Here is a 72089-nt window from a genome sequence, read left to right on the forward strand (position 1 = left end):
AGATTAGATCGGTAATCACGTAACTAATGAGGAGGTACTGAATACAACTGGGGAGAAAAAGAATTATGGCACAGCCTGCCTAGAAGAGAGTATCCTTTGACAGGACACATTCTAAGTCATCAAGGGATCACCAGTTTAGAACTGACTGGAGAAGTGTGTAGGTAAAAATCATAGAGGGAGAAGAAGAGATAAATACAGTAAGCAGATTCAGAAGGATGTAGGTTGCAGTAATTATTCGGGGATGTAAACGTTTGCAGAGGATAGAGTAGCATGGAGAGTTGCATCAAGACATTCGGACTGAAGACCTCAACAACAAAAACAACGCAATTTTAAGTGTGAGGTCTGGTTATAGTAATAAAATTTAGTGTTTTCTTGATCTTGGTTCACTTATTTGCTGGTTGGCATCCGGTGGCGACCTTGGTGTTTTGATAATGCCTGCTGATTTCTTTCACCAACTATATGTAGAATGCTGAGTGTATACATTGTGCGACAGGGCAAAGAGGTGAGAGCCTTGAGTCGGGAACAGTTGTCTAGGGCATTGCAAAGCAGGTCATGCTGGATTCCAAAGGTGACAGAATTCCGTACACACTAACACAAATAGGTTACAACACTACACCCTAAAAATGCTATTCACATTATGTTGCTTTATAGTTTACCTAAAATTAATGCACTATTCAACACAGCACACCCGCAGGACGTGCATGTGAAGCGCCATATCACTGACATGAAGGAATATCACATCGACAGATCACACAGACAGTTAGTTACCCTTGGTGCAATGTCTGTAGAAGGAATGACGAGATTGACTCATGAAAACAGTGTGGCGAGTAGAATAGCGGCGGGTCCTCCTAGACCGACTACACTACTAGAAGTTAGTAGGATTCTTCAACTGCCTCTGACGAACAGACGGATAAAAGCCTGAAATCCTGGTAGAGGATATAACTAGAGTGTCGACACGAATAGTTAGGAACCGATTTCTGGAAGCTAGGTAGAGATCTCGTGTTGCCAAGCGTCTTTTACCACCGAGACTGCACCATAGCCAACGGAGACTTGCATGGTGTAGAGCGAGAGTGAGCTGGGACATTGAGTGTTAGTGACTGTCAGATGGAAACCAAACTGTTGGTGGACGTGCTACTGAAAAGTCAATGGAAGCAGCAATTCTCTGATCGAGTACCTCTCCCACTCCTGGTATCTTGGTGTGGAGAGCGAGTGGAGACAATAAGACTTGGTAGTTGTTGAAGGAAGACGGAATTCTCGTGAAGATGTAGCAAGAATGGTAAACCCTCTTGTCATACACTTGATAACCAGGGTACCAATGGAATATTCCAGCAAGTTAACGCAGACCTCACTTGATTTTGCATTACAGGTGCCTTGAGGAATGTACAGGTCCTTGACGGGTCTATCCAGTCCCCTTACGCATAATTTCATACCAGCGATCTTTTTGAGTTACAAGCACTTGTTTGAGGCAAGGCATGAACTTCCTCAAGATTACATTGGAGGTTGTTTTGGTCCATGCCAGAGAGAATAGAAGAATGTACTCGTACCGGTGGCTTAGTGCATTACATCTTACAGTATAATGTCTTCGATATACCGTTCGGTGATGAGAGATTCGTCAACATCCAATGTCAGGTGAGGCGATTACACTGGTCTGTTTGTCACTGTGATGCTACAATACGCTCACACATGTATGTATAGAATATCTTCACTAATTTATGCATCGTGTTCCGTAGTCTAGTCCCTATTACCTAGAGTGGTGGTCGTCAAACTGTGGCCCGCGGGCAGCATGCGGCCCGAATCAAGTATTTGTGGGTTCCACGGTTCTCAGCTGTATATTTATAACAACATACATCTAACTATTAAGAACCGAATGCAAATGGTTAAAATGGCTCTGAGCACTATGGGACTTAACATCTGAGGTCATCGGTCCCCTAGAACTTAGAACTACTTAAACCTAACTAACCCTAAGGACATCACACACATCTATGCCCGAGGCAAGATTCGAACCTGCGACCGTAGCGGTCGCGCGGTTCCAGACTAAAGCGCCTAGAACCGCTCGGCCACACCGGCCGGCAACTGAATCCAAAAAGTCAACTAACGTTAAGAGGTTTTTAAGAGCGTAGCTTCCCTGCTCAGTGACAAGGAAAACCACTTACAGAGATAGTAATACATTAAGGTGTGCTTAATTTTAATTGACTTTTGTCCTAAACAAAGTAAACTTAGCCGCTTACCTTAGGGGCGGAGGGGTAAGTAGCGCTGCCACTCTGGGGTTAGAGGATGTGAGAAGGGTATTACCTTCCAGTACGGGCGTGCGCGACTCGTGGCGATTAGCTACTATGGTATAAATTTTCATACCGAAGTAAAGTGGATTCGTGAAGGCGTGTTATACAGCGGTTCACTTTCAAATGCGGTACATATTTACAGCAAGGAATATTAAATTAAATAAGTAAAAGAAAAATGGCATTCAAAACATTTAGTAAACATTTTCGTGATCGTGTCTTATATTAAAGGAAGGAAGATCAGATTTTAACGTCCCGAGGCTGGAGTACAAGCTCTGATTAAGGAAGGAAGGGAAAGTTTTCGGCGCTGCCTTTTCGAAGGAACCATCCCTGCAGTTTGCCGTATGCGATTTAGGGCAATCACGAAAAAAATAAATAAGAATTGCCGGGCGGGGATTTGAACCGCCGTCCTCCCGAAAGCGAATTCAGTGTTCTGACTAGGGCTATAGATAAAATATTGACATATCGATGTATCAGTGCTTTACCCAAAAAGTGTACGTCTACGATAAATGGTTCAAATGGCTCTGAGCACTATGCGACTTAACTTCTGAGGTCATCAGTCGCCTAGAACTTAGAACTAATTAAACCTAACTAACCTAAGGACATCACACACATCCATGCCCGAGGCAGGATTCGAACCTGCGACCGTAGCGGTCGCTCGGCTCCAGACTGTAGCGCCTAGAACCGCACGGCCACTCCAGCCGGCACGTCTACGATATTTCTCCCTGATATATCGATATCAAAATGACAGTATCGAGAGCCAATATTTTTATTTCATATTATATTGTTTAACAATTTTCGGTAAATATCTGAAGCTGTTGTTCTAAAATTGTAATAGAACATAACTTTACTTTCACTGTGTGAACGAGTCTTACTACTTCCTGAACTTTCATCACGTCCAGTCTTCCACTCTGTGTGAAGCAAGTATATGTCGCACAAAAGAAGTCAGATTGCACTTGGGGGTGGCGGTGAGAATGGAATAGCGAGATTTGCTATAGAAAGCAATCTTTATCGCAACCAGCGTGCCATTTGTTCATATCGGCATTCTTCAAAAACAGTTGCTGAAAACAACGAAGAAAAATCTAAATGACAAGATTGGTCTCTGCGGTGGGCAGAGACGTGTGAGGGGAAATGCTGACATAATCGGCGCTCGGCGCTGCCAACAGAAAATTCAACGTTTAGCTTCACCGTGCAATTATGACACTACAACTAGGTCACTGGCGTTGGCAGAAATGAAAAAAAATAGGGAAGTTGATACATGAAGTGTTCCGAATGAATCTCGTATGTGACGAAACCGAACGATGGATCCATCGGATACCTTTTACTGTGACATTTACATGCAGTTATCATTGTTGGAAAAGTGGTTATCGCCAAGCGTGAACGTGCATCGCTTTCTTTTCAATTCTGGCTCTAAGTGGGGTAGGCAAGCTGCTAGCTTGTTGATGTGCAGAATATCTAATAATAAATCAATGCTTAAATATACAGCTCTAAACCTGGCAGTATATTTATATTGCCCAGACGATATTTTTTTGGCAAGTACGTCTTTATTATTTAGGTCGACATATCGTGTGTCATAACAATTGTTCGATATGTCAAGGGCCTAAAATAATACCTTTTTAAATATCGATATATAGGATACCCGATATTTTTAAAAATATCAGCCGTCCTAGTTCTAACCACAACTTTGAGGCGCTGATGGCAGCAATCTGCAACGACAACAGTGGACTTGAAGTGTTGGTTGGTTGGTTGGTTGTTTTGTTGAAGGAGACCAGACAGCGTGGTCATCGGCCTCATCGGATTAGGGAAGGATGGGGAAGGAAGTCGGCTGTGCCCTTTCAGAGGAACCATCCCGGCATTTGCCTGGAGCGATTTAGGGAAATCACGGAAAACCTAAACCAGGATGGCCGGACGCGGGATTGAACCGTCATCCTCCCGAATGCGAGTCTAGTGTCTAACCACTGCGCCACCTCGCTCGGTGGACGTGAAGTGTTCCGAATGTTTCAATAAAGATGAAAAGTCAGTCGTCGGCAGTACAAGAAAACCTTTATTTGGTTCATTTTATCGATTTCGGCAGTTTAAACTGTCATCTTCAGAAATAAAATAGGCTGAAACAGTTAACTGTCAAGTTCCACATCGTCCACAGTATGTGTGGCAGAAGTCAACCACCAGACTGGAATAGGTAATAGTTTGCCACTCATTGCACACGACATATATTTTTCAGCGATATCACACTGTTTTATCGATTGTGCAGCAAGGGTCTCCATCGTCCAGTTGTTATTTTGACGTTGACTTACTAACGATTTGAGCCTATGTCATTTGTGAAGATGACAGTTTAAACTGTCGAAACCGTTCAAGTGAACAAAATACAGGTTTCCTTGTGCTGCAGACGATTGACATTTTATATTTATTGAAATATTCTGCAGCTGCCGAACTACAGCTGTCAACAAAATCATGTTCCGAACGTGCTGATCTTTAACGATCAGTAGTTGGCGGTCGGCAGCCAGCGTATCGCGCCCTTACTACAGCCAGTCTATTACAGGCTCACAACATGATAATTTACGTAGATTATCAAATAACAACAACATCGATACATATGCCGCCCTAAGTGCGGCTCAACGATGTCAATATTGGATCTTGCGCAGAAAACTGTAGAGAGGAAAAAAAAAAAAAAATCGAAACTTCGTGGCAGATTAAAACTGTGTGCCGAACTGAGACTCGAACTCGGGACCTTTGCCTTTCGCGGGCAAATGCTCTACCATCTGAGCTACCCAAGCACGACTCACGCCCCGTCCTCACAGCTTTACTTCTGTCAGTATCTCGTCTCCTACCTTCCAAACTTTACAGAAGCTACTGGCAGAAGTAAAGCTGCGAGGACGGGGCGTGAATAGTGCTTGGGTATCTCAGATAGTAGAGCACTTGCCCGCGAAAGGCAAAGGTCCCGAGTTCGAGTTTCCGTCCGGCACGCAGTTCTAATCTGCCAGGAAGTTTCAAATCAGCGCATACTCCGCTGCAGAGTGAAAATCTCATTCTGGAAACTTCCCCCAGGCTGTGGCTAAGCCATGTATCCGAAATATCCCATCTTTCAGGAGTGCTGGCTCTGCAAGGTTAGTAGGAGAGCTTCTGTAAAGTTCGGAGGGTAGGAGACGAGACACTGGCAGAAGTAAAGCTGTGAGGACGGGACGTGAGCGCCGGCCGGAGTGGCCGAGCGGTTCCAGGCGCTTCAGTCTGGAGCCGCGCGACCGCTACGGTCGCAGGTTCGAATCCTTCCTCGGGCATGGATGTGTGTGACGTCCTTAGGTTAGTTAGGTTTAAGTAGTTCTAAGTTCTAGGGGACTGATGACCTCAGATGTTAAGTCCCACAGTGCTCAGAGCCATTTGAACCATTTGAACGGGGCGTGAGTCGTGCTTGGGTAGCTCAGTTGGTAGAGCAATTGCCCGCGAAAGGCAAAGGTCCCGAGTTTGAGTCTCGGTCCGGCACACAGTTTTAATCTGCCAGGAAGTTTCATATCAGCGCATACTCCACTGCAGAGTGAAAAATCTCATTCTAAAAATATTATTGTCACTCGTAAACGATTTAAAGCTGATGGCAGTTCTCACTAAATTGAAGGCAGTCCTCGAAACTGATCCGCAAAAAACAAACGCAACCAGTCTTTGAATAACTCGCGTGGAAGCCTGTTCTGCAGACGTCCTCAGCCAGAGCGTACTTTCGACAGATGCAGGGAGCGGGCGTGTATCGCGCTAAAGCGCTTACCTTACCTTACCTTACCCGGCTGTGGGGAGAGCACCCTTATCTCGGCCCGCTCATCCCTGCGTCGTTAGCGCCGTTTAGACCACACACAGTGACGCGGGCTGTAGTCATTAGGGGCCAGAAATATACCCCAGGAACACGCTGCACTCTGCTGACACCTGTGGACAATTCCGTCTTCTACATGTTTCTGCTGGGCTCTCTAATTTTACGATCTTTATAAGTTTCAAACCATTATTTAGTGGTGCATTTCTACTCACTGATCAGTACTGATCCACTATTTCTTTTTTACTGTTTGGTGAGATTCAAGAGGGTCTGCTGCGTCTATCGTTACATATACACCACGGGACATTACAATTGCTGCACCAAGAAGAAATGCAGATGATAAACGGGTATTCATTGGACAAATATATTATACTAGAACTGATATGTGATTACATTTTCACGAAATTTAGATGCATAGATCCTGGGAATTCAGTACCCAGAACAACCACTTCTGGCCGTAATAACGGCCTTGATACGCCGGGGCATTGAGTCAAACAGAGCTGGATGGTGTGTACAGGTACAGTTCCCCCTTGCAGCTTCAACACGATACTACAGTTCATCAAGAGTAGTGACTGGCGTATTGTGACGAGCCAGTTGCTCGGCCACCATTGACCAGACGTTTTCAATTGGTCAGAGATCTGGAAAATGTGCTCGCCAGGGCAGGAGTCAAACATTTTCTGTATCCAGAAAGGCCCGTACAAGACCTGCAATATGCGGTCGTGCATTATCCTGCTGAAATGTAGGGTTTTGCAAGGATCGAATAAAGGGTAGAGTCACGGGCCGTAAACACATCTGAAATGTAACTTCCACTGTTCAAAGTGCCGTCAAAGCGAACAAGAGGTGACCGAGACGTGTAACCAATGGCACCCCATACCATCACGCCGGGTGATACGCAAGTATGGCGATGACGAATACAAGCTTCCCATGTGTGTTCACCACGATGACGCCAAACACGGATGCGACCATCATGATGCTGTGAACAGAACCTGGATGCATCCGAAAAAATGACGTTTTGCCATTCGTGCACCCAGGTCCGTCGTTGAGTACACCATGGCAGACGCTCCTGTCTGTGATGCAACGTCAAGGGTAACCGCAGCCATGGTATCCGAGCTGATAGTCCATGCTGCTGTATACGTCGTCGAACTGTTCGTGCAGATGGTTGTTGTCTTGCAAACGTCCCCATCTGTTGACTCAGGGATCGAGACGTGGCTGTACGATCCGTTACAGCCATGCGGATAAGATGCCTGTCATCTCGACTGCTAGTGATACGAGACCGTTGGGATCCAGCACGACGTTCCGTATTACCCTGCTGAACCCACAGATTCCATATTCTGCTGACAGTCATTGGATCTCGACCAACGCGAGCAGCAATGTCGCGATACGATAAACCGCAATCGCGATAGGCTACATCCGACCTTTATCAAAGTCGTAAACGTGATGGTACGCATTTCTCCTCCTTACACGAGGCATCACAACAACGTTTCACCAGGCAACGCCGGTCAACTGCTGTTTGTGTATGAGAAATCGGTTGGAAATTTTACTCATGTCAGCAAGTTGTAGGTGTCGCCACCGGCACCAACCTTGTGTGAATGCTCTGGAAAGCTAATCATTTGCACATCACAGCATCTTCTTCCTGTCGGTCAAATTTCGCGTCTGCAGCACGTCATCATCGTGGTGTAGCAATTTTAATGGCCAGTAGTGTACTATAGTGTACATATTGTTGGTCAGGTGCAACTCGCTGGAATTAATTGATTGGTTTATTAATCATCCATTTATGCCGACAGATCTTACGCAGTGCTGCGAGTAGCAGAAAGAAATGCTCAGTTTGAAACATCTGATATGCAGTTTATACACCTCTGTGTGGCAATCACAAATAAATAAATAAAGTTCTCCACATACATAGCAGAGAAGATGGCTGCACACGCATTAGTTCAAATTTCTGTCCCGTATAACGCTGAATGGTCAGTTTTTGAATAAGTTATTATATCTTCACTTTCTTTCCATGATTTAATTACAGAATTCTATTGGAGTATATAATATCTAAGATAAATAAAAGTAAATTAACTGTGTAACTGAAAAAGAAACATTCTCAAGATATATTTTCCACCGCTGTCGAACTGTGTTTTTCGCAGGCGCATCAGTCTCATATCGGTCTGTGAATTCATGTGCCAGGCTACATTAGTCGAAAGTGTAGGCGATTGTATCAACCAATAACAGTTCGCAACGGATGTGTCAGCTCTACTATATGGTTTGAAAGGAACCATCTTGCGAGAAAGTGGATGAAAGACTGTGGCTAGCATTCCTCTTCCTGGGGCCTGCATCGTTTTAAATATATACGAAACTATTTCTATCAATCCAAACGTTTGTTTACACATTGCCGTGCCTGGTAATAATAGAAGTAGCAACTAAGGAAAAAGGCTGTAAATAGTAACAATATTTCTATTAGGAACTTCAGTTCGTGGCGATACCTTTCTGCTAGAATTACTCAATATTCTCGTTTGTCTTGTCCTTTATGAGATTCATCTTTCATCTCTGATTCCGTTAACTACAACAGTATCTGACGGTGTGTAGTCAAAGGCCTATCCCGGGCCTCCGTCATTACGAAGTCATTACATTGTGTTGTATACAGAATGTAACTTCCAGTGCGGAACACCTACGCCTTCAGAATATGGGTACAGCCCAGAACGGACATGTTCAAAACACAATATCAAGGTTTTTCATTCCTGCAACGGCGAGGTCATTAAAGATAAAACACAGCCTCTTATTTCACATGGGAGGGTGGGAGAACGCCCATGGACTTTTCCAAGGTGCCAGCCTGATATTCACGTCGAGTGATGTGGGGAAATCCGGAGAACTAAATCTAAACGGCGCGACCGGAATTACAACTACTACCCTAGATTCGTATTCAGTGAGTCGTCACAAACGCAAGAACGGCTGCAGAGAATCTTAGAAGAGTAAGAAGTCTGTTATTTGTAGCGAAATGCAGAGGATGATAGGCAGAAGCGAGTGGGCTCACAGTGACGATGGAAATATTAGCGTATTGTAGTTCACGTGTAAGGTACGACAGAAATATGCCTCACACTTAGAGAGAAGTAAAAATGTAACGAACCAAGGACTAAAAGATTGCTGTTTGCAAAAAGGCACATGCGTTGCCGTTTCTCTTAATCGCTTGTAAAGCTAACGCGGTTCACATAACGACAGTTAACAATGACATTCTGCTGTAGCTGTTCAGACAAGTTGTCCATGACTTTGCCGGGTCACGGCGAGCAACACGTCGGCAGTTTCTTCTCACGGACGAGTCACTTCTCGGGACGCAGAAAATGTACTGTCTGCCGTCGGTAATGGTCACACCTTGCAATATAGTGTAGAAAAGCCTGTAAGAGGAGCAGGGCATTATGCACTCCTCATGAGGAATCAAGTTATCTCCATTCCCTTTTGCCAAGAAAATTTATTGACCTTCTGAATGTGAGGTTTATACGAGGTGCATTCAAGTCCTAAGGCCTCCGATTTTTTTTCTCTGGACTGGAAAGAGATAGAAACATGCGCATTGTTTTAAAATGAGGCCGCGTTCATTGTCAATACGTCCCAGAGATGGCAGCACCGTACGGCAGATGGAATTTTACCGCCAGCGGCGAGAATGAGAACTGTTTTAAATACTTAAAATGGCGACGTTTTCCTTACATGAACAGCGTGCAATCATTCGTTTTCTGAATTTGTATGGTGTGAAACCAATTGAAATTCATCGACAGTTGAAGGAGACATGTGGTGATGGAGTTATGGATGTGTCGAAAGTGCGTTCGTGGGTGCGACAGTTTAATGAAGGCAGAACATTGTGTGACAACAAACCGAAACAACCTCGGGCTCGCACAAGCCGGTCTGACGACATGATCGAGAAAGTGGAGAGAATTGTTTTGGGGGATCGCCGAATGACTGTTGAACAGATCGCCTCCAGAGTTGGCATTTCTGTGGGTTCTGTGCACACAATCCTGCTGACGACCTGAAAATGCGAAAAGTGTCATCCAGGTGGGTGCCACGAATGCTGACGGACGACCACATGGCTGCCCGTGTGGCATGTTGCCAAGCAATGTTGACGCGCAACGACAGCATGAATGGGACTATCTTTTCGTCGGTTGTGACAATGGATGAGACGTGGATGCCATTTTTCAACCCAGAAACAAAGCGCCAGTCAGCTCAATGGAAGCACACAGATTCACCGCCACCAAAAAAATTTCGGGTAACTGCCAGTGCTGAAAAAATGATGGTGTCCATGTTCAGGGACAGCGAGGGCGTAAGCCTTACCCATTGCGTTCCAAAGGGCACTACGGTAACAGGTGCATCCTACGAAAATGTTTTGAAGAACAGATTCCTTCCTGCACTGCAACAAAAACGTCCGGGAAGGACTGCGCGTGTGCTGTTTCACCAAGACAACGCACCCGCACATCGAGCTAACGTTACGCAACAGTTTCTTCGTGATAACAACTTTGAAGTGATTCCTCATGTTCCCTACTCACCTGACCTGGCTCCTAGTAACTTTTGGCTTTTTCCAGCAATGAAAGACACTCTCCGTCGCCGCACATACACCAGCCGTGCTGCTATTGCCTCAGCGATTTTCCAGTGGTCAAAACAGACTCCTAAAGAAACCTTCGCCGCTGCCATGGAATCACGGCGTCAGCGTTGTGAAAAATGTGTACGTCTGCAGGGCGATTACGTCGAGAAGTAACGCCAGTTTCATCGATTTCGAGTGAGTAGTTAATTAGAAAAAAAATCGGAGGTCTTAGAACTTGAATGCACCTCGTACTTGCAACTGCGGTGGTTACGTCGGCCTCGTCATCTACGGCTGTTGGTCAGAAAGAGGTGCCTGTTGTTTTTTTTACCTTCGAATGTTCTAATCTCCGTATATAAAAGGAAATGTCCTAACTAACTAAGGACAGAAAATTGAAATTTGGAGAGAGTGTTGTTCTTATAATGTAGGCTTTGTTTAAGAAGAGATTTTTCGCAACCAGGTGGCGAAATAGTAGACGAAAATTTTCTTGAAATATGTCGCTATTGAGGATGTTTTCAGGATAGAATTCTGAAGACTGGTATTTGGTTCCTCGGTCGGAAATAAAGAAATACATGTTTCAGCATTTCTGGAAGTTATATCACTGAGGGGATAGAACAGTGGGAGTAAGACTTTTTGAAAATAAATCATTGTTTACCAACTACAAAAGCACTTGAAAGCTACATCTTTGAATTTTTTTCATTTGACTTCTCGGTTAGAAATAAAAAGACGCGTGTTTGAGTGTTTTTGGACGTTGGACCCCTTAAGGGATGAAATAGAGGAGAAAGTTTTTATCGAAATATTTCATTATGAAAGCAGTTTTACAGCTAAATCTATGAAAATTTATTTTTGGCTTCTCGATCACAAATAAGGAAATACGTGTTACAGTGTTTCTGGCAATTCAGCACGTGAGAGGGTGATCCACTGACTCATCATCTCGACATTTCGAGAGGATTTTGATCTCATACTGCAGGCATTGTTTAAGAGGAGATTGTTTGAAATTCCTCTCCTAATGAGGTGAAGTAGGAGATGAACGGCGTTTTAAAAATATGTGTCTTTTAAGGCAATTTTGAAGCAAAAACTACGAAAATTGGTATTTTCTATATCAGTCAAAAATAAAAAATGTGTCTATCGGTATTTTTGGAAATGCGACAACGAAAGGAGTAAAATAGTAGGAGTGCTTTTTTTTCTATTTTGAAGATAAAACTACTAAAGCATTTTAGAACTACATCTATGAAAATTGGTATTTCACTTTTCGGTTAGAAATAAAAACATACGTGTTTGAGTGTTTTTAGATAGTCAACTTCTAAGAGGGTAAAATAGCGGTTGAAAACTATTAAGAAAATATTTCGTTGTACTGAAACATTTTAAGTAAATATATAAAAACTGGTATTTCACTTGTCGGTTAGAACTAAAGAAGCATGTATTAGGGGATGAAAGTTGCTATGGTAATATCACCACAAGAACTGGAAAGGCAGGAGTAACAAAAACCTCCATCTCCAATTACAAGAATCGCTTTTTGGTCAGAAGTACATTCGGAAAAGACCCTGATTCTATGGACTTAATTACCTGGAAAAGTTTAGAAGGTGCTGCAACACAAAAATTCGATTAAAGAAAAACAAAAACCAAGGTATCTACGCAGACCGTACAATCTACGCCAGCGAAGCAGCAGGCGCTAGCTAGTAATGTATAAAATTCTCCTTTGGTGCCAGCATACTTTCCTCCCAGTACCGCTGGGAACACAATTGTGTTACATCACTAGGTAACAACGCAGTATAAACCGCTAAGAGAAGTTTTGATTCGTCTGCATGAATGAGAAAGCTGCCGTTGTGAGGTCATCCAGCGTGTAAATGGGACTCATACGAGGAAACTCTGCAAGTTTCAACTGGACCCGAGAACTACTCAATTGGGTTCATGTCAGCAGATCAGATACGGCAGGCTATTAGACTGAGTTGATTCGTGCCTCCTTACGTCGGTGGACACTCTAAACACCCGCCTGCTGTTGGATAATAATTACAGACGTCATCTGAAGAACGAAAAATTACATCACTTATAAGTGACGAACACATTTATTGGAATGAAATACATAATACCGTAGTCGACGTGCCAGGAAGCAAAGAAATGAAAAATTATTTATCTTTTTTGCGGCGTCAGTATTTATAGGCAACTAAATTCCATTGAGGTATGTTAATAATGAGCTTCGGGATTGCTATGAAATCATTGAAATATTTTTCCCAAAATTCTACATTTTTTATTACGAACTTTGCTGTCATTCCCATAAAACTTATAAATCTTCGCATATAACTTGGCAGAATCTTGAAACAGATACATTAACAGCACGAACTGTTCGTTACAAGTCCGTTCCGTTGTCAACACGGGCAGTGACTTCACCACAACTGAGAACATCTCTCTCTGCCAAATTTGGCTTCAATCTACTATCAAAGATAATGACGTATCAAAGATAACGTTGAAAGATATTACATTGATATTAAAATGAAAACTGTAATAATCATTTTTGGTACATTAAAAAGTAGAAATTTTTTTGCAAATTAGCGGTAAGGTCTTATGGGGCAAACTGGTGAGGTCATCGGTCCCTAAGCTTAAGCACTACTTAATCTAACTTAAACTAACTTACGGTAAAGACAACACACACACACACACACACACACACACACACACACACACACACACACACACACCCTTGCCTGAAGGAAGACTCGAATCACCGATTGGAGGAGCCACACGGAACTTGGCAAGACGCCTTAGATATTCATGCATTATTTCATAATATAATTTGTATTAATATTTATAATTATTATTTTAACTAATTCTTTTTAATTGAACATAAGAATCCTTGATGACTAACCGTTTGGGAGTTATCTAATTATTTCTTCTGATCATGTGCAAAATGTTCAACGAAACTTCAGGTAGGATAAAGGAAGGTTAATAACTGAAAAGAATATGGATACAACCAATTCCCTTGCAAAAACCGAGATACGTGAAAATTTACACAAAATAGCACTGGTAATTCCAGTTGAAAAAATCCTGTCCCAGTACAGCATATACCTCAAACTACCCTTGATAGCAGTGAGAGATGTCCGACACTGGTATGTTGATGTAGCTAGCCCTCTGCTCTGCTGAACCCGAGGGACTGCGTGCTTGGGATGTGCATTGGCACCAGGCTGCCTTTACACTCTGGTACCACATTCATCCAGCGTCAGACGTATATTCTGCACTCGTCAGCGAAGAGAACCCGTCATCGTTGATCCAGGTTCCACTGCAAGCATTCCTATACCAGTCTTCTTCGTGTGTTAGTGGTTTGTACTGTTCTTTGTAATGGGTGCTTAGCAACCAAACTGAATACGTGGAGATGGCTGCATATTATCTGTGTTGACACATCGCTCTCGTTGCCCCTGCCGATTATCATGTAGTTGTTGCATGCTCCTCAGGATACCTATGTTGTATACCGCAGAAAATTTTCGGAGTGGTAAAGTGACTGGGGATTCTTGGGGCATAAATGCTCATTAAATTCCATATTATTTATTGTTAACATAGCTCAGCTATTCAGATCGCATCAGCTTAAATAACAAAATGAGGGCGGGCCGATGTGGCCCACCGGTTCTAGGCGCTTAAGTCCGGAACCGCGCGACTGCTACGGTCGCAGATTCGAATCCTGACTCGGGCATGGATGTGTGTGATATCCTTAGGTTAGTTAGGTTTAAGTAGTTCTAAGTTCTATGGGACTGATGACCTCAGATGTTAAGTCCCATAGTGCTCAGAGCCATTTGAACCATCTTGAGCAAAATTAGGAAACATTATTTGCACTCCTTGCCAAGAAACGAAATACGAAAAGCGTGTCTTACATTATACATCAACTTGGCAAAAATCGTGATATTTTAAATAAAAGTTGCTATAAGAATAGTAGGAGAGCACAATGTAAATCAACAAATTGGAAAAGAACAATAATGAAACAAGGCTGATGGTCATAAGCTCAAGGCACTATTTTCTAAATACACTATAATGAGAGATGATAGAACGCATCCAAAAGCTGAGGCTAATTCTACAAATCAAAACTGAACATAATAAGAAAGAATAAATTCAAACGGCACAGGAAAAGGCGTACATGATGCTGATATATGTGGAAGGATAAACTGCTTCATTAAATGCAAAAACACTAACCAACAGACTAAATATAAGAAAAGTTAACCTGTTAAACATGGCTAGAGAATGACACAAGAGCACGTACATTGAATCTAATTGAACGTAGAACCTTGCATAAATGCAACATATTCCAGGCAAACACAACTTGTCTTTGCAGTGGCACTGCCATCAAGACAGTATCAAACAGGAAAACACTGAACCCTACAGCTGCTACAACATCTTAAAGATAATTCACAGCCGGACCACAGGGGACTGCACAACTGATGTTCCTGTAGAGCACCACCAGCACGGCATTCTCCTTGTGCACCGCCGTTCAAAGCGAACACTCTACGGGTAATATTCGCTTATGTACAGCCATCATCATCCTCACTGGCGCCAAGACGACAGGCACAATCTACGCACTCGGACCAGGAAACAATATATGCGTGTTTGTAACAAGTTGCAACTAGCCCGTTAGCTCAGGCCTGACCTCAGCACCAGGCTGTTCCACTGTCAGTCATGCAAACTTGTAGCTCTACCTGTACAGTCAACACTACTGTTTCTGTTGCTTCCTTATTTAATCTTTCTCTGTGGCTGTCCACAAACTGACTGACTCTTCCAAAGATGACAGCACTGCCCCGAGCTCCAAACATACGGTGGGGCTGTCACAGTCTGCCCGCAGCCAACTGCCACTCGTCTTCCAAGGCGCACGCTACCAAACTCCACGTCTCCGCTGCAGTCTGACCAACTGCCAAGCCGCGGAACAACACTGTCCAGCCCATGTTCCTTTCATACAGGACCACTCCCTTGTTGTGTCAACTTGCTCACCGTGACCAGTCTCCGAAGGCATAGGCTCCGTGACCAGGTGGTCCTGCTGCTTGCTGACCAAATCTAGGAATCAGCCACTCCAGGACGAAGACACACCAGGTACGGCGCGCTCCATGGTCCGATGTTGCACTCTTAAGTGTTGTCCTGCAGCTGCTGCCTTCGGTTTCCGCCGCTGGCTCCAAGTTGTGGCCGCTTTGCTCTCACCCACCAGACCCCCTTCGGCTGTCACTCAAGGGCTCTCGACGTCTCGCCGTGACTCTACACTCGGCTGCTTTGATCTTGCATAAGCCTTCCGCCATGGCGGGAACGCATCACCAACACCGGCACGAACTGCTTAGCGGAGTGCGACTTTAACCGTGTTGTGTGCCACTACATCATGGTACAAGAGGTTGTGTTCACTAGCTATTGTTGTTGGCCATGGAACGCACATTTTCAGGGTCTTGTGTCTTAGAATAGCTGTTATATGTTCGTGGTATACAGTGGCAACTCATTCAAAATTGTACCCATGTTTCTACAGTGTGGTGGCATTAGCCTTTTGATGTACAAGGGAAGTAATCATAACTAAATTGAGTATTAATTTTTCATATATAGAATGAACTGTTTAAATCTATTGCAATTTTATAATCAATCACTGCGAGGAATAAAACAAAATGAAAAAAAAGAAAAAAAATGGTAGCAGCAATAATCGAACCCACAGGTCTCACGAAAGCCTAACTAGCTGTACCTCACATCATAATATTGCTTGTGAATCATCCGATCCATGAGGCCACAAGTTTCCATTGATCCAGGGTCGAATATAAATGTTTCCTGCCCCACTGCAGTCGTAATTGACGTTGCCGTTCGGACAACGCGCGAAAATTACGGGCCGTCTGCTGCGGATGTCCACGTCGAAAAAGTTCGGTCTATGGTATGCTCCAAAACACTTGTTTCTGCTCCAGCATTGTACTCTGCCGTCAGACCTGCCGCAGATCACCCTCTATCCCGCTTTACGGACTTGACAATCCTGAGACCTCCATGTTATGTGATGAGATGTTCCGCTTACGTTCAGTTTTACAGGCCTTCGGTCACTTTCAATAGATGCTCATGGGAACAGTGCGCGGGCAGCCGACCACCTTCACCCTTTACGAGATCCCTTTTCCCAGACGCCGGTACCTTAAACACCTGCCCCTCGTCAAAGTTGCTTATGTCATATTTCCCCATCTGCGGCCAGAATCGCCGATAGAATGATTCTCCTCCATTTGCGTCTACGCTGCTTGCCGCGCGGTCTATGGCGTCTTGTCACGTTCCGCGCGGCTCCCCCGTAGCAGGTTCGATTCCTCCCTCGGGCATGGGTGTGTGCGTTGTTCTTAGCGTAAGTTAGTTTAGGTTAGATTAAGAAGTGCGTAAGCTTAGAGACCGATGACCTCAGCAGTTTGGTCTCATAAGACCTTACCACAAATTTCAAAATTCTACGCTGCTTACGTAGTTGGCTTACGACGTCGCCGGCCGAGGTGGCTGAGCGGTTCTAGGCGCTTCAGTAGGGAACCGCACAACCGCTACGGTCGCAGGTTCGAATCCTGCCTCGGGCATGGATGTGTGTGATGTCCTTAGGTTAGTTGGGTTTAAGTAGTTCTAAGTTCTAGGGGACTGATGACCTCAGATGTTAAGTCCCATAGTGCTCAGAGCCATTTGAACCATTTTTGGCTTACGACGTCACGCGCCAATACCGCTTCCACGCGGCATTGAGTCTCTCTCAGGGAAGTGGTCGCGATGTTTTAGCTGTTCATTGTAAATGCACTGTTACTGGATAGTTGGTGTCAATATTTGAAAAATTGTAGGATCTCGTGTTTCGTGTTTAAGTACAGAGAAGAAAATAAACTAAATTTGAGTGTCTAATGCGGGGGAGGAGGGGGGGGGATAGTCGGACGTGGAAAGTCGGGAGGAACGCATGAAGTTCTAGTATTTGGAGGATGTGTTCGACTTTTGGTAGGGCAAATATCCAGATGATATAGGCATGAGATAGGATAAATCGGGGAAGGCGTTGTAGGTATGGAAGATGGTGGAGCGGTTCTAGGCGCTTCAGTCTGGAACCGCGCGACCGCTACGGTCGCAGGTTCGAATCCTGCCTCGGGCATGGATGTGTGTGATGTCCTTAGGTTAGTTAGGTTAAAGTAGTTCTAAGGTCTAGGGGACTGATGACCTCAGATGTTAAGCCCCATAGTGCTCAGAGCCATTTGAACCACTTGATAAGACCGCTGGTTAGTAGTCCTATGAGAAATCTGTATAAGTACAGCCGAAGGAGTTATCACGTTTGGACAGCTTTCGTCTCTGTAAATATGTCTCGGAAACTATTGGCGAAAGCTTTTCTACGTTTCTTGTTATTCATGAGTGGGTAATGTCTGCAGACGAGCATGTCCAGTACCTTCTTTTATCCCCGGGGACAGGCAGGCTCAGCCGTGCTGCGGACATTTCGGGGACCTGGCTGCAGCGCCGCAGTGTGGCGAGCTCCGGCAGACTTGGTTCGCCTTGGGCTGTCGGGCGCTGAACCGGCCCGGCAGCGACGGACGGCGGAGTCTGCAGCGACCGCATCAAGTATTAACGGCGCGCAGCAGACTTCACCCGCTGGGAAATAATCCTTCCTGCAGTACTCTCCGCGCTGCGCCGGCGTTACCAGCCAAAATCGCGAAAACGCTAGGCGTCGTGTAGCGGCTGTTGCAGTGTCGTTTGCATTGAGAATATGCTGCGATATTCTTTATTTGCCCTGAAATGTTTTTAAGAACGTCACGAGGGATATGCTTGTTGTTTCCACAATGAATATTTCATTCTACAGCGGAATGTGAACTGTTCTGAAATTTCCACAATGCGTGCCGGACTGAGATTCGAACCCGGAACCTACTTTTTGCGGGCAATGCTTTTACTTAGCGAGCTAGCAATGCTGGCCTCAGGAACACAACATGCCACGACAGGTGGACCAACCAGTATTAAAGGGCGCGGGGACAGTTGTGTTGGCAGCAGAGAAGCAATAAGAATGGGGCCACCATCCGGCCGCAGTGGCGGAGCTGTTCTAGGCGTTTCAGTCTGGAGCTGTGCCACTGCTACGGTTGCAGGTTCGAATCCTGCTTCGGGCATGGATGTGTGTGATGTCCTTAGGTTGGTTAAGTTTCAGTAGTTTTAAGTTCTAGGGGACTGATGACCTCAGAAGTTACGTCCCATATTGCTCAGAGCCATTTGAGCCATTTTTTGTGCTTAGAGCAATTTTTTTATGCTAGTGCATAATATTTTGAGTTCACAGAGTAATTCCTCTCTTATTTCTTTGCTTCCACAAAACAGAACTATTGTGTCATTAGCATTCCTCACCCAATGTACAATATTCTTAAAAATTATTCTATCTTTCATAGAAAAAGAATTGTAAAGGATATGTGACAAACAGACAGAGCTTTCAATGTATGATTTAAAGAACACTTCTAGCCAAATAATGAAACTGCTGTATCTATGAATGTTGTTTTTTTTTTTTTAAAATTATTAGCCAATATTGCATACAGGAAAACAGGTAACTAGTTTCGAACGTTCCTGGTCATCTTCGGATCAGAATGCAAAAGTAGTGTCTAAGATAAGTGGACACTTTTGTCAATCGACTGTTAGCAATGTATGGTCTTATCGTAGATAATGCTTTTATATTTTGCTCTAAAGATGACCGGAAATGGTTGAGGCTAGTTATCTGTATTCCCGTAAGCGATCTTGGCTTATAAAGATTTTACAAAAAATCAACAGTCACTGAAATAACGGATCGTTGTTTCTAACTGACAATCTCAGGTACCGAAAAATGCTATAGCCGCATGTTTTCAGAATTGTCGTAATATTGGTACAATTCAAGTACAGTTAAAGACCTTATATGTAAAGAAGAAAGCTAGACACTTAGACATTTTAGAATAAATGGGAGATAAATGTTTCAAGAAAAAAGGAACACGATAAATACTGACAGAACAAACGTGATCTTCACTGATACCTATTTCAGCACCTACACGGACCTGCTCATCTGGCGATTGCTGCGCCAATCTCCTCACATCCCATTAGTGCCTGGCGCCCAGCTCCAGTATCTGATCCGACTGCTATGTACTAGCTTCTCCAGCCCGGCATGCTACGGGGAAATCATATTCTAACAGCTATGAAACATGACGAATTCAGTGCCATTTAGACATCAGCGTGCAACTCATGTTCATTTTTACTAGAAAACGTAAATGGGACTAATTATTTTGGATCTTTATCTGTATTTATGTAGAATGCTTAGTTCTTTATATATATAAACAGGACGTGTGTGTGTGTGTGTGTGTGTGTGTGTGTGTGTGTGTGTGTGTGTGTGTGTGTGTGCAGCATTCTTCCTAAACCACTGTATCGATTTCAACCAAATCTGGTATACACAATGCTTGCTATATAAGAAACAGCTCTGTGTGGGTTATAACCTCCTAGCTCACAAGGAGTGCAGGTATGGGTAACATGTCAATCTCTGATTCGCAGACTGTCCGGCGCAATAGGTAAGCTGTGTGAATAGTGCTGGCATACCATGAAGGGACTAACCATGTGGATAGGTACAACTGAGCAGAGAGAGGTGAGAAAATGGATGGTTCGGGGAGGGGGGGGGGGAGGGGGAGGGAGGTGGAACTGAGGTGGATATAGAAAGGTGGGAGGAAGAGGTGAACAGAGTAGTGTGACTAGGAGGTGGACATACAGAGGAGTTTGGGGGAGGAATAGATTGAGAGACAGAGAGTGGTGATGAGGAAATGAGCAGATAGATGTGGGAGGATTAGGTGCACAGAAAGGGTGGAGGAGCAGACTGACAGGCAAAGAAGGGGCAGGAGGAGATGGCCAGAGAGACAGGATGAGGGGGAAATGGGTAGATAGAAAGGGGGTAGGAAGGTATGGGCAGAGACAGGGGAGAGGATGAGGATGAGATAGACTGGGAGAAGGAGCAGGGGGAGCTGGCCTGAGAGACTGATGAGATTGGCAGATAGAGAGAGAGGAGAAGATAGACCAATAGAAAGGAGAAGAGGTGACAGAGAGATAGGGAAGGAGGAGTTGGACAGAGAGAAATGAAGGAGGAGACAGATGAGACAGATAGGAGGAGGAGATGGACAGACACAAGGATGAGGAGCAGATGGAAAGAGATAGGGGGTGGAAGATGTACGCACTGAGAGAGGGGACGAGGAGAAGGCTATAGTGATGGAGAGAATGAGACGAACAGTGATAGGGAAGATGGAACCGAGAGACGGGATGGAGGACACAGACAGAGAGACAGTGGAGGAGATGGTCAGACAAGTAGTACTTGTATGACATGGACCATCTCCTCTGCGGAGACACGGGGGAGGAAGAAGTGGACAGAGAAAGGTACGCCGGCCTTTGCTGGGCGAGCGGTTCGAGGCGCCTCAGTCCGGAACCGCGCGACTGCTACGGTCGCAGGTTCGAATCCTGCCTCGGGCATGGATGTGTGTGATGTCCTTAGGTTAGTTAGGTTAAAGTAGTTCTAAGTTCTAGGGGACTGATGACGTCAGATGTTAAGTCCCATAGTGCTCAGAGCCATTTGAACCATCTTTTTAATAGAAAGGGACAGAGCAGGAGATTTGGGCAATGTATCGAACATGTATGTGGGGGAAAAGCTAGTTATCTGTATTACGAAACGACTAAAAGGGACACACGGGCGGACTGATGCATACAGATGTGGGTTGCCTGTCTAAAGGCTTCAAAGAGCAGCTGAAATTAGATTTACAGCATTTCTTATAATTATTAACAGAGTTTAAAAATTGAAAATGTTATCACAGTTTACTCATTAAGAGGTATGATCTTACGTTTAACACAAAAAAAACGAAATGATCGTATGCCATTGTTGGGCGAGAGACACCATCTTGGGTTTTTCCGTCGCCCATTGCAAGTCTTCTTATCTGTTGCCACTTCGGCGTCTTGTACGTCGACGATAATGACATGATGGTGAGGACTACACCTCATCTGGTCTCGGAGCCGATAAAATTTCAAAGCCAGTTGGGAATCGAACCCAGTTTAGCTGTGATGGCCACTCAGCTATGGAGGCAGAGAAAGTCGAGCATGAAAGTTAGAAAGTGTGTATATGTCTTGTGGCAGTGCAAATTACCCGGACTATATTTATGCAGTATTTGAGAATGAGAACACTTGGGAACCTACAAAAAACTTCACTCGTAATTTTAGAGCTATCCAAAAGATTGTTTCGCTGATACTCTCCACATGATAATGAAAGGAAAACAGTTTATCGCTTACATTTTCGTTGTTCATGCAGAATTATAGCACTGTACGAACATAACGGAGGAAATATGACGCCATAAACACTGAAATGTGTTATATACGTGGCAGTTCGATACTCTAAAGACTTGGTGGGTAGGTTATGGGGAGGGGGGGGGGGGGGCGGGCGTTTACTGGTTATTCGTATCTATTAATTTTCTTATTTGATGTATCCACAACACTATGTGCCATGTGCCTATGGCTATGAACTACTGACGTCACCACACCATCCCTCTGACACCGTCATCACAAATGAGGGCAATTAAAAATTGTTTCAAAATTCTTAAATTCCACATTTCTCTAATGAATTCTTAAATATCACATTTGTCTAATGAATTCACTATAAAATCCGGGAAGTAAATATTCCTTTCACGAATGTAGACGTATGTGAATAAAAAAGGGAAGATTCAACTCCGCCTACAAAATCTTGACCCTTGTCTGCTGTTATCTTTGGTACTGTTGACAGTCCAACGGAAACCGCGTTTAACGTGTGCCTTTGAGTATGATTTTATTCTGTTTTCATCATTATATGGATTTAGACAGATTACACAGAGACTATAATGATGACTTGCTTCCTATTTTTTTTTTTATTCACAGTCTGAAGATGACCACTGTGAAATGTGCATGTCACTGTGTCGCAATATAAGAGGGCAGAGCGTATAATGCAACTTGGGTTGCCTATCTTAAGGTGTATAAAGTTAAGGTGTGTAAAGTTTTTTCCAGGTCAGTTCTATTTTTGTCACTGACATAAAAGGGGTAGTCCAGTGAAAATGAGAGAGGAACGCCAGCGAGACAGGCGCACCTGCTCCGGCAAAATCATGATGATTTTTTTTTTTTTACTGCAAGAGCCCGATGCTCATTCTCTTTCTAGAACTAAGTGCCACAGTTAACGAACAGCCGTACGTGGACTCTTTGCAAAAACTGAAGCGTGCCATCAAATCCAAACGTCCGGGAATATTAACAGTTGGTATCTTTCTGTTGTATGATAATGCACATGTTGCCAAGTTTGTTTCGAGTACGCTACAGAAATTTCACTCGGGAGTCCTTACACATCCTCCATACAGGCCATATCTCTCCCCATGCGATTTCCATATTTTATGAGGCCTGAAGAAAGACCTTCGTAAGCGTTATTTGCTTCGGACGAATAACTGCATGCTGAGATACAAAATGGCTCTGAGCACTATGGGACTCAACTTCTGAGGTCATTAGTCCCCTAGAACTTAGAACTAATTAAACCTAACTAACCTAAGGACATCACGCACATCCATGACCGTGGCAGGATTCGAACCTGCGACCGTAGCTGAGATACAATCATGATACCGTAGACAAATGCAAACGTTTTTCCTTAAAGGCATTGACCGTCGTGTCTCTCAGTGGGATAAATGTGTTAACAGTTATGGCTATTACTTTTAAAATAATAAGCAGTTTACTTACTGTTTTTCATCTTTTTGACCGCCTCTTATACATAAGAACATATTTTATAACTATGCGTATGCGTACGGCATCTCGAGTTCTTGAGGTTCACATATCAGCTTCTGCTGAATCCTAAAGATAAGCTTACTTCTATGAAGCGATTCGCCGGCTTAGAGTGGATGTGGTGAGTTTGTGGATGTAAGGCGGTGAATTCACGACCAGGCGCCTGAATTTTGTAGTTTATTGGTGCCAGCGCATTCGCTCTGCAGTCGTCCGCCGATCCCCGGAAACAGTCCTGCAAGAGAGAGACGGAGGCGACCTGGTGACGCGCGACGACTGGAAACTCCCGACGGAGGTACAGCGTTAGGGGACCCTGCTCTGGACTCGCTCAGCCTCTCTCTAGCTCCTACAAAATGTGTCGCGTGCGTGTCCGTGACATTACGCGATAAACCATTTCTTATTCTAGCAGAGGCCGGATAAGGGACTTAACTATTTGGTACCACATTTTCGCCCAGATTCTTCCACGAACAGATATGGCACATCTCTCTCACACACACACACACACACACACACAAAATATATATATATATATATATATATATATATATATATATATATATTTATGGGGTGGTCCATTGACCGTGACCGTGCTAAATATCTCACGAAACAAACGTCAAACGAAAAAACTACAAAGAACGAAACTTGTCTAGCTTGAAGGGGGAAACCAGATGGCGCTATGGTGGGCCCGCTAGGTGGCGCTGCCATAGGTCAAACGGATATTAACTGGGTTTTTCTAACAGGAACGCCCATTTTTATTACATATTCGTGTAGTAGGCTGCGTAAAGAAATATGAATCTTTTAGTTGGACCACTTTTTTCGCTTTGTGATAGATGGCGCCGTAATAGTCACAAACATATGGCTCACAATTTTAGACGAACAGTTGATAAGAGGTAGCTTTTTTAAATTAAAATACAGAACGTTTGAACATTTTATTTCGGTTGTTCCAGTGTGATACATGTACCTTTGTGAACTTATCATTTCTGACAACGCATGCTGTTACAGCGTGATTACCTGTAAACACCACATTAATGCAATAAATGCTCAAAATGATGTCCGTCAACCTCAATGCATTGGGCAATACGTGTAATGACATTCCTCTCAACAGCAAGTAGTTCGCCTTCCGTAATGTTCGCACATGCATTGACAATGCTTTGACGCATGTTGTCAGGCGTTGTCGGTGGATCACGATAGCAAACATCCTTCAACTTTCCCCAGAAAAATAAATCTGGGGACGTCAGATCCGGTGAACGTACGGGCCATGGTATGGTGCTTCCACGACTAATCCATCTGTCATGAAATATGCTATTCATTACCGCTTCAACCGCACGCGAGCTATGTGCCGGATATCCATCATGTTGGAAGTACATCGCCATTCTGTCATGTAGTGAAACATCTTGTAGTAACATCGGTAGAGCATGACGTAGGAAATCAGCATACATTGCACCATTTAGATTGCCATCGATAAAATGGGGGCCAATTAGCCTTCCTCCCAAAATGCCGCACCATACATTAACCCGCCAAGGTCGCTGATGTTCCACTTGTCGCAGCCATCGTGGATTTTCCGTTGCCCAGTAGTGCATATTATGCCGGTTTACGTTACCGCTGTTGGTGAATGAACTTCGTCGCTAAATAGAACGCGTGCAAAAAATCTGTCATGGTACCGTAATTTCTCTTGTGCCCAGTGGCAGAACTGTAAACGACGTTCAAAGTCATTGCCATGCAATTCCTGCTGCATAGAAATATGGTACGGGTGCAATCGATGTTGATGTAGCGTTCTCAACATCTCAATACCGACGTTTTTGAGATTCCCGATTCTCGTGCAATTTGTCTGCTACTGATGTGCGGATCAGCCGCGACAGCAGCTAAAACACCTACTTGGGCATCATCATTTGCTGCAGGTCGTGGTTGACGTTTCCCATGTGGCTGAACACTTCCTTTTTCCTTAAATAACGTAACTATCCGGCGAACGGTCTGGACACTTGGATGATCGTCGTGTCCAGGACACCGAGCAACATACATAGCAGACGCCCGTTGGGCATTTTGATCACAATACCCATGCATCAACACGATATCGACCTTTTCCGCAATTGGTAAACGGTCCATTTTAACACGGGTAATGCATCACGAAGCAAATACCGTCCGCACTGGCGGAATATTACGGGATACCATGTACTTATACGTTTGTGACTATCTATCACAAAGCGAAAAAAGTGGTCCAACTAAAACATTCATATTTCTTTACGTACTACACGAATATGCAATAAAAATGGGGGTTCCTATTTTAAAAAATCGCAGTTGATATCCGTTTGAACTATGGCAGCGCTATCTAGCGGGCCAAGTATAGCGCCATCTGATTTCCCCCTTCAAACTAGACAAGTTTCGTTCTTTGTAGTTTTTTCGTTTGACCCTTATTTCGTGAGATATTTAGCCCGGTCAGGATCAATGGACCACCCTGTAAACGCCGGGTGTTCATCTGACGACCATCTGGGCGGCGCAGTTGATACTGGCCAGCGAGCGCTCCGTTGACCGGCAATTACATCTGTACCGCCCGTGTACTGCTGCGGTACGACGTGATTACATTTAAAATATAAGCAAATAAATTTTGTCCTCACCCATGTCACGCAAGGAGATTCTGCAACTCACTGCCATTATTTTTCACGCGTTTCTGCCATCTACTCAAGAAATTATTATTCACACGTTGTAATTCTCTCTGAGATATTGAATTTTGATTCCAGGATATTACCCTTGAGTTCTTCTGTCGTGTGAGGATTTATTGTGTACATTTTATCCTTCACTGCACCCCAGAAATTAAAATCGCACGGACTGAAAACAGGACTTCTGGCGAGCAAGATCGCAAAAGTTTTGGACACGCCCCTATTTTCTTATCATGAAGAGGTTGTTCATGAAGCTCAACAGGTGTATCTGCGCTCCAATGTGGACAGCTCAACTTGTTCAGATGGCTCTAAGCACTATGGGACTTAACATGTGAGGTCATCAGTCCCCTAGACTTGGAACGACTTAAACCTAACTAACCTAAGGGAATCACACACATCCATGCCCGAGGCAGGATTCGAATCTGCGACCGTAGCAGCAGCGCAGTTCCGGACTGAAGCGCCTAGAACCGCTCATCCACAGCGGATGGGAATGTGGACTGTTTTGGGAATTAACGTACTTGCGTAAATGGAACCAAGCCCCGTCTGAAAACAGAATGAGGTAAGGATCCATCTTACCGTCGTGCACTTGTTTTTAAACTCATTCGCAAAACTTAACCCTATGCACATGATCACCAGTTCGAAGTTCTTGTACCACTGATACTTTATAGGAACTTAGTCCAAGCAGCTTAGCACCTCTTTGTACAGAGGTACACGATATTTGTGTTTGCTGCGAAAGACGTCTAAGAGATTTTTTAGGGGAATTTTTCAGGCAGTATGCAATGTCATCGAGACGAGCTTCTGTGAGCACTATACGTCGTCGTTTAGCTTCTTCTCTTGAACTCTTCCGGTTTAACGAAATTTATTCACTAATTTGTTAACTGCATCACGACTCGGAACTCGAACATCTGGAAACTTCTTTCAAACAATCTCCGAACAGCAGGGGCGGACTCTGTACACACATACGTATCGTAAATAAACATTCGTTTCTAAATTGAATAATTCGCACTCGCCATTGCGTTCGCAAACGTCACTGTTACATGTGATGCCTGTTTCACTGCTCGAATGACACTAGCGGACAAGGCGCGTATATCTGTAAGGCCTTCAGGCTAAAATCCTCAAAAAAAGGGGAGCATAGTGCTGTCCCGTTAGACCCATTGACCGACAGACGCAGCTTCCGTGGCAGGCCTGCAAAACCCCGGGCAGGCGGTCATCAGATAAATGGAACTCCCTATATATAACATGATAGTATACATGAAACATGTGTTTCTATCTGTAACTGACTATCGTTTCGAGAGAGGACATTAAATGCATCTATGGTATTCAGCTGTGTAGTGTGCATTATCTTTGGCTGCGAAATATGCTGACGAAAGGGCTCATGTTCTTTGTCTCATAAATATGGGCCGGCCGGAGTGTCCGAGCGGTTCTAGGCGCTACAGTCTGGAACCGCGCCACCGCTACGGTCGCAGGTTCGAATCCTGCCTCGGGAATGGTTGTGTGTGATGTCCTTAGGTTGGTTAGGTTTAAGTAGTTCTAAGTTCTAGGGAACATATGACCTCAGATGTTAAGTTCAAATGGTTCAAATGGCTCTGAGCACTATGGGACTTAACATCTGTGGTCATTAGTCCCCTAGAACTTAGAACTACTTAAACCTAACTAACCTAAGGACATCACACACATCCATGCCCGAGGCAGGATTCGAACCTGCGACCGTACCAGTCGCGCGGTGCCGGACTGAGCGCCTAGAACCGCTAGACCACCGCGGCCGGCGAGATGTTAAGTCCCAAAGTGCTCAGAGCCATTTGAACCATCATAAATACGCTGATGAAATTACTGGATCGCTGCAGAGCTCGTTCTCGTAAACTAGTTGATATAATGAACAATATAAATAAGAGATTGACCTTCTTATTTTTACAACAATCCTAGTCAACTAAATTCTAGACAAAAACAGCAATCGTTACTTTTAGAATAATTTTACATGTCATCCCTTTCCCTTCTCACCACCACCCCTGTAGTTAATAGGAGTCCCTTACTCCTAAAGTATTTTTATACAAGTATTAAGTTCCCTATATCCAATTTTTGATATCCATTGAGCTTAGGACTGCGACAAATTGTTTGAATGATTTGATATTGCGTGCAGCTGTCATTTTTCCTTTATTTGTGTACTGCTATAGATTTTCAATCTTAGACTATTTTCAAGTAACTGTACAAAAATTCTGCAATGTCTCATTATGCTTTAGTAGTCACTGCACGTGTTACATCTGAAAGGGGACGACCGACACTGTGCCTCAGACAGCGATGACGTTTGCACTCGCAAGTACAATGACAGTGACGCCACTAAAACGCAGTGACTAGGAATGAGAAATGAACAGTGTAGCATTAGCTTTTTTCATTGTTAAATAACTTACTTATAAAACAGTGTTCTACATTAGGGACAAATCGAATTAGATATCACTTTTTTTAAACAGAGTGGCCCTGTATTTGGGAGGGTGCAGGCTCCAATCTTCATCAATTCATCATGGTTTAGGTTTTCCATGGTTTCGCTAAATCACTTCAGACAAATGCTGGGATGGTTCCTATTGTAAGGCCATAACTGACCACTTGCCGTGTCATAAACAAATTGTATCAAACTGACCTACAACGTTTTTAACCGGTCCTTGATATCCTCGATGCTGGCAGTGGGACGGAGTTGACAGCCGAGCTGGTCCCACACATTCTCTATTGTGGACATGTCTGGCGATCTCACTGGTCGTAGGACTACCTCAACATCAAGTAGACAGTTAATAGACACACCTACCATGTGTGGAAGAACATTGCCCAGTTGAAAAATCGACCAACGATTCTGTTGCGTGAGAGGAAGCAGGATGTCCGTGAGATACCATTGTGTTGTCACAGTTCATTTAATCGCTACCAACCGTGACATGTCATATCCGACTGTTCCCCTCATCGTGTTACCTGGAGCAGCACAGCTGTGGTTCTCCGAAACACTGGCAGAACGTGACCACGCCCCATATCACCGCCATATTCACGAACGGTGGTCATCCAGGGTAGCTCAGGATAACGATTCATCGCTGAACACAATTCAACGCCATTCATCAGCAGTCAACAGCCGTTTGTGTTCTGGTGTTAACGGCAGTCAACGCACAATACGGTAATTGTCTAATACGTCTGCTGCTAGTCTTCGATCAGGGATGCGGGATGATACAGAACGTTGTAGGTAGTGCATCACTCCTTGTTCTCGAATGGTAGGCGCAGATGTGAAGATACTACGATGTGGTTGTGGTAGACAGCCGCGGCCCACCAGAACCCTGATGGCGAGTATGCGTGCCCTCACGTCCCCATTAAGTTCTACATCGTGTCACTGTCACATACTAATGTCCCAAAAGTCTGATTTATTTTTTTATCTCAGTAAAAACTATTACACTGAAGTACACTCCTGGAAATGGAAAAAAGAACACATTGACACCGGCGTGTCAGACCCACCATACTTGCTCCGGACACTGCGAGAGGGCTGTACAAGCAATGATCACACGCACGGCACAGCGGACACACCAGGAACCGCGGTGTTGGCCGTCGAATGGCGCTAGCTGCGCAGCATTTGTGTACCGCCGCCGTCAGTGTCAGCCAGTTTGCCGTGGCATACGGAGCTCCATCGCAGTCTTTAACACTGGTAGCATGCCGCGACAGCGTGGACGTGAACCGTATGTGCAGTTGACGGACTTTGAGCGAGGGCGTATAGTGGGCATGCGGGAGGCCGGGTGGACGTACCGCCGAATTGCTCAACACGTGGGGCGTGAGGTCTCCACAGTACATCGATGTTATCGCCAGTGGTCGGCGGAAGGTGCACGTGCCCGTCGACCTGGGACCGGACCGCAGCGACGCACGGATGCACGCCAAGACCGTAGGATCCTACGCAGTGCCGTAGGGGACCGCACCGCCACTTCCCAGCAAATTAGGGACACTGTTGCTCCTGGGGTATCGGCGAGGACCATTCGCAACCGTCTCCATGAAGCTGGGCTACGGTCTCGCACACCGTTAGGCCGTCTTCCGCTCACTCCCCAACATCGTGCAGCCCGCCTCCAGTGGTGTCGCGACAGGCGTGAATGGAGGGATGAATGGAGACGTGTCGTCTTCAGCGATGAGAGTCGCTTCTGCCTTGGTGCCAATGATGGTCGTATGCGTGTTTGGCGCCGTGCAGGTGAGCGCCACAATCAGGACTGCATACGACCGAGGCACACAGGGCCAACATCCGGCATCATGGTGTGTGGAACGATCTCCTACACTGGCCGTACACCACTGGTGATCGTCGAGGGGACACTGAATAGTGCACGGTACATCCAAACCGTCATCGAACCCATCTTTCTACCATTCCTAGACCGGCAAGGGAACTTGCTGTTCCAACAGGACAATGCACGTCCGCATGTATCCCGTGCCACCCAACGTGCTCTAGAAGGTGTAAGTCAACTACCCTGGCCAGCAAGATCTCCGGATCTGTCCCCCATTGAGCATGTTTGGGACTGGATGAAGCGTCGTCTCACGCGGTCTGCACGTCCAGCACGAACGCTGGTCCAACTGAGGCGCCAGGTGGAAATGGCATGGCAAGCCGTTCCACAGGACTACATCCAGCATCTCTACGATCGTCTCCATGGGAGAATAGCAGCCTGCATTGCTGCGAATGGTGGATATACACTGTACTAGTGCCGACATTGTGCATGCTCTGTTGCCTGTGTCTATGTGCCTGTGGTTCTGTCAGTGTGATCATGTGATGTATCTGACCCCAGGAATGTGTCAATAAAGTTTCCCCTTCCTGGGACAATGAATTCACGGTGTTCTTATTTCAATTTCCAGGAGTGTAGTTTATTTCAACTCCCGTAAGAGTGTGAAAAAACGTAACAGGACAGAGAGAAAGTTCCATTGAACAATTTGAGATATGTAACCTGGCGTGGAAGATATGGAAGTAAACTTGTCTACCGCTTTATCTAGCATTACTGTTTTCCAGCGTATTTACGACTAACGTGCGTACAACTTCACACGTACTGTGAAGTTTATTTACATCTACATTCTTTATTTCCTGCAAGGAAATAAGGAGGTCGCGCCTGATTCAAAAATGGCTCTGAGCACTATGGGACTTAACTTCTGAGGTCATCAGTCCCCTAGAACTTGGTACTACTTCAACGTAAGTAACCTAAGAACATGACATACATACATGCCCGAGGTTGGATTCGAACCTGTGACCCTAGTGGTCGCGCGGTTCCAGACTTTAGCGCCTAGAACCGCTCGGCCACTCTGGCCGGCTCGCGCCTGATTACCGGGAAGTCATGATGCAGGTTTTGTTTACTTTAGTTGTTCAAAAGGTGGCTCCGTTGTATCGTATTTACACTGCCCTATGACAGAAAGTGCTATGAATCAACGACGGACCCATTCATAATCAGTGTTGTTCAGAGAGGTACAGCGCAATACGGTGAACCAATACCGGTGGTTGCCTATTCCATAACCTACGCGGTCACCTGACCTGAGTCCACTTGATCATTTCCTATAGGGATATCTAAAGTCACTTGTGTATGTGACCCCAATGGATACAGAGATGTAATTGGTAACCAGAACTGTAGCTGCCTGTGATGTGATTCGAAACACACAAGTGATGTTTGACAGGGCCAGCCAGTGTGGCCGAGCGGTTCTAGGCGCTTTAGTCTGGAACCGCGCGACCGCTACGGTCGCAGGTTCGAATCCTACCTCGGGCATGGATGTGTGTGATGTCCTTAGGTTAGTAAAGTTTAAGTAATTCTATGTTCTAGGGGACTGATGACCTCAGATGTTAAGTCCCATAGTGCTCAGAGCCATTTGAACCATTTGTTTGACAGGGTGCGACAGGATCTTGTTCGCCGATGTCGTGTTTGCATCGAGGTTGATGACCGTCAGTTTCACGGCACATTTTGTAAGGTATAATACAAATCGTAGTTTCATTGTGTCAATGATGGTATTTGCAGTTAACTAACATAAATAAAAAAATGCACAGTGATTTGCTTTTATTCCTGTTATCTCCATAACCTGGCTTCTCCGACGGTAGGTTCCCCACCTCAAATTGTTCTGTGGAGTATCCTCTATGTCCTATTAAATTTTAGCACGATCTTACGGAAACACCCTGTGTAATACTACCACGAACAATGTTACTGGGAAAAGTATGACCATGAAATCAAATGATTTTATTAATCCTTTTTCTTTGATGAAGTCTCCTTTTTACGCCCAGAAAATTTTCGGCGGTACTCGGATACAATTTGAATCAAATACTGCTTCTCTTTCTAGTTTTTTGTGAATGATTTATTGTAGTCTCCCCTCAGCTTGACGCCTTTTTCTGCTGTATCTTTTCCAACTTCCAGTTTACTGACTACGTGTAAAGTGGCTGATGGCCCTACACGCCCTCTTTCCTAAGTATTTAAGATATTCGAAATTGTGTTACTTAGTATTGTCACTCAGAATCAAGTGCAACGACCTCTCTTCGTTTAACGTCGTCCTATTGCCACAACGACAAGTCTAACGACCTCACTTCTAACTGCTTTTAACTACTTAGCTTCTAATGACAATATCTACACTAGACTCACTTCTGACTTCTTTGCACTTTTAGCGACAATAGCAACCAAAAACTACCAAGGTTATTAGTTCAGTGCAGTTGATTGAACTGATTAATTACTTCCATTTAAGCAGATAAATGGTCGACTTATAAATTTGTTTTAATGAAGTAACTTTACTTAAGAAAGAAACACTAGTCATCTACTTTAGTTTAGCACAGTAGCTAATCTTTTACTCACTTAAACAATTCTACTGTTTCTACACAGTGACATAAGTTAACATGAAAGGCAATCGGTATTCGAAGGCATAATGCCAATACACAGAACTATGGCCGTTACTGAAGAACGTCACTTCAAAAAATGTATGTGAAATCTTATGGGACTTAACTGATAAGGTCATCAGTCCCTAAGCTTAAACACTACTTAACCTAAATTATCCTATGAACAAACACACACACATATGCCCGAGGGAGGACTCGAACCTCCGCCGGGACCAGCCGCACAGTCCATGACTGCAGCGCCTCAGACCGCTCGGCTAATCCTGCTTATTATTCTCCATCAGCACAGTTTGCGGGAGTGCAGTACATGGCGCTAAGACAGATTCTAGAACTTAACATTATAGAAGCCACCTAAAAGTTTATAAACCATGAAAGCTTCTTGTTCAAAATTTAACTCTATTGGAATCAGTGTACTGTTTGTACGCATTGACTTTAAAGCTGTAGATCTATTCTGTACTCAACACTTGAAAACTACGTGTATATGTAGTGTTCAAACTATTTGAACTTCGTGCTGTAAGTCAAAACAATTTTGTTATTAGTAAAAATAAACTTACAACCGCTTCAAAAAAACTGTCTGAAGTTAACTGAGAAATAAAGTTCATTTGCTTTGTTACTTTTTTAATTCCGCAAATCAAATGAAAATAAATATGGAATACTAGATTACATTATGCATCAGATTACTAATTGCTGCCTCGCGGGGTAGCCGCGCGTCCTAGGACGTGTTGCACGGTCCGTGTGGCTGCCCCCGTCGGAAGTTCGAGTCCTCCCTCGGGCATGGGTGTGTGTGTCGTCCCTAGCGTAAGTCAGCTTAAGTTAGTGTGAAGTTTAGGGTCCGATGATCTCAGCAATTTGGTCCCATAAGACCTTACCACAAATTTACAGTTTACTAATTGTTCTGAGATCGGATGAATCGCAAAATCTGTAGTGAGAGCGAAAACTATCATGTTTAGTTTACAGTTAAAATAAGAATTGAAAAACTCCACACTGAAGCTGATCCTGCGCGTTGTTGCCATTATTTTTCCCGTTATGACGAAACCAGGCACAGAGATCGCTGTAGGGGAGTGTTCAGTTGGAAGATGGTTGACCGTGTTAAAATGCAGTGCACAGCAACAATACTCGGAGCTCGTCTAACAAACAATTCAGACTGCAGGTTCTAAGAGAAAGGGTGCAAGTATGCAGGTTATAGCACGCTGATGGCGAGTAATCGACACGTCTCTGAAATTACGTTTTCCAGCGGAATTAAGTTGCTGAAACACGTAAGAAAGTTCTGCAGACCACTAGAAATATTTAAGATTCATATTCCATAAACAGGAAGTCATTGTAACTCAACAGCAAGGTTATTATTCATAATTAACTTAGGCTACAAAAACGGCGGTCTTACATGCATCTAGACAGAAGACATAGTGTGAAGTAAGTAGGACTCTTAAGAACTTTCTTTGTTTCGTATAAAACAAGAACAAAATTAATACATCGATTCTAGCAAATCGTGGTCAAAAATATACATATCTCTCTTCATGGTACTGAATTTAACGTAAAATTTTATTTATTATAGCTTTTAACAGTAAATCTGTGGCCGCTTTAGTACTGTAGCGTTGTATGAACTTTAAGAAAGCAACGAACAACATTTCCATTACTACTAAGATTAGGAATGTGTGCAGTGTTTCCTTGTTTAGTTACATGACTTCAAAGGAAAGTAACCTACTGCATTTACTGTCAATCTCAAAGGTGTTTGTATTTTTCAGGTTGTAAGAACTTAGAAATAAATTGAAACTACTACATTTTGTTACTCTCGTAAACAGCAACGTTATACGTACTTAACCACAGTTTCATTTAACTGAAATTTAATTAAATAAAAGTTACTTTACTTGCTATCAATATATGTCATAATCGTGTTGGCACAGAAACTTCGCAATTCAGTAATTTTAATGAAGTGTATAACTTATGGTTGTTTAAAACTTAAGTCTATCCTAACAGCACGCTAGAACGTAGCCCATTTAACAATGCACATTTGCTTTCGTAACTTTGAAGCACTTCTGGTAATCAAATGGGTTTAGTAACATCAACGACACAAATATTTAAAGTACGTTAATCACACACACGAAATTACTCATTGGGATTGAAATATCAGGGTAGTCTTTAATTACCAAGGAACAATTACCGTTTCATTCTCTATATTATTCAATGTTGGCGCAACCATGAATCTACATCATGTTACAAAAGTAACATATACAGTGTTTATAACTTTCACTGTTCAAGGTTGATGAATTTTGTGCTAAATTCAAAGTCGCTCAGATGTATGGCTTCATATTACACAAACACAAACCTTTTGAATTTTCTTTTTCTCTGTGCACACCGTTATGCACGGTCTATATTCCACCAGCTCTAGCACTCTACGTGATATAAAACCTGCTTTTCAGGCGTATAGTTGCCGATGAAAGCAGAAAGCATCCACATTTTATCTGCTGCAATATTCTTCTCACCTTACAGCGCAGAATAGCCATCGTTTTATTAGAGCACGCTGCACTGTCGGTTCGACCACTTTCCGCGTGCTCACACTGAATACTGAGCTTCTGACGCTGACGCTAACCTGCCGGCCTTCCACGTCATCCATGATTCAGTCTTAACCAGGGTGCGATTCTACATAATATTTTACAACTTCTTTGACGTAATTCTACACGACACTATTACAACAAATGTAAGTGAAAAAAAGACATAACAAGAAATGACTCTACAATACTTACATAAAAAAGCACTCCGTCTTCAGGCCACGAGTGGCCTACCGGGACCATCCAACCGCCGTGTCATCCTCGGTGGAGGATGCGGATAGGAGGGGCGTGGGGTCAGCACACCGCTCTCCCGGTCGTAAGATGGTACTCTTTACCGCAGCCGCTACTATTCGGTCGAGTAGCTCCTCAATTGGCATCACGAGACCGAGTGCACCCCGAGAAATGGCCACCCATCCAAGTGCCGACCACGCCCGACAGCGCTTAACTTCAGTGATCTCAAGGGAACCGGTGTATCGACTGTGGCAAGGCCGTTGCCCTACAATACTTACATAGCTTGAGATATACTTTAGATGGGTTTAGCAAAAAACTTAATGAACAGACGTACGAGAAAACAAATGCAAGTACTGCAAGTGCTATGTGTTGGGGTGTTTAGTATCGTTATTTTGCAAGCTGCGGTGAACTCCTCAATTTTTGTCACTGCGAAGATCTGTCTTAAAGAACTCGTCACTCAAATCAAAGCTGGTAAAAAATAGACTTGCTTTATTAGAAACAGACCGGTTGATTCCATTATTGATAATTCAAGGATTTCGTCGGTTCATACTTAAGCTCTTTTAACATTTCTATCTGATGATTCTGTCTCATGGTTCAAATGGTTCAAATGGCTCTGAGCACTATGGGACTTAACATCTTAGGTCATCAGTCCCCTAGAACTTAGAACTACTTAAACCTAACTAAGCCGGCCGCGGTGGCCGTGCGGTTCTGGCGCTGCAGTCCGGAACCGCGGGACTGCTACGGTCGCAGGTTCGAATCCTGCCTCGGGCATGGATGTGTGTGATGTCCTTAGGTTAGTTAGGTATAAGTAGTTCTAAGTTCTAGGGGACTTATGACCTAAGATGTTGAGTCCCATAGTGCTCAGAGCCATTTGAACCAAACCTAACTAACCTAAGGACATCACACACATCCATGCCCGAGGCAGGATTCGAACCTGCGACCGTAGCAGTCCCGCGGTTCCGGACTGCAGCACCTAGAACCGCACAGCCACCGCGGCCGGCTTCTGCCTCATGATTCAATGCACTGGCCACTTTCATTTTAATACCAGACGACATATTATATTCTACTTCTTTTACTATTTGCTGTCTAGAAAATGAATTAGAGTTTTAGAAATGGAAATGTTTTATGATTTTTAAATGTGAAGTCATAAATGGAAGTTAATAAAATACCTTTACGCTGACTGCCGAACAGACGCAATCAAACATATATGAGAGTTTCTATGAAATTTAATAGTCAATTTTCTTAGTTCTGTTTTCATCTCACTGGGAAATTTTTCCTCTTCTTTCTGCTGACTTGGTCGTCTTAAATAGAGCCGGAGTAGAAATTGCTAATTGTTGACCGTGTCGCCTACTGAAAGATATTTATATTTTGATGCGGTGAGATGAACCTTCTGTGAAATAAATAGACAAGCACTGTAATTCATTTCCAGCTCTTTATATTAACCCAAAATACAATCTTATTAATAAAACTGTTACAATAGGAAGGGCGATAAAAGCGTTCCCGTTCTGTCTTTCTCAAGACACGCCGCAGACTTCTCTCTTTCCATTGACTTTAAAAAAAAATGACAGTCACATCTCACTCATGTAACAGCACCACTGCTACAGCTCATCGCTTCCTTTTTTATCTTAAGTGTATCTCTTTCGGAACATTAGCAAGTGCCATACAAAGACAAACTAAGATGAAAGAATACAAAGGCGACAGATTCAGGAGACAACCGAAGGGGCTCTGCTATGAAAAACAATGGCACCCGAGACCATTACTCCTGTTGGTCGGGACGTATGGTGGGCGACAGTCAGTTTGGTAACCAACTGATTTCTCCAGGCTTTACTTCGCTGGTCATCAGGGCTCATTTCGAAGCGGAATTAGCCAGCCACTGTGGCCGAGCGGTTCCAGGCGCTTCAGTCCAGAACAGCGCTGCTACTACTGTCGCCGGTTCGAATCCTGCCTCGGGCATGGATGTGTGTGATGTCCTTAGGTTAGTTAGGTATAAGTAGTTCTAAGTTTAGGGGACTGATGACCTCAGAAGTTAAGTCCCTTAGAGCTCAGAGCCATTTGAACCATTTGAAGCGGAATTCATCACTGAAGATAGTTATACCCCAGTGAATGATATTCTAACCAAGAGATGTGTCTGAAGGCACCCCAGACAGCTGTGGAATACCAACCACAGTGTCGCCCGCCGTACGGGCCAATAATCAGGATTTATATTCTAGGGTGTCATTTCATTTCGCAGGAAAGCCCCTGTGGCAATCATACGATATTCTAAGCCCATTTTTGTGCTCCTCGTGTCAAGCCATCACACGCTTTCTTTTCAGGAAGATGATACCCGCCCGCTCACAGCGGGAGTTTCTACTGCTTGTCTTCGTGCCTGCCAAACCCTACCTTGGCCAGCAAGGTCGCCGGATCTTTCCCCAATTGAGGACGTTTGGAATAGTATGGACAGGGCCTTCCAACGAGCTCGGGATTTTGGCGATCTGACCCGCCAAATGGACATAAATTGGCACTTTGTGCCTCGGGGGGGGGGGGGGGGGGGCATCCAACAGCTCTATCAATCAATAACAAGCCGACTAACTGCTGGCGTAAAGGCGACATGTGAAGCAGTACGTTACTTACTTGTTCAATTTGTGAACCTCTTTCTCTTCAATAAACCACCCAATAAACCACCCAATCTGTCTGAAACTGAAATCAGTTGAATGTATGTACATGTAGATCACACCTACCGATTTGCGTCCCATTCGGGTAATTCCTTCGTGGTGCATCATTCTCTCTGTTAAGAAGGTGCCAATATTCATGGCGAACAGTTAAACGGTATAGAAGTTGATGTACTGCAGCCCCTTCTAATGGCAACTTACAGTAAAAAGGATAGCATAAAAACCTTCTCCATGAATATATATATATATATATATATATATATATATATATATATACTACTGGCCATTAAAATTGCTACACCAAGAAATGCAGATGATAAACGAGCATTCATTGGACAAATATATTATACTAGAACTGACATGTGATTACTCCTGAGAAATCAGTACCCAGAACAACCACCTCTGGCCGTAATAACAGCCTTGATACGCCTGGGCGTTGAGTCAAACAGAGCTTGGATGGCGTATACACGTACAGCTGCCCATGCAGCTTCAACACGATACCACAATTCATCAAGAGTAGTGACTGGCGTATTGTGACGAGCCAGTTGCTCGGCATCATTGACCAGACGTTTTCAATTGGTCAGAGATCTGGAGAATGTGCTGGCCAGGGCTGTAGTCGAACGTTTTCTGTATACAGAAAGGCCCGTACAGGACCTGCAATATGCGGTCGTGCATTATCCTGCTGAAATGTAGGGTTTCGCAGAGATCGAATGAAGGGTAGAGCGACGGGTTGTAACACATACGAAATGTAAAGTCCACTGTTCAAAGCGCCGTCAATACGAACAAGAGGTAACCGAGACGTGTAACCAGTGGCACCCCATACCATCACGCCGGGTGATACGCCAGTATGGCGATCACGAATACACGCTTCCAATGTGTGTTCACCACGATGTCGCCAAACACAGATGCGACCATCATGATGCTGTAAACAGAACCTGGATTCATCGGAAAAAATGACGTTTTGCTATTCGTGCACCCAGGTTCGTCGTCGAGTACACCATGGTAGGCACTCCTGTCTTTGATGCAGCGTCAAGGGTAGCCGCAGCCATGGTCTCCGAGCTGATAGTCCATGCTGCTGCAAGCTTCATCGAACTGTTCGTGAAGATGGTGGTTGTCTTGCAAACGTCCCCATGTGTTGACTCAGGGATCGAGACTTGGCTGCACGATCCGTTACAGCCATGCGGATAAGATGCCTGTCATCTCGACTGCTAGTGATACGAGACCGTTGGGATCCAGCACGGCGTTCCGTATTACCATCCTGAACCCACCGATTCCGTATTCTGCTAACAGTCATTGGATCTCGACCAACGCGAGCAGCAATGTCGCGATACGATAAACTGCAATCGCGATAGACTATAATCCGACCTTTATCAAAGTCGTAAACGTGATGGTACGCATTTCTCCTCCTTACAAGAGGCATGACACCTGGCAACGCCGGTCCACTGCTGTTTGTGTATGAGAAATCGGTTGGAAACTTTCCTGATGTCATCACGTTGTAGGTGTCGCCACCGGTGCCAACCTTGTGTGTATGCTCTGAAAAGCTAATCATTTGCATATCACAGCATCTTCTTCCTGTCGGTTCAATTTCGCGTCTGTAGCACGTCATCTTCGTGGTGTAGCAATTTTAATGGTGAGTAGTTGTCGAACTCTATTAATTTCAAACAGCTATGCCATCATCCGCTTTTATAGTATAAGGATATCTATGAGAACCTCAGCCGTAGTCACCCTAATCCAAATGTTGCTACATTAGACTGCCACTCTCAGAAAGCCCTGAGGAAACGGGCAGTGGTTCTGCTGGTATCGCACATAAAGTGTCCCCCCGTATTATACTTTCGTAGGCTTCCAGAGTAGAGATGTACAGGGTACGGCAGAGGAAAGGAAATACAGTAATAACTTGACTATAGCAGATGTTAAACGTGACTACCGTTCACCTCTCGGCACTTTTGGGCCCTAATCAGCAAGATGCTGCAGGCGGATCGAGGCTGGACTGCTGAGATTGCTACAATCTCGTCCGAAATGTCCAACTTCAGTTCTTGAAGGCCTTGAGTGTTGTTCCGATACTCCTCAGACTTGAGAGCTCCCCACACAAATCAAACGCACGCTGACTGATCAGGTGACCTGGTTGTCCCACTTGGGTCGCGACCATACTGATCTCTGCTAACAACTCTTTTCAGGCGTGAAGATTATGTAAATGTGCTCCAAGGATCGGCCGGCTGTATGAGCAGTTGCCTCATGCTGTTGGAAGCAACGGTAGGTCTTTTCCTCCTGCGTTAATGCTACGACAATTCACGTGCAGTCGTATCGACCCGTCCGTGACACTTTCATTTGCGTCACTCTGTAGCTGTAGATGTAATAAAACACAATATCCACGGACCTTTGGGACGGAAACAATAGACTGAAAAAAGGCTGTTTCTTTGAAGAGTTCTTCAGGCTTTAGATACGGAGAGCTGGTTGACAGATACGATTTGTAGAGATTTAGAGGTACGACATGTCTCATATCTGCCGTCGGCACCGAGGAAAATATGCGCTCCCTGCAGCGGCGGCGCGCCTCGCTGCCAATCAGCCGCCCCTCGCGTTTGCCCACCCCCGCGTGCCGCCCCCGCCTCCGCCGGAGGCTGGCTGGATCTCCGCTGCCGGCAAACTGACTGCGGTTTGCGACGTCCTTTGTGTGTACCGTGCCTCATCGATCTGAGAGCCGCCCGATCCTCGCCACTCGGCGCATTGCGGAGCTGTGGGGGTGGCAGCGGCAGCCGCGTCGAGGGCTGTGAGTGAGGGGAGGGGGAGAGGGATTTAATCACGCTCGCTGTCTTCGGATCGGACCTGCCACAGATCACCGCCAGCTCGCCCGCACCGCGACGGCTTCTTTACCCCCACTTGAGTCCATCTAGGCCGCAGCTCCTCGTCCCTGAAATATCGGCACTCCTTCGTCTTTCTCGGCCCGATCCTGGGAGAATTAGCATCCACCTCGCCTCAAATGCGTTTCCACGACGAATTTAAATTAACCCCTCCGCCAGCTTGAACTATTCACTTCTGTGTTACAGTCGTAATTTTGACACTTCTAGTGTTGTAATTGCGTGACTAATATGCTTCCTCGAATCAACAGGTTGGTCTGCCGGTTCTAGGACAGGGTGAGGCCTCGTTAAGTGGGTCGAAGTTGAGTGGTGGGACATCCGTGAAAGCCGGCCGGAATGGCCGAGCGGTTCTAGGTTGGTTCTAGGCTGGTTCTAGTCTGGAACCGCGCGACCGCTACGGTCGCAGGTTCGCATCCTGCTTCGGGCATGGATGTGTGTGATTTCCTTAGGTTAGTTAGGTTTAAGTAGTTCTAAGTTCTAGGGGACTGATGACCACAGCAGTTAAGTCCCATAGTGCTCAGAGCCATTTGAACCAAGCCACATCCGTGAAATGTAAAAATGTAAAAGTCGTTTTGTATTGCGGGCGTGATAGCCCACGGGACAGCTGCCTGTCGGAAAGTGTGCACATTGGCGCCTTCCGTTGCGGACACAAGTGAGTTGCCTCTTAGGTGTATTTGTACAGTGTAGGTGGGTGTAATGGAGGAGTGCATAATGTAGTTTTATTCTTGTGTTGTATGATGATGGGGAAGGGAGAGCTTGAAATATAGCCTACTCCTCTTCAATAGCATCAAGGAGAGCGCTGAGCTTAACATTCCCGCTCACGAACGGATCACCATCAACAGCAGCACAGCCAGCCGGTGTGGCCGAGCGGTTCTAGGCACTTCAGTCTGGAACCGTGCGACCGCTACGGCCGCAGGTTCGAATCCTGCCTCGGGCATGGATGTGTGTGATCTCCTTAGGTTAGTTAGGTTTAAGTAGTTCTAAGTTCTAGGGGACTGATGACCTCAGATGTTAAGTCCCGTAGTGCTCAGAGCCATTTGAAAAACAGCAGCACACGGCCTCTCTTCGTGAGACACTGCAGAGAGGTTTCAAGTTTAATGATGGACACTGATAATCAGGAACCTTACGCCGTCATCCGTCCTCCAATAGCCGACCAAGTAATGACTGAAAATTTCGTCCACCACCAAGATACGAACCAGCGTACCTCGGAGTCAAGTTCCACCGCAAAGGCGTGCCTTAAGTCGTCACCAGACGGGACGAAACAGCTAACATCGATGTGCATGCAGGCGAGATATCCAACGACTCAAGACACAGCGCTGACTAAAAACGGGACGAGATGGTTGTTGGCAGTTGTCGGCTTTATTTGGTTCGCAAACCATACCATTTATTCACGAATCGGAGCCGTGTGGTACTGCTACGTTAGTTCTATTAAAACGCATATCTCCTTTCGTGGCCATTTGCTAGTCAGGATGTTCAGACTGTGGTATGCTTAAATAAAAATTTCAATACCCGTGAACGTGTAATAAGACAAAAATGAAAGGTATATGTCCACTCAGAAAAGAGATCATCTTACAAAAGTTTACCAAATCGAACAAACTCACTCCAGACATACCACTCCATCTTCAGACCACAAGTGGCCCATCGGGACCATCCGACCGCCGTGTCATCCTCAGATGAGGATACGGATAGGTGGGGCGTGTGGTCAGCACACCACTCTCCCGGTCGTTTTGATGGTTTTCTTTGACCGGAACCGCTACTGTTCGGTCGAGTAGCTCCTCAGTTGGCATCACGAGGCTGAGTGCACCCCGAAAAATGGCAACAGCTCATGGTGGCCCTGATGGTCACCTTTCCAAGTGCCGGCCACGCCCAACAGCGCTTAACTGTGGTGATCTGACGGGAACCGGTGTATCCACTGCGGCAAGGCTTTGCCACTCCTGATTTAGAGCGCACTTATATGTACATAAAATTAAATATTTCAGAAATTATTTCAAGTAATTTCGCATGAAACTCTCGTGTCGCCTCACCCAACTACGCTATAATGAACACCCGTTTTTATCGGACGCGTATTTTAATGTTATGATGTTCTAAAGGCTTTAATCGCCGAAACGTTATCGAAATTTTATGATATCAGATCCGAACAAGAAAGACACGTTCTCATGAATCTTCAATTGGTCGTTGCCACAAAACGACTTACCCTCATAACACGCGAATTATAACGCGAATATAACTGGAAACCTAAGTTCTTTATCCAACTATGTGACGTTTCCCTTCGTTTTATTAAAACAAATCGTATCAATAACGGTTCGTTCCCGAGACATTCAATGTGCTGCTGCTTAGAAACAGGTTATATTCTTAGGCTGTAACGTATAACATAAAAGCCACCGAATATGGGCGTCTACTGAGCACGACAAATACTGCTTGTGATGCAGGAAGCGTTCTTGATTCCCACTGGTTCTACATTACGTGGCTCGTTGCCGGAATATCGTAGTACTTCTTTTATGTTTCACGTGACGAAATGGCTTTTCAACGAAAAATAGCAGGAACTGACTCCACAAAACTCGCAGAGCACCACGTCAGCGTTAGCTAACTTGTCCCTTGTGACAACGGCTTTAGCGACGCCGGCTACGGAGGCTGGTAGCCTCAACATGTCACAGACCGCAACAGAATATTCCGTCTACGTCTTCACCGGCACTTTGCAAAAGGTATTTTTGGTAGCTTTCCACATTTCTTAAGATCCCATTTACAAGTGCACCAGCAACAGGTAGACTGCGTCAGACGTATGAAGAACCCCTCCTTTTTTCAATACAAACGCTAAGAGAACCAGCAGCAACTTTTCGAGAAAACATATGAAACGTGGTTGATGATTACCATACTGCACTATCCCATTTGTTAAAAATCCAGCCAGGACAGCTTATGGTGTGACACCGGATTCGAATCTAAGGTAAATCTAAATATCTAAAGGGAAACACTATTGTAAACAAATGCGACATTTTTCTCCTCACAACCGGTTTTGGCTTTTTAATCCATTGCCCCAGCAATTATCTGTGCATAAAGCACACTGTAGGGCCGCTACAGAATGGAAACACAATGTAAGAAACTTCAACATCGCAGAGCGTCAGCAATCGTTGGTTAATATATATTATATATATTAACACTTAACACTAGGTGCTTTTTCGCAATCGAGGCGGGTTTTCAGTTTTTTAATAAGGAAACACAATGGCCTGAAAGAAGATAATCATTTTACAATGGCTTAATAAGCCGAAACTGGTTGTGAAAAGAAAGAAAAGTTTAAATAGAAAACAGCCTGAGTGGAAAAATTGACGCATTCATTCAGTACGTTTATGGCAATGGTAACCTCAATGAAGAACCGTAGTAAACCAGTCGGTTAGGCATTGATCGACAGGATATCCCAAAATTGTGCAGGCAACTAGTAACTCCCCCTGGTTTCACACGGGGCCATACGACTTGTTTGGCATATCGGTAGTAAATAAAACACGCAAACCTTCCTTGTGAATCAGTACATCTATTGGTGAAAACCGCATCAAAATCACTTTAGAGCAGAATGAAATTTTCACTCTACGGCGGATTCTTCGCTGATATGAAACTTCCTGGCAGATTAAAACTGTGTGCTGGACCGAGATTCGAACTCGGGAGCTTTGCCTTTCGCGGGCAAGTGCTCTACCATCTCAGGTACCCAAGCACGACTCATGACCCATTTTCACCGCTTTACTTCAGTCAGTGCCTCATCTCCTACTACCCAAACTTCGCAGAAGCTTTCCTGCGAAACTTGCGGGACACTTGGAAGAAAGTTTCGCAGGAGAGCTTCTGCGAAGTTTGAAAGGTAGGAAATGCACTGGCGGAAGTAAAGCTGTGAGGAGGGGTCGTCAGTCGTGCTTAGGTAATCAGTCGGTAAAGCACTTGCCACAAAAAGCCAAAATCCCGAGTTCGAGTCTCGGTCCTGTACACGCTTATAATTTTCTAGTGAATTTCGTCGCTTGAGTAGTTCCTGAGTTTAGCCTTCGCATCCAGACAGAAAACAATAGCAGGGGATCGTAATTCATCCTATTTGAGCCAGTTTTCACAACATATTTATAAATTATACGCACAAACCATCCTTGTCAATCAGTCTATCTAATAGTGAAAGCCGTATCAAAATCCCTTCAGTGGTTAATGAGAATATCCTTAACATATAGACAGGAACCATGCTAGGAATTTTAATTTAGAATATGTGTAGATGTAGAAAGGAGACAGATACAGGACCTTATACTGAGTACCTTGAGATAAGCAGTTAATGGTGTAATATGAATTTTACCTGCAGTACGAAGTACTGATGGTAACATGGGACAGCCCTGTAAGCCAAGGTGAATAGCAAATTATGATTTGGGTGAGCAAAAGAAACATGGTCAGTATTAAAAGGGCTTAGACAGGATAAAAAAAAGCAAAACCAATCCCCAACTGATAACAAAAAAAAGGAATGGGAAGAGTATTTCCAAAAATTATTAAATGAGGACAGAAAAGAATATCTAGAAGAAGGAACAGTGGAAGAAGAAAGACATGAAGATGATGAGATCCAGATTTTAGAAAGTGAAGTACTTCAGGAGTTGAGAACAGGAAAGAATGGTAAATCACCGGGACCAGGGAATATCAATCTAGAGTGCCTGAAATATGGTGGTGACAAAATTGTGAAACTGATAACAGAGCTTTTCAACAAAATGATACATGGGAATTCAGTACCCAACGAGATGAAGCTAGGTTACATTAATACCATATTTAAGAATGGGGATCGCAAAATTTGTTCTCACTATCGAGGAATTTGTGTTACAAACACATCAATGAGAATTTTTGCGTAAGTAATTAAAAACAAACTGGAAAAAAAATTAGAACCCAAGAAGAACAATGTGGATTCACGGCTGGGAGATCACGTGTATACCATATTTTCACATTACGACAGATTTTGGAGAAACATAGGGAAAAATCAAAAAATATAGAATTAATTTTCATAGATCACTTCTGCTTCCCTCCACACGAACATCAACAATATGCCCACGTTCGAATTCACTTTACTCTGTCGTTATACACTCACAACACGGCTGACACTTGCAACTTACTGAGGACACTGCACAGTTGCTATTCGGGGTTAAACGCAACATCGCGACCTTTAGGGTTGCCCAGAATCTGCATTTACGTTCAAGCATGCCTTTGTCACTGTGTTTCAATTTTTCTTGTACGCCATATACTTTATGATAGACACATTATTAGCATGCCTATAGCCTGTTATGCTTATCCTGAAGAAAAATAAGAAGCTGGTTGTCAGACTATGACGTTCCAGGAAGGCCCTAAGTGCCCTTGTATGTCCAGTACGGACAGCGTCCTGTTGACCTGCGGGGTAAATGCTAATGCACAATGCATGGGCCTGATGACGAAGATACGAAGATTTGACCTCCAAGAAGACACGTAGTTCGAAAAAGCCAACAATTAAGCATTGCTCAGAAATGGAATGATTTTATAATGAACATTTTTGATAAGGGCGTACTTCTTTTAGCACGGGAGAAGAAGGTGTTGCAAAGGAGCTACTACGTTTGCTGGTATAAATAATTCAGTTGATCAGACGACGAATCTCAACTGACCAATCAAATATACGGCAACAGCTGCAGCGAATTTTGCAGAATGCCAGGGCAGAAAGGAGATGGCTCGTAACACTCACTGTGGAAAACTTCACTATAAATCGTGCTGTAAGGCACTTCATTGTCTGTAGGGAAATCACTCAAGTATAAGCATAAAATAAATAAAACCTGAAGGACTGTATACAGTGACTACGAGGCAGAGCCACTGGACGTACGAAAGCTGGTTTTATTCCAACCGCGAAATTAAAATCGCAGTGAAAATCCGATGAAGCTCTGCGCAGATGTGTTGCGCACTGTTTCTAGCCGCGTATGAAACACGCCGGGAAACATTTAATAGCAAGTTCAACTTATCATTAGGGTACCCACGTACTAATACCTGTTCAACATGTGACAAATTTAAAGCAGCATTAGGAGGTTTGAATGCAAATCGTTCCCAACATATCTCTGAAAAAAGTTAGAAATTACAAATAAAATTTGAGTTCTTATACAGAAGACTAGGTTCACTAGATAAGGCCTGCTATGTTTTATTCAAGAAAGCGAAAAGCGTAGCAAGAAATCAAAATAGTAACGAAAAATAAAGAAATGTGAATGTACTATCAAAGAAACGTAGGCTTGTTCAGAATCAGCACTAATGTCGTTTGCCACAAACGTCAATTATTGTTTTACAGTTCCATCATTCATCAAATGTTCACCAGTGATGCAATATATTATACTTACACCCAAGTTGTAGGGCATAAAAGGACGAATGAAGTTATTAAATTTTTGCACACTTTTGCGAGTGAAATCCTTGATCGAAACGTGTTACTGAAATATTTTGTGATTCATGCCCAGGACAATAAAAGCTACGCAGTGCTCTTATATCTTCAGTATTTCTTTTATACTATTAAGAGATTAGGTAGTGTCAAAACAGTATTTCCAATAAGAGTAAGTTTTACATGGAATGTGATAAAAACATTGATCTGATAAAAAAGAAAAGTGTTGAGTTACCAGAAGACCGGGACATGCTTTTGGAACCGCAACAGTGAATCCAAGGCCTTACAAAGTCATTCCTGCTCAACAAGAAGTAATATGAGATTGGGAGACCTTTTTAAAAGCATGTTACAAACCGATGTGTTCTTTCACGACACAGACGCGCAGAGAAGTTCTGGATGTGAATGAACATCAGCTATCCAAATGCAGGATTTCTTAGAGTGGAGTCTGGACACAGGAGGTCAGGAATACTGTGGTGGTCCACGAGTAGATGGCGAGACTGAGTATCAGTCGCAAGGACCTGACAAATTCTTATGCCCTCATCGTGCATGTATTGGTAAGTGTTTGTAGTTGTATCGGTTACACTATATTGGAGTGTTTTAAGTATTGTTTCGTAGTCTTGAAAATTTAAATTTCCTCTCTTGATAAATTCATTAAGTGTGACTAACCCCGTTTTTTTCCTGTGCTCTTCAAAAGCCTTAGTTGGAGTGGCGGCTATGTACGGAAGTAGATGGAAGGTGTAGCTAAATGTCGCAAATAAAACATTTTTGATTTGCCCTGTGCTTTCTGATGTGTTGGCAGATGTGCCAACACCTTGTAGTTAGAGGAGGCCGAAATGCACGCTATAATCTAACGCAGACTGGCGTGAGGTCTGGAACAGGATACGTAATGAATGCTATAAAGAAAAGTACGTAGCTTCTGGAATACTTAACTTTAATCCATCATTTGTATACAGCATTCTTGATGATACAAGTGAGACTCTCTCCAGAAATGGTTAATGGCGCCTTGCTAGGTCGTAGCCATGGACTTAGCTGAAGGCTATTCTAACTGTCTCTCGGCAAATGAAAGAAAGGCATCGTCAGTGTAGTCGCTAGCAAGTCGTCCGTACAACTGGGGCGAGTGCTAGTACGTCTCTCTAGACCTGCCGTGTGGTGGCGCTCGGTCTGCAATTACTGACAGTGGCGACACGCGGGTCCGACATGTACTAATGGACCGCGGCTGATTTAAAGCTACCACCTAGCAAGTGTGGTGTCTGGCGGTGACACCACACTTTCCATCTCTCGATTGATCGCAGTTTTTTTTTTTAAAAAAAAAAGCAGTCCTCATAGACACCTGTTACTGTTCGCGATTGCTGCAACTCCAGCTTGAAACACGGTCTCTGTAACGCGAACGTCTTTCATAATCGCGCAGTCGCATGCCACGCTGAAATCACGTGACACGTCGAAGACGATCCTCCACTAGCCAACACTACCTGCTGGAGCGCTGCGTCTTTGCAATAGAATTCGGCAGGTATTCTTGTGGAGACGCAAAAGCTTTGAGCGGCGCTGGCCAGTCGGAGCGCTGGACACGAATTTTTCAGTTGGGCGTCTCGTGCGGTTTAATTAAGAGCACTGTGATTCCTGCCAGCACGTCGAACATACGTGATTTAGCCACTTGTTTCGTGCTTTCGCGATGGGTGCATTCCACCGACAACTTTCAGCACTAATTGTAAGATGAGATTACACCAAGCGGTGAACATTCTGGTGGTATTCACGCTATTGTAAATCACGTGTGCATTGGCATTATGTAGAGTTCTGTCCTTTTTGCATTTTGGCTCCGAACTTGCCGTGGCAAATGTTAAGTCTTTTTTTTTTTCTCGGTTTTGATCTCATCAGAACACGTGGTGATCGGTATCCGTTTCTTAGTTAACCAACCATAAATTCAAATGACTTACAAACAACTTCTCGCATCGAAAGTTCATCTTTCGAAAGTCTGTAATACTATTTTTGAATATTCTTGCGCTGTGATGCTTCGATGGGGGCACTGAACGATTTGATCTGATACTTGTGCCTGTCCGTGACTATTGACCTGATGTATATTGCTCCTTCCAAAGGTATACTGCATGTATCATGCATTTGGTCTTTGAGAACTTATTATCTTGCACCTCTTCCTTCGTTCACGAATTCCAGCACGTGTACGATACCTCCATATGTGAATACTTAAGATAGGCTTCAGTAAACACGTGATCTGTTCATTTACGTTACTTTGTGTTCAGGCGCTACGATGAATAAATAATCAGCACTTGAAATTATCTTCCGTAAGAACCTTACAGTATTGCAGGGAAAACGATGTAAATGCACTACTCCGAGACAGTCGGCGGCTGAGACGGCGTCACAGTCTGGAACCGCGCGACCGCTACGGTCGCACGTTCGAATCCTGCCTCGGGCATGGATGTGTGTGATGTCCATAGGTTAGTTAGGTTTAAGTAGTTCTAAGTTCTAGGGGACTGATGATCTTAGAAGTTAAGTCCCATAGTGCTCAGATCCATTTGAACCATTTATTTTGAGACGGCGACATCAGAAATTATTCGTTCTATCAGACATGCTCACAGCATTTTAGATTATTAGGCAGTATAGATCACAAATGACAAACACACTTGTCTTGCTCAAATTGAGCCTATAAGGTACAATTCATGACAATTTGAGGTAGCGTAGTACGATGCTTGCAGTCAACGATCAAATGTAAATTTTGTGTGTGTTACTTTCGAGTAATACCTGCTTTCGTGGAGCTTTGCTAAAGTTTTACCATCTGCTGAACTTTATACTAGTAGTCAGATTGCGTTATTGATTAGTCATGTTCAGTACATGGCGGGGCGGAAACTAGGTTCATAACCTATATGTGTATTCTTGGATTCAGTCTCAAAAGGAGTGCGAGGCTTTTAAGCTACCCTAAGGGCCGCAATATGGACATCACACAGTGGCGAATAATCGTAACACCACGCCTGTTAATGACATGCATTAAGGTGCTACAATGAAAATCCACCTGTCATTGTCCTGTTTGTCTCCAGGTTCAAAATGGTTCAAATGGCTATGAGCACTATGGGACATAACATCTGAGGTCATGAGTCCTCTAGAACTTAGAACTGCTTAGACCTAACTAATCTAAGGACATCACACACATCCACGCCCGAGGCAGGATTCGAAACTGCGACCGTAGCGGTCGCGCAGTTCCGGACTGAAGCGCCTAGAACCGCCCGGCCACAGCTGCCGGCTAATATCCAGTAAGGCAACTCAGAAGTAATTATTAATGCAATGGGAATGTTAGTCATCCTTTTTTATCTTAGTAAATGATTTAAAAATGTTAATTGTGTCAGAATAAGTTTTGGAAGGGAAAAGTTAAATCAGTTTAGCTGCTGTTTAGAATAGGATAAATTTTGTGAAAAAAAGCAGTTATGGCATACCTTGTGTATGTGTATGGCATAGCATGTCTATTGACCGTGTTTCGAGATTGACCCTCCTTTGCCGGAAGCTTTTTCCGTTGGTATTATCTATTTGAAGAGAAAGCAAGTTTATGCAACGGTAACAGTCCAGGTTGTTTTTGCACTTGTGATGAGAGGGTGGAAAGAACGCAGCATATGTTTGTGAGGGAAAATGAATTTCTGCTCGCCGCTCAAGCAGCGAAGTTGCAGTTCCTCATAGGAGTTTCTGGCGAGGCTATAACAATACAGACTATAATTAGTAAAGCTGTTCAGGTTGTTGATGAAAGGAAAATGTTTTCAGCAATGCTCTGCTAGAAGATGTTGGCGAAGCTATATGTTTGTCACATCTGTTAGCGGTGAACTAACAGAACGTGCCGTATGGACATTCTTGCCTATCCCGCTTCCTTTTATTTGTTGCAATTGCTGTTTGGATTGATTTGTGATTGTATCCACTAGCCACAAACATTTTACACAGCTTTTTGAACTCTTGAGTTACGTTCCGAGCATCGCTTAGGCACTGCGTATGATTTGGCAAGGAATGGACAACTTGACTTCCTCTGCGCTGGGTGGTGGTTGGATTCCCTGTGAAAATACGTAAAAGTAGTAGCACACTCTCCCGTCTGACATCAGGAGGTGGAATGTGACTCAACGTAGCTAACCAGTATGTGAGAATGGATCCTATGATCCACTAACAATGGCATGAATTCATTAAGTTGTACATCTATGTTTTTCACATACGGACTATTAAGCCAGACAGATACACAGTAGTCTGCAGCTGAGTATATCAAGCGTAGCACAGGGGTGGTCTAGAATACGGCCTGTAGCCAAGTCCTGGCATGAGCGCCATAGCGCTCAGCCTAGCCACGAATTTCTCCCACCTCCATGGCACACTGACTGAGCGCGAGGAAGTGTAACCTGCAACCACGCCACATTTAATGGAAGTGCAATCACACTGCGTACTACTTGGTTTTGTACTTTACACTGCTCAACAACATGATCACAAACGCAATTAAATTTCCTTATTTACTTTTTAATTGCAGTTTTGAAGTATTTCATGTAAGACCCGCTTCTGTAGCAGGAATGGTAGCGATGCTACCTTGGGTGCGGAAAGATCCTGGTCCGATTCCCATTATCTCCTAGTTTTTTTTTCTGAGGAAGGGATGCCTGGGTGCGGTCCATTCAGCCTCGTGTGGCTAACTGAGGAGCTGCTTGATTAAAGAAGCAGGGGCGCCGTCGAGATTCATCTATTGACAAAACGGCTGGAGGAACAGGCGACATGCTTATCACATGTACCACGATCATAGGTCTCTCCTCTTGCTGTCTTCTAGGGACAGTCGGCCAGTCGGAACCAGCCTAATCGCTGAGCTGTATTTACGTTTGACTATTTCATTTAACCGCATGACTATGAATTCAGCGTCATCATCAGCCATTTGTAGCACGGTAATTGGGTCCTATGCAAGAAACAAAGCCATACTATTTTTCTCTATGGTTAATATTAACCCAGGGTTGATTTCTTGCTTCGTTGTTGTTGTTCTTGTTGCATCTTCAGGGCGCTCAACATTGCAGTCATCAGCACCCGTGTGTTGACTGTATGAGACAAATGGGCCTACAGCACAAAGAATGAGGACAGCCTAAAATACAATATAAGACCACGTTCGCCCCCTTGTACTCTTTCTTACATGAACACACACGACTCATTTGAATGGTACAATGGAGCAAGTGAGTCAATGCAGACCATTAAAAACAATGATATCATATCTCGACAGCCACTGAGAGACAAGCCCAGAAAAGAAGATTTGCGGATCATGAAAAGAAAAACTGGATGAAACAATCGACCTCTAACAAACTAAAAGTTTCGACCAAAGTGCTTAGGCAGAAAGGAAGATAAAACACAAAATCATAAAACACGGTGTCACATTCAGCTCATTATCACCTAAAACTGAGGGAAGCTTCGACTGCCTGTATAATATCATTTATATTCTTACTAAATAAACTACATGACAAGTTTCACTCTGTACTTGCTAACGCTCTAATTCATTTTTGAGACGAAGAAAACACTGTACAAGTACTGAAGAATAATCTTTTTGCTCTGGTCCAAAAGTTTATTAAAGTTATTGAAATAAAGTATCTTCCAACGTCAGACTCTTTATTGCTTGGAACAGGCGCATTATATTGTTCACAACTAACTGATTTAATCAGCTTCGCCACTATCAGGCAACAAAACACAAAAATTATGTCATACGGGGCTGTCTGTTAGCATATTATGTTCCATTGAGCACTGTGGAATATGCATCATCCCCCCAAAAATTTCGGTGACTAATTTTATTCCTTGCGTACAAGCGACGTCAGCGCAATAACTTCGGTGGCAGCTTGAGCTAACAACTGCATTCCACCAATCAGCTGTGAGCAGTGAAAAGGAAAAATAAAAAAAAAAAAAACTCAAGGGTGCCTGCCACGAACTGACTGAAATGCATAACACGGATTATTATTTTCTGGTAAAAATTATCACTACTGACGAGAGTGGGTGATAATATGAACCTACCACAGAACAGCAGACTGCGTAATTGGTCTCTAACGGTTGGCCAGGAACAAAGTGCGAATATGACGCGCAAGTTAAACAGTATCCCAAAAAAAGGGCTTTTCTGATAATTTAACATGGTTGTGGCAACATTCTGTACGTTACTAAAATGGGGGGGGGGGGGTGCGGGGAGAGGGGGAGGGGCAGGCATATATGTAAACCTGAAGCAACAAAACCACCACCTTAGCTTTTCTCTAATTTTTTCAATCCAGTCTCTAAACTTATAGCAATGACGGAGTATCAGCATGTAACAGCGTCTCACATTCCCATCGAATGGTGTAATGTCATACACTCACAGATACGAGGTTCTACATCGAGAACAAATAATGCACTGCACTTTTTTCTTCCACTTATAGAACATGGTACGAGGGCAGTTCAATAAGTAATGCAACACATTTTTTTTCTGAAACAGGGGTTGTTTTCTTCAGCATTGAAATACACCAGGTTATTCCCCAATCTTTTAGCTACACAACACTATTTTTCAACGTAATCTCCATTCAATGCTACGGCCTTACGCCACCTTGAAATGAGGGCCTGTATGCCTGCACGGTACCATTCCACTGGTCGATGTCGGAGCCAACGTCGTACTGCATCAATAACTTCTTCATCATCCGCGTAGTGCCTCCCACGGATTGCGTCCTTCATTGGGCCAAACATATGGAAATCCGACGGTGCGAGATCGTCCACCCTCAGCCACATGACGAGCAAGCAATTCCGCACAGATGGTTCTCCTTTGCTCTTTGTGGTTTTCGGTTAGACAACGAGGGACCCAGCGGGAACAAACCTTTGAATATCCCAACTGGTGAACAATTGTGACAGCACTACCAACAGAGATGTCAAGTTGAGCACTGAGTTGTTTGATGGTGATCCGTCGATCATCTCCAACGAGTGTGTTCGCACGCTCCGCCATTGCAGGAGTCACAGCTGTGCACGGCCGGCCCGCACGCGGGAGATCAGGCAGTCTTGCTTGACCTTGCGGCGATGATGACACACGCTTTGCCCAACGACTCACCGTGCTTTTGTCCACTGCCAGATCACCGTAGACATTCTGCAAGCGCCTATGAATATCTGAGATGCCCTGGTTTTCCGCCAAAAGAAACTCGATCACTGCCCGTTGTTTGCAACGCACATCCGTTACAGACGCCATTTTAACAGCTCCGTACAGCGCTCCCACCTGTCGGAAGTCAATGAAACTATACGAGACGAAGCGGGAATGTTTGAAAATATTCCACAAGAAATTTCCGGTTTTTTCAAATTGGCCGAGAAAAAAAATGTGTTGCATTACTTATTGAACTGCCCTCGTATTTCTGAATGTGGGGTAGTAGACCATCAGACGGAAAACGGGGCGCTTTGAGTGATACATTGTACACTGCTGTTTGAGTCATGAAATGCTGACAAGTGGACGCTTTTATCATTTTATGATGATGCTTGATAATGCCGAAAGAGGGTGAAATAAAAAAGCAGCCTGACTCAGATAAAGAAGTTCCTTCGAGACATCAGAGAAAAAGACGATGGGAAAAAATAATGAGGAGAATAAAAGAGAAGCGATACTAGAACCCGAAACGCTGCGAAGCCCGAAAGTATGAAATAGAGCATAAACCAGACCCCCACTCCCTCTTTCTGGAAATGTACGACGGTAATTGTGAAGAAGTTGGACTCGAAGTCGCAACAGTAATACAATAAGTAACAAAGTATTTCATTCCACTGGCAACCTAACCCTGGCGTGGTGTGTAACGGCAGGAATAACAAACACTCGGAATGGGACGGAGTCACGCAAAGTACGCGCCAAGTCCGTCGCACGCACAGCGATACGGCTTCCGCGACCGGCGCCGCCGCCGCCGCCGAAGTCGATACCGGCGGCAGGGGAAGCCCCGACCCGTTGGCGGGAAAGGGAGCAGGGGGAGGGGGCGAAAGCGCTCCTGAGTGGCCGAGCGCGCACGCCGCCCGCGTCGCTCCGTCGCGAAATTGCTCTGAATGCGACGTAAAACGCGAGCCGCCGCGTCGCGAATTGAGTAAACCGCAGGATATGGTTTCAGCCACACCCGTGCGTCTGACTATTACATCTCTGTAATATAAAGCAACGTCCCTGAAATTTGCTTTCGGAGCAGGTACTTTCACTAATGCTAATGCCGTAGTAGCTTATTATAGAAACTGAAGGAGCAGTGGTGGGAAACTGTACTTTCATTAGGGAAGCAACGGGAGTCTAAGCGCCGTCCGTGCAGCCAGATCTGAATTTCATGGTTACCTTAAACCGCTTCAGTTCTTTCAATAAGGTCAGACCCTATTCCCTTCTCCATCCTTACCCATTTGATATACTTTTAATCTCTTAGGACCTCGATATTCATGAGACATTAAACTCTACCCTTTGCGCCTTTAAAAGCACTGCTCTATCCTCTCGGCAGCATGAGCTGGCAGTCATTGCAATAATTCAAGTATAGTGGTGACTAAATTTATCACAAGCCTACGAAGACTGATTCACAATTTTTTCCGTAAAAAAGTAATGATAAGCGCTTATCGATTTATGTACATTATCTATTTTCGCATGATAATTATTTATTTCCGAACATAAACTCTATTGGTATCTACACTTTTCGTCAAAATAAACTCCATTTACTTGAGAAAAGGTGACCTTCTTAGCCAAGATCGCTTGTAAACAACTTTTACTGTCGATTATCGGTTTGGGTAAGCATGATTACTCTATTCAGATCTCGATAAAAGGTTGTTATATGTCCTCTGTGCCAAGTGTACAAGTACTCTTTTTAATAGATTGCCAGGTACGTTAGGAACGAGATGAACTATGTGTCTTGAGGAGAAGTAGAATATAGGATTCTTTAGAAAGTGTGTAGCACAAGATAGTTATTGATTTGAAGAATATGTAGCGTATTAGGAAAAATATTTACTCTTTGATAAAGCTATTTACTCTTTGACTTTGGAACTTCATCATATTTATGAAAATGCTTTTAATGGCTGATGTGTTCTACAAACTACGAGTCCACTTGATCAATACGACGCTTATACAATTCGCAGCCATGATGTTGTTGTGGTCTTCACTCCAGAGACTGGTTTGATGCAGCTCTCCGTACTACTCTATCCTGTGCAAGCTTCTTCATCTCCCAGTACCTACTGCAACCTATATCCTTCTGAATCTGTTTAGTGTATTCTTCTCTTGGTCTTCCTCTACGATTTTTACCCTCCACGCTGCCCTCCAATACTAAATTGGTGATCCCTTGATGCCTCAGAATATGCCCTACCAACCGATCCCTTCTTCTAGTCAAGTTGTGCCACAAATTTCTCTTCTCTCCAATTCTATTCAATACCTCCTCATTAGTTACGTGATCTACCCATCTAATGTTCAGAATTCTTCCGTAGCACCACAATTCGAAAGCTTGTATTCTCTTCTTGTCTAAACTATTTATCGTCCACGTTTCACTTCCATACATGGCTACACTCCATACAAATACTTTCAGAAACGACGTCCTGGCACTTAAATCTATATTCGATGTTAACAAATTTCTCTTCTTCAGAAACGCTTTCCTTGCCATTGCCAGTCTACATTTTATATCCTCTCTACTTCGACTATCATGATTTATTTTGCTCCCCAAATAGCAAAACTCATTTACTACTTTAAGTGTCTCATTTCCTAATCTAATTCCCTCAGCATCAACCAGCTTAATTAGACTACATTCCATTATCCTCGTTTTGCTTTTGTTGGTGTTCTTCTTATATCCTCCTTTCAAGACACTATCCATTCCGTTCAGCTGCTCTTACAGGTCCTTTTCTGTCTCTGACAGAATTACAATGTCATCGGCGAACCTCAAAGTTTTTATTTCTTCTCCATGGATTTTAATACCTACTCCGAATTTTTCTTTTGTTTCCTTTACTGCTTGCTCATAATCCGTATGTCCCTAATAAAAGATACATACTAATATTTTAAATGGAAAAGTAACTTTGTCTGTTACGTTATCACTTACAAACCGCTGAATTTTTTTTATGTAATTTGGTAGAAAGACAGCTTGAACACTGAGGAAGAACACAGGTTACATTAGAAAATATAAAGCGAAACACGTCCAATACGGAATACGCGAGACATACGAGACTCTTGCGCGGAAATCACAAAGTATTGTTTTTTACATTAATCGGTGACACTGCGAATCCAATGTTCAGTCATGTCCGCGGTTTTAAAAAGAACTACCAAACCATCTGGGAAAGTTGGAAAGTTTTTACAACAGAATATTGTGCAGTAACGGTAATAAATTCCTCGGTACGTCCGACAACCGTATTCTAAAATATTAGAGTATGCCTCGTAAACTTAAATCTGGTTTAGCGCGTTAGTTCTAAGAGAGCTCGAGTTTCCCGACCCCAGCAAACCTCTCTGCAATATCAGATCTACCGGAACTTAGATACAGCACGTAGTTAGCAGAAGTTAGCCTTTTTTCCACATGCGACTACTTTGGGTTGAGAAGTGAAGGGAATTGTGTTCAAAGTTGCATTAGATTGGTAACTTCGGCAGACAGCAGAATTGCGTTTTAAAAAATGTAGCAGTGAATGTATTCGAACTCGCGACATCTTAGCTACATTGCGCCACACTTCCCATTACACTACTAGCTGACACGTAGCTACCACAGCTCCAGAGCTGAACGACAATTCTTCCAGAACTTATGCATTCCACAGCGCTGTGAGATAATGCATATGGCCGGGTCTTGACTTCTGAGAGACAAACAGTTACAGCTTTTCTTTTGCACTGAACGACGTTTTCTACAAACAGATAGCGCAATAGAATAGCTCAAATGGAAAGGAACTCTTCCTATTTAAATTTCTGCATCCTACACTGTTGGCAGTTCTCTGTAGGTGACAGTTACGTGATTTTAGCTAGATCATGGTGATTCGGTCAACCAAGTAAATGAATTTACTGAACATACTGCAAATTACTACAGGGAGCCTGTGTGTCAGAATTCTCATTTAGTGTGGCGCAACGGCGTTACGATAGAAAAATGAGTCAGCGAGAAGAGGATTTGGTAGTCTGTTGGACTGATGGTAGGTTCTTATACCTATGGTCTGGGTTCGATTCCCACTTCTCTCAATGATTTTAGATAGGGAGGGACAGATTCCATTCTCTCAGTCCGCCGCTCGTGGTCTCGCGGTAGCGTTCTCGCTTCCCGAGCACGGGGTCCCGGGTTCGATTCCCGGCGGGGTCAGGGATTTTCACCTGCCTCGAGATGACTGGGTGTTTGTGTTGTCCTCATCATTTCATCATCATCCAGGAAAGTGACGAAATTGGACTGAGCAAAGATTGGGTAATTGTACGGGCGCTGATAACCACGCAGTTGAGCGCCCCACAAACCAAACATCATCATCATCAGATTCCATTCTCTTCTAGCTACACCAAGTGAAAAAGATGTAATTCCTTTTCTACTAAGAAGACGTTAGGTTGAACTACAATAAAGTCTGGAGTGGCGACATGTAGAAACCTTTCTTATACGAGTTATCTATTTCTAGTGAAGAAACAAACGCTATGTATGGTCACAGGACACTTATTCCATCTTTTATCTGAGCTTCTGTATGTCGATAAAATTGATTCTGGACTGGGAATGCAACTCAGACCGCCGTTAACGCGGAATTTGATCCCTTCGTGACAATACAGCTCGGCCACAATTTGTTGTTTGTTCAAAACTGCATATTCCTCAACATCTCCACATATTACGCTTGAATGGGTTCGAATCCTGGCCTGGCACTAAAGATTTCATTATATATTATCAAGCTCTAGCATGAGAACACCTATCTGCTGGTGGATAATAATTTTGATTTTTAATGTATTTTCATTCGTTGTCAGCACTAACGATAATTGACGTTTTTAATTCCCAGTGAGGCACAGAACTATTTGCGAGATGACTGTAAGTTGAAGATGTTATTTCGAGCAGGCGCTGGTGAAAAATTCGGTAGCTGACGTCTCTTTGTGTGTAGTCAACAACGATATGTGTGGGGCCCTATTCCCAGTGAGCACTAAACTCTTCGTCATATTATTTCTAGTTCAAACATGCTCACATGTCCCTGCTGGTGCAACAAACCCATATTTAACGTTCGTTTTCTCTAGAATATAACAGCGGTAGGTGCCGGGTTGGAGTCCTGTGAAGGAAAAAATTAATGTTTCGTCTCGTCACTTCAGTTAAAACATCTAGCTACTGCCGCGAAATCCGATATGTCACAGTTGACTGTGCTTCGATATCAATCCTATTAGGTTCTGGGTTCGAATCCCTGCCCAACACAAAGCTTTACCTCACAGCATTTCCAGTAAGTTACTTGTGAAGAAGCAATATGTAACATCTCTCGTAGTTCGTTAATAGGAACAATACATGCTGGGCAGGAATTCGCGTCTGTTAAATACGTTTGCGTTATGTAATTTAGAGTTGATATTTGCTAACTGATACTGTCTAAAATCGAGGTATATCACTCTCTGTATGCCTAATCAGGAATGACTATTAGTTTCCGTCAGTCACGAAATCTTTGCTTAGTCTGCATGACCTGGGTTTGAATCCATATGCAGAACGAGACGGTTCGTCGTGTCATTTGAAGTTCATACATATTCTCAACTAGCTGCTCGTGAATAACTTAAATTTTTAATGTCATTTTGTGTTAAATAATAAGTACGGTATGTTACTTTGAAGAGGAAATCATTAATACGACGAACTTACTACGTGCATTACCTAACTGACGTAATAATGAGAGTGGTAACATTTCAGGTATGCCATTTATTGTAATAAATGTGAACTTACAAGCCTTAAGTTCAGTCTTATCTGTGATAAGGTGTTCCCTGATATTTGTAGCATCGTGGTATTACTTTACATCTTGAGTACTGCGATTCAGAGCAGTGTTTTTTAGTGGTGACTTGTTGGAACCATTTTCAATAGTCAAACGACTGTACCAAGGGGCGATTAGAGGACCTGCTACATAGCTGCGTTATGCCGGTTGCATGCGAATCAGGCGAAATGCAATTCAGGTCATTTGGATACTTTTGAGCATGACTGTACATTAGAAGTAGGGCTGTTGATAAAATATCAATATATTGGCATTTTTCCAAAAAGTATCGATATACATATCCCACATAATTTTTCTCCGATATACCGATAAACTATACTGAAAGGCCAATATCGAGCACCAATATTTTTATTTTATATTATACTTCTCCCGCAATTTCCGGTCAATATTTGAAATTATTCTTTTGAAATTATGGTAGAAAATAACTTTACTTTCACTGTGTTAAGGAGTCTTACCAGGTTTTGAATTTTCAACACGTCCAGTCATTCTCTCTGACTGGGTGCAGCAAGTATAGGTGGCACAATTTTCAACGCAAGTAATGTGCTATTTCTTCACATCGGCATCCTTCAAAAACAGTTGGTGAAAATGATGAGCAAAAGTCTAAATGACAACACTGGTCTTTGCGAAGGTGGTGGGTGGGGGTTGGAGGAGGGTGGGGGAGGGGCGGTTGGGAAGTGGGGGGGGGGGGTACTGGGACGGTAAATTCTGACGCAATAGGCGCATTTGCAGAAATCAATAACCAGGAAAGTCGAAATGAAGTGTTCCGGAAAAATACTGTACGTGACGAAACCGAACGACGGACCCATCAGACACCTTTCGTTGTGCCACTCACATGCAGTTAACACCGTTTGCAAAGTTGTTGTCGCCAAGCGAGAACGTGCATCATTTTCCTTTCAATTCTTGCTCTAAGGGAAAAAAGCATGCTGCTTGTTTGTTGATGTACAGAATGTCTAGTAATAAATCAGTTCTTAAATATCTATCTCTAAAACAGGCAGTGTATTTACAATATGCAACCAGTAGTTTTATAGGCCTGTGCGTCGCTATTTTTTCCGTCGATGTATGTATACTTCGAATATTTTTCTCGATTTATCGATTCCCGATAATGATATTTTCTATATATAGATATACGATTTCTTGACATTTTTAAAAATATCAACAGTCCTAATTATGACAGTCACAATCCCGTCGATTCTTAGTCTCCGAGTGCCTTCAGCTCCTGAGATGTTGGAAGACAGCCGCGCTTGATTAGCCGAGCGGTCTGATGCGCTGCAGTCATGGACTGTGCGTCTGGTCCCGGGTGAGGCTCGAATCCTCCCTCGGGCATGGGTGTGTGTGTTTGTCCTTAGGATAATTTAGGTTAAGTAGTCTGTAAGCTTAGGGACTGACGACCTTAGCAGTTAAGTCCCATAAGATATCACACACATTTGAACATGTTTGAAGACACGACATTTGAATGCTGCATGACGAACAGAGAGACGTTGTACCAGTATGTGTAGAACTCGGGAGCCTTTTAGTGAGGCTGCTTTTGATTCTGATCCGTTAATTGACTATACTGAGCATCGGTTAGTCGCCCTAGGGCAGTGATCGTCAAACGTTTCTGCTCAAGAGCTAAAACCGACATTGCGAGGTGGCACCTCGTGCTGTATACATACTGATCTTATTGATCAGACTGACTACAGCAAGGGCGCTAGAAGTTGGCCGCTGTCCCTGAAGCACAGATCGTTAAAAGAGGTCACCCACCAGTCGGAACCCTTCTTGCCGACTGTTGCGTGTTTCAGACTGCCGCCATCCTCAGCGACCGCAAAGTTGTGACACGGTAATTGCCTGACGAAATGGTCTTGCGTTGTCTGTGTGAACGGATGATTAATTGATTAATAACAGTAATTATATGCATTATATATATGCAATATAAGAAACCATCAAAAATGTTTACCAAATGACCTGAAAGTCATTTCTCGTCTACTCAGTGTCTTACTTTAATGTTACGTTCCCTGCTACAAAAATGTACTGCACTGAAGATGACCGACTCTGTAATTCGCTTTCACGAATCAGTGCAGCTCCCGTGTCAAAATTTATACAGTAGCAGCTGATCGGTACGAGTCGCGCACGACCGTGAGTTGTCAGTACTGGAAACAAATAATGATAAATTTCCCCCTCTCACAGCCTCTAACCCTGCAGTGGGCACGCTACTTAAACCTACGCCCGTCAGGTGAGAACCGAGCGATGTGGCGCAGTGGTTAGCACATTGGACTTGCATTCGGGAGGACGGCGGTTCAAACCCCGTCTGGCCATCCTGATTTAGGTTAACCGTGATTTCCCTAAATTGCTTCAGGCAAATGCCGGGATTCTTCCTCTGAAAGAGACGGCCGACTTCCTTCCCCATCCTTCCCTAACCCTATGGGTTAGTCAGTACCGTTGCAACTTCAACGGTTCTTCTGGCTGAGAGAGACAACAGTCTGTGTAAAATATGTCAGAAAAATCGTAAATATTTTTCTTCTCACTCCAGATCTATTTCTATTAATTTATGATATAGCTTAACGATTTCCTTTGTATGAAATTATGCCTTCAAGAGATCAGAGCCGATTGTAATATTCTATTGAAGTTGATCGTCGTAGTCAAAGCACTGGAAGCCTAGCCATCTTTCCATGTGCCTGATTAAGCGTAAACCACTTGGAAACAATTCAAGGCTTTGTAGTCGATGTTTAAAATCGTCACACGTGAAAAGATAAAACAACGTGCAGTGCAAAAACGCGAAACCGACAATCTAGATATCACGATCCTTTTTTTGGGTAACACGGCTCAATGTTCTCAATTTCTCACAGTCCTCTTCAACAATGATTTCCATGCTTTGTAAAGTATGTTGTTGTTGTTTTCAATACGAAGACTGGTTTGATGCAGCTCTTCATGTTACTCTATCCTGTGCGAATTTATTCGTCTCAGAATAACAACTGCAACCCACATATTTCTGAATCCGCTTGCTGCGTCCATCTGTTGGTCTCCCTCTATGATTTTTACCCCCCCCCCACCCACTTCCCTCCAGTACTAAATTTGTGAACCCTTAACGTCTCAGAATGTATCCTATCAACTGATCCCTTCCTTTGGGTAAAATTCTGTCATATATATCCTGTCACCCCAATTCTATTCGGTACTTCTTTATTAGTTATGTGATCGACCCATCTAATGTTCAGCATTCTTCTGTAGCACCACATGTCTAAATCTGCTATTCTCTTTTTATCTAAACTGTCTATCGTCCATGTTTCACTTCCATACATGGCTACACTCATTGGCTGAACCAGGATTTTGTTTTGGGAGGGGCTTGACCCAACTGAGCGTAGGCTTTCTCAAGGTAAACATTAATATATTAAAAAGCACACATAATTTTATTTTTCTCGTTTAACGCATAGCAAGTCTCCTCGGATAAAGCTTTGCAAATTCTTCAATGACTTCGACAGGTTGTAGGCTGCCAGATATATCTCAGTGAATATACATGGCAGCCAAATCATTCAACCTATCATCCGCCATTGTCGCATGAAGGTACGACTTTATCAGCTTAAGCGAAGAGAAGCTACGCTGCACATTACAAGCACATACCGGTACTGTGGCGAGAATTTGTAAAAATTAGGGAAAAATTCATTTGTCTCTTGATGATGTGCCTCTGCTGCTGTTTGTGTGTGTGTGTGTGTGTGTGTGTGTGTGGAAGGGGGGGCGGGGTTCGCTGTCTCTTCAGAGCTCCTGCCAGAGCAGCTTGCACTAAAGAGTTCAGATTTTCTGTTTTTAGGATGGCACTTGGTATAAAGGTGAACAAATCGAGAATTGAAGAGTGTTCTGCTCTCGAAAAGCGACTTCTTAACTGTCCCAATACAAAATCGATGAAAGGAAGGAATACATTCAATCTGGAACAAAACACGACGTGACATTATTCTCGAACTAGAAAGAACAGAGAAGAAAGAAAAGCTGCATCAAGCAAAAAGTGTGTGTATGTATTAAAGGTCTATTTTACTTGTAGCATTCTTTAGCATCAGGTGCTTCTATATTTGAGCGTTTAGCAGAACGTTCGACGATTCTGGGTGCCTGCACTGGGATGTCCAAAGTTTCTACAATATGACACGCCTCTTTGAAAATTTCTTCATATTTCGTTTCTCTGTATCGTTCCAGAGTTCTTATTATACTGTTGACCGTCTCATAGCAAAGGTTGAGATATAATGCAACTGCCTGAAGTTGCTGTGAAAGTGAAATAGTAATTTCAAAGCAGATGCGATTATCGTCAAAGTTAGGACAAAGTCATATCGTTCAACAGAAGCCAGAAAACTTCCACTTTCCGATGATGGAGAAGTTCTGTGCATTTCTTCAAGGAACTGTACGGTAAAGTCAAAGAGCTCGTTGAACTGAAGGAGTGCATCAGCCAGCGTGCATCACTAAGAATTTGTAACTTATCTCTTTTCGCCTCTGGCTGTTTTTCAATGATAGCTCACTTGATAAGTTCCAATCTTTTTGCTGAATCAAAAAATGATTCAAATGGCTCTGAGCACTATGGGACTTAATATCTATGGTCATCAGTCCCCTGGAACTTAGAACTACTTAAACCTAACTAACCTAAGGACATCACACACATCCATGCCCGAGGCAGGATTCTAACCTGCGACCGTAGCAGTCGCGCGGCTCCGGACTGAGCGCCTAGAACCGCTAGACCACCACGGCTTTTGCTGAATCGCGCACAAAATTAGTAACACGACTTACAACTCCATAATACTGCGAATACTAAGCAAGCTGCAGCCCCTCGCGATAGCTAGGTTCAGATTACGTGCTGCACAGTGCATATGAGTCGCTAGCGGTTGGAACTGCTTTATTCGGGTTTGTACGCCACTGAACTTTCTAAACATGTTGGCGCCTCCATCATAACCTTGACCTCTCAAATTCTTAACCTGTAGGCCAACTTGATTTAATTCTTGAACGATCTGCCGGCCGCGGTGGTCTTGCGGTTCTAGGCGCTGCAGTCCGGAAACGCGGGACTGCTACGGTCGCAGGTTCGAATCCTGCCTCGGGCATGGATGTGTGTGATGTCCTTAGGTTAGTTAGGTTTAAGTAGTTCTAAGTTATAGGGGACTGATGACCTAAGATGTTAAGTCCCATAGTGCTCAGAGCCATTTGAATTCTTGAACGATCTGATCGCTTAATGCAGCACCAGTCATGTCAGTTGCAGACAGAAAGCATATGAAGTCTTCGTCTATTGTGCTTTCTTGTAAATTCAGATACCTGATACATATTCTCAGTTGTTCTCTGCCACTGGCCTCCGTTGTTTCGTCGCCAAGGACAGCATAATATTTTGCTTCTTTGACTTTGTCGAGTATCTTTTTCATAATGACAGAATGTCAACAATCAATCAGATGATTCTGACTTGTTTTGCTCAGATATGTAGCATTTTTGGTGCTGTCTCTAAATGCTTTTGTAGAGACGAATTACCTGAGTCCATGGGAAATTTTAAAAGTGCTCGAAATTTTCTTTGGCTGATTTCATCACTCTGTGTACCATCATCTCGGTGGCCTCTTAACGGTATGTTTTCTCGACCACATAATATGACCGTCTTTACTACAGGAATCAGCCGCTCTCTGTTTGAGTCAGTCATTTTCAGTTTCTCAATTTCGATTAAATTGTTTACAGCTTTTTCAGGATTTTCATATGAAATTTTGAAATGTGTGCTTCTTGAAACTGCCATTTTGTGATAATCTGCAGCAGACTGGTTTCTGAAGATTTCTAGTGCTTTTTTGTATTTGCAAAGTGTACGAGTGACTAAAGATTTTAGAGTCGCAGAATGCTTGCCTCCACTATCTGGACCAGAAAATAGTACACAAGGCAAACAATATACACCGTTCTGTTTGTATCACTTACTTTTGCCCTATTTTGTATCTGCATCGATATTTCTGTGTCAATTTGTAGTATTGCTTGTATATAATATTGTATCTTACTTACTTACTTACTCACTGGTCGTACCGGACTCGAGAGTCCATTACCGCAGCAACTTATTTTCGCCATCTGTCCTTATCTTGGGCTATTTCCTTCCATTCACATAATATTGTATCTGTCATGTAAATTCTTTGATTATGTGCACAAGTTCCAGTTACGTGAATTTTTGAACGGTGTTGTTTAAGTCATGCCTTTTAATTTAAATAACTACTAGAATGATTGTTATGAAATGTACTATAAATGACTTGGTCCATAATTAGGGAATGTAGGGTTGAGTGTAAAAGATTTAAGGAAGCCCTGCAGCTACGGAAGTAGCCTGGCGGAGTGGGAAAGGTGTGGTTGGCGCTCAAGTGGCAACTCGTCCTTCGTGACGAGTAAGGAATCTGGACTGAACAGTGCTGTGGTTAACGCCTCGCTAGCAGCAGAGGATCATAGTGGCTCATATTCATGGAGTTTTAAGGCCAGAAGAGCTTAAGGGCAGCATTTACGGGACTTGAATGCCGAATTTGGTGATACCATTATAATGGCATGGTTTTCGGCCCTATAAAAATATAATTTCGATGCCAAGAAGATCAATAAGAGGGCGAGGTCAACAGTACTGCCATGAATGCATCGCCGTCAGGTTAATAGCCACTGCAAATTGCGCCACCAGTGCCACCAGCCTTTCACTAAATTGTTTATACACTCCTGGAAATTGAAATAAGAACACCGTGAATTCATTGTCCCAGGAAGGGGAAACTTTATTGACACATTCCTGGGGTCAGATACATCACATGATCACACTGACAGAACCACAGGCACATAGACACAGGCAACAGAGCATGCACAATGTCGGCACTAGTACAGTGTATATTCACCTTTCGCAGCAATGCAGGCTGCTATTCTCCCATGGAGACGATCGTAGAGATGCTGGATGTAGTCCTGTGGAACGGCTTGCCATGCCATTTCCACCTGGCGCCTCAGTTGGACCAGCGTTCGTGCTGGACGTGCAGACCGCGTGAGACGACGCTTCATCCAGTCCTAAACATGCTCAATGGGGGACAGATCCGGAGATCTTGCTGGCCAGGGTAGTTGACTTACACCTTCTAGAGCACGTTGGGTGGCACGGGATACATGCGGACGTGCATTGTCCTGTTGGAACAGCAAGTTCCCTTGCCGGTCTAGGAATGGTAGAACGATGGGTTCGATGACGGTTTGGATGTACCGTGCACTATTCAGTGTCCCCTCGACGATCACCAGTGGTATACGGCCAGTGTAGGAGATCGCTCCCCACACCATGATGCCGGGTGTTGGCCCTGTGTGCCTCGGTCGTATGCAGTCCTGATTGTGGCGCTCACCTGCACGGCGCCAAACACGCATACTACCATCATTGGCACCAAGGCAGAAGCGACTCTCATCGCTGAAGACGACACGTCTCCATTCGTCCCTCCATTCACGCCTGTCGCGACACCACTGGAGGCGGGCTGCACGATGTTGGGGCGTGAGCGGAAGACGGCCTAACGGTGTGCGGGACCGTAGCCCAGCTTCATGGAGACGGTTGCGAATGGTCCTCGCCGATACCCCAGGAGCAACAGTGTCCCTAATTTGCTGGGAAGTGGCGGTGCGGTCCCCTACGGCACTGCGTAGGATCCTACGGTCTTGGCGTGCATCCGTGCGTCGCTGCGGTCCGGTCCCAGGTCGACGGGCACGTGCACCTTCCGCCGACCACTGGCGACAACATCGATGTACTGTGGAGACCTCACGCCCTACGGGTTGAGCAATTCGGCGGTACGTCCACCCGGCCTCCCGCATGCCCACTATACGCCCTCGCTCAAAGTCCGTCAACTGCACATACGGTTCACGTCCACGCTGTCGCGGCATGCTACCAGTGTTAAAGACTGCGATGGAGCTCCGTATGCCACGGCAAACTGGCTGACACTGACGGCGGCGGTGCACAAATGCTGCGCAGCTAGCGCCATTCGACGGCCAACACCGCGGTTCCTGGTGTGTCCGCTGTGCCGTGCGTGTGATCATTGCTTGTACAGCCCTCTCGCAGTGTCCGGAGCAAGTATGGTGGGTCTGACACACCGGTGTCAATGTGTTCTTTTTTCCATTTCCAGGATTGTATTTAGCACTCTGTAAAAGGACCAGGTATTTGTGAAATTTGCTTGAGTTTAATAATAATCGTCGTTTTACTAAAAACTCTATCTTACACCCGTGATTATCACAGACCTGGACAGGATTCCTATCCTAGTGAACTGAATTCCGAATTTCCTAATTTATTATGAGAAAGTGGCTGAACTTGAATTAAGCGTTGTGTTGTCATTTGCACAGCCAATTGAGTAAATCAAAAGACTGCTTATGAAAGCACATTTGTTATTTAAAGAGTTATAGTTTGATTTGCTTTACTTAACTAACAGTTAATGATAAGAATACTTACTTTTTCTCATACACACTGATGTAGTTTTGTTAATGAGCATGGTTCTTTAAACCACGAAAGTTTAAGGCTCCTCAAGGACAAGCTTAGTTATTTAATGAAGCAATGCAAAGGCACGATGGGTTTCGCTGCATCGAAGCAACATCTTCAGGTGTAAGTGGTGTCCATAAATTAGCACATGGAGACACCCAACGTTCGTAGTCAGAGAATCCAACCCCATGAAGAGGGGGAGTGCTCAACGAATAAAAATCAGCGAAACATTGGGCGGAATAGTGCAGGGGTTGCGGCAACTGTAATCAGTAGTAGTAAGGGGAAAGCATTAGTGGATTCTCTGACTACGAACGTTGGAGGCATCTCCATGTGCTAATTTATGTGACACCACTTTACAGCCGAATACGCTGCTTTAACGCAGCGAAACCGGTCGGGCCAGTAAACGATCAGTTAACAGCTGTCTGCGGTTTCATTCAGTTTCAAGTCACCATGAATTTCAACGGCTGTCGCTGCCTATGTTACAAAGTTGAGAGTCCCTACCTGCGTCAGCACTTCCATTGGCAGTTCATTATTGTGTCAACATTGTTTCTTCCTTCGCGAACTCATCATTTCGGATTTTATTTCATCCCTCGCTTTAGTTTTAACAATGTTCTTCTGGTTAAGAAGTCTTTCCACTTCCGTTTAGTCGTGACAGCACAAAAGTTGTCAATTCGTGAAGTGGGTTTACGTCAATTGCATCTCTGTGTTGAAGCATTTGACACCAGAAATTAACAGCGTCTGTTATGGGCCATTTGACAAGAGCTGAATTCCGTCGTTGAAAATCAGTTTTGTTAATGTGCCAGGATCGATATTACACGATTCAAGGAGAGGAATCAATGACTCTTTAACGACACGAAGAGCTTTGGACAATGAAAGAATTGAAATTCTCCTCAAAATTTCATAGTTGTCAGGAAGTCGTTGCAAAAACTCAATTACTCGTATTAATTGGTACACAAACTGGATGCATCTCAGAAGGGAGGACATGTTCTTGTTCTGGGTATAATTAAGAGCCGGCCGTTGTGGCCGTGCGGTTCTAGGCGCTTGAGTCTGGAACCGCGTGACCTCTGCGGGCGCAGGTTCGAATCCTGCCTAGGGCATGGATGTGTGTGATGTCCTTAGGTTAGCTAGGTTTAAGTAGTTCTAAGTTCTAGGGGACTGATAACCTCAGATGTTAAGTCCCATAGTGCTCAGAGCCATTTTAACGAAGAGTGTAAAAGGCTTAACTCTTGTCAACAGCAATTACTGTGAGTGGGTGGAATAAAATAGCTTCCATACGAGACAAACAGAACGTGCCATCGACGTTTGTTCTGTTGTACAGATACACAAATGAGGCAAAACAAAATGAACACGGCCCAGCGCGAGACTGAATGACCCCTGGCGACACTAGGCACGTCACGCGGTTACGAAAGTTCTCAACCGGAGCAGTGACGAATGGGGTATCGTGCCAGCAACGATAGGGAACGCAAATGTCGAACTTGACTGATATAATATTTGGCAAAGGGCAGATTCTTATGGCTCGGCGCTTGGGTTCAAATGGTTCAAATGGCTCTGAGGACTATGGGACTTAACTGCTAAGGTCATCAGTCCCCTAGAACTTAGAACTACTTAAACCTAACTAACCTAAGGACATCACACACAGCCATGCCCGAGGCAGGATTCGAACCTGCAACCGTAGCGGTCGCGCGGTTCCAGACTGAAGTGCCTAGAACCGCTCGGCCACACCGGCCGGCTCGGCGCTTGGGAGCGCCTCGTATTCGCCGAAGACGATCCGTTGTTCGCGTGCTACTATCTCAAGCATCTATACAAAGAGGATGATGGATGGTGAAAGCCCAAGTAGTCCACAAGACGGTGGACGTGTAAGTTTCATCACAGAACGTGGAGGAGGCTTGCCCTTTCAGTAAAGAAGGATGTTGACATATCTGTGGCAGATCCGACGCCACAGTAAAATTGTGGTGCAGGCAGAAGTGGTTCGGGCCAGTCCATCCAGTGGACACAGTGGAACACGGGGCTCCGCAGCAGACCCCTAAGTTTTCTCATGTTCACCCAACGACATCGACAGAGTACTCGTGAAGAGTGAATGTGTACTATCGATGTATAGTAACAGCTTCTGCCTGGTCTGTGGTCCATTTACTTTAAGCTTTAGAATCACCTTACGTTGTACATTGATTACATTACGCTACTGAGATTACTTACTAACTTCAGTTAATCACAAGTACAACCAAATACTTAAGGTAAAGAAAAAACACACAAATAGAAACATGGAGTTAATCAGGAAAGGACCACAGAAATAAAATTAAATCGCTACGATACTGCATTCAACAAATGATTCTGGCTGCGGAAGCAACCAGCTACCTGTCCTCCCTGGACGCCAACACTATCCGCCTAAGATCAGAGTTACACAACAGTTTGCAACAGTATGGACATGAATTTCGTTTTCTTAATGCATCGCTGTAGATCCTCCACTAATAGGTTCCATGAGCCAATTATTCAACTACTGTGAGTAACCCACAACCGTGTAGACAGGATTTAGCAGACGCCTCCATTTATCCAAATTCAGTACACCAAACTCCTTTAACTTTGAACCGTGAACGAAACGCCACACCGCGCATATGCCAGCCGGCGCCTTCTAAAGTTCAAAATGTTAATGGACACACAGGACACTGTGCCCCAGTACAGACCTCCCACCACATCGGGTCTAGTACGACTTCATCCACTCAAAACAAAAGCGTTCAAAACTGGTTACCACTTCAGCTGAGGCACAAGGCAGAGATCGCCGACAGACACTCTCGAGCCCGCCCGCGTACGTATGTTAGCTTCCGATGGCTCGATTCGCCCGCCTACTATCGGGCAGCGATACCATGCATCCACGAGGTGGAAGCTCAATCTTCGGGATCGACTGGGAACACTAGAATATGCATATCTATGGAGTGAACATCTTCTCAACATCATACCGGGCTAGTCAAGTGATTTTGGAAAGACGTTGCTTGTCTACAATTTACGTAAACAGGCGAATTTAATATTAAATGTATTCGCCTTGTTTTGTGTACGTTTCTGGAGTTCGAGTTTTAGTAACAGATACGGTGCAGTATTGTCGTTCTTACGACTGTAAATACAAGTACGTGAAAGAAGAACCAGTTACTTTTCACAGGTATGTACAACAAATGGAAAACTGTAAACGTCGTATTGATATTAGACACTTTATGTGTATGAAAAATATCGAGATACGTTATTATAAAGTCTTGAATTGTAGAAATAATTTCTATGATTTTGTGATCGTGTGTTTACAAAATAAGTGCTAGATAAATTTGCAAGTTTGAGTAAAGTGTCGTCAGTGTATACCTACTGATGCTATGTTCATA

The sequence above is a fragment of the Schistocerca cancellata genome, chromosome 2 (genome assembly GCF_023864275.1).
Source record: "Schistocerca cancellata isolate TAMUIC-IGC-003103 chromosome 2, iqSchCanc2.1, whole genome shotgun sequence".
NCBI classification, from domain to species: Eukaryota; Metazoa; Arthropoda; class Insecta; order Orthoptera; family Acrididae; genus Schistocerca; species Schistocerca cancellata.